At 39.2% G+C, this 72,089-nt stretch overlaps 2 protein-coding genes across 9 annotated transcripts in view; one reads left to right on the forward strand and one right to left on the reverse strand.

Moving 5' to 3' along the window:
* Nucleotides 1-4,200: 4,200 nt before the first annotated feature.
* Nucleotides 4,201-53,451, forward strand: TOPBP1 (DNA topoisomerase II binding protein 1). 4 transcript variants are annotated; one of them, XM_080671972.1, is made up of 29 exons: nt 4,285-4,404; nt 4,989-5,079; nt 7,259-7,393; nt 8,700-8,864; nt 9,644-9,787; nt 11,471-11,652; nt 12,827-13,023; nt 14,363-14,542; nt 15,246-15,415; nt 17,913-18,076; nt 18,226-18,473; nt 25,098-25,441; nt 26,084-26,256; nt 31,351-31,562; nt 33,246-33,532; nt 35,851-36,024; nt 36,111-36,220; nt 38,480-38,603; nt 39,737-39,883; nt 39,998-40,100; nt 41,573-41,765; nt 43,825-44,045; nt 44,787-44,953; nt 45,187-45,295; nt 48,294-48,457; nt 49,122-49,259; nt 50,544-50,636; nt 50,805-50,966; nt 52,745-53,451. In XM_080671972.1, exons 4-29 carry the CDS (start codon nt 8,838-8,840, stop codon nt 52,886-52,888), a joined length of 4,377 nt encoding a protein of 1,458 aa, XP_080528098.1. In that variant the 5' UTR covers nt 4,285-4,404; nt 4,989-5,079; nt 7,259-7,393; nt 8,700-8,837; the 3' UTR covers nt 52,889-53,451. The 4 variants fall into 4 exon arrangements, with proteins under 4 accessions (XP_080528096.1, XP_080528097.1, XP_080528099.1 ...); XM_080671970.1 differs by lacking the exon at nt 8,700-8,864 and having other exon boundaries at nt 4,201-4,404; XM_080671971.1 differs by lacking the exon at nt 8,700-8,864 and having other exon boundaries at nt 4,221-4,404; nt 15,261-15,415.
* Nucleotides 53,452-67,822: 14,371 nt separating this feature from the next.
* Nucleotides 67,823-72,089, reverse strand: part of CDV3 (CDV3 homolog) — a 16,670-nt gene continuing 12,403 nt past the window's right edge. For 2 of the 5 annotated variants that reach the window (XM_080671727.1, XM_080671730.1), the window contains exons 4-5: nt 71,345-71,504; nt 67,823-70,168 (exon numbers count right to left, since the gene is read on the reverse strand). In XM_080671727.1, the coding sequence (XP_080527853.1) occupies nt 70,018-70,168; nt 71,345-71,504 (311 nt within the window). In that variant the 3' untranslated portion in view covers nt 67,823-70,017. Of the gene's footprint in view, nt 70,921-71,344; nt 71,505-72,089 lie in introns of all 5 variants that reach the window. The other 3 variants (XM_080671729.1, XM_080671731.1, XM_080671728.1) reach the window with 2 other exon arrangements.

The following is a 72,089-nucleotide window of genomic DNA, read 5'->3' on the forward strand; positions in this document are numbered from 1 at the left end:
TTCATTTATTCATCCTTTTGAAAGGAAATAGGTGGTTTGAGGGCAGAGACCACATTTTTCTTGTTCAATATGCTAATCCTAGATTGGAAAATAGGGTCTGCTATAATATAGGGCTCCAAACAAAATCGAATAAATGAATAAATACACATAATGATTGTCTCGAAAGTGGGTTGAGCAATCTTCTCTGCAGATCTGCTGATAAAAACCAAATAGGGTTAAGAGGTGAACATGCCCCCTAAGGTTAATCATCTATCTAAAGCTAACACAGCTCAAATCCAAGGTGCCTCTGACGTCAGGATGGAGCAAACTCTGAAAACTTCCTTTGTACAGGGACAAAGTCATGTTGCAAAGGAAGGACATTCAGAGTGCTAAAGCCATCTCTGTTGCTTTGACACAACCTCTCACAGTAGCAGAGCAGAAGGTTAGATGTGCTGTAGTTCTCACCTCTGCCCACATGGATATGTGCAAAGTTGCTAGGAAGCCCTGGAAGAGCTCTTTCCCTGCAACAGTAGCCACTCCACAGTTTTCTCTCGAACTAAGGTTCAAGCCTGGTTGCTGTCCTTGGTCCCATACCTCTCTCTCAATCCATGGTGCTTACCCGGCTTGGGTGCAAGGACCATACTCTTAACTAGATCTTCTCTACATGGATGGGTTGTAATGGCCATTTAAAACCTTTCTCGGGTATATCTCATTTTTAGGGCCTACCGGTAGATGCAGTCAGCTTTCCCAACCTTGCAAAACCTCACATTTGTAGATTGCTAAATTCCCTTTTGTTTTGGCTTGCAAACAAACCAATTCCACCCGGAGCTTGTTGTCTGTTTCTTGTAATACCTAATTATATGCAGCCAGTACCAACATGTGCTGTTAACATTCTATTTTACCCCCTTCCCTTCACCTCGGCAGACTCAGTAGGTCTGTTTTACTTTCACCATTACTGAAGACAACAGTTTAAACTAATGTTTTGCCACAACAAAGACTACTTAAGATTGCTAGTCTCATTCAATTTAAATTATAAACCCTTTACTTATACAAATTCATTCATTTATAGCACTGAAAAGCAAATATAAAACCCTCAAAATATATTTTTAGTTTATTTTTTAATTTTGAGAAATCTTATCTATGTAGCAAAATATAACAAGAAATACTCATACTCCCACCACCTCTATTTTAAAAATACTGTTTTGTCATATTTGTTTCTTGTGTTTTTCCATTCTACAAATAGATAAATATAAAGTCCCCTTTAATCCTACTGCAAGCAGGGTCTGGAGTGTCTCGTTCTAGGTGAAGAAGTGCCAAAGAAATAGGGAGGTGCCCCTGAATGCCAGGGAGGTGAGGGGAAAGTTAATCCCTGAACTCCTTCTTCGGAGAGTTACATGGGGGTGCATCACAGCTATTCCCCATTTTCAGGAAATCTTCATTAACTGCAACTCACATAACCATTTTCACCCTTTCCTAAGGGACTGCTGTTCAAGCAAACTTTAATGTGCATCACAATCACCTGGAGGACTTGTGCAAACACAGAATGCTGGCACCCGCCCTCAGAGTCCCTCACTCTGCAGGCCTGAGGTCAGGCCCAAGAATTTTCATTTCCAATACGTTGCTAGGTGAGGCTGATGCATCTGGTCCAGTACTACACTAGATGGAGAACCACTGCTCTAGCTAATGCCTCTCTGCCTATGTGGAGACACAGATGGGAGAACTTGTCATTTGCAAGGTTGACTCCCCTGCTATTCAAATCCAGCTGGCTAAAAGCTAAGAGTGCTTTCCTTTTCCTCCTCATCTTCATTAGCAGCAAGGCCCCAGCACAGACCTTCATGCAGAGGTGTGCAGGCAGCATGTGACAAGGAGCAGTGTGGTTGGTCAGGAGGGGCCCAGGGTTCCAGTCAGGCCACCTCTTCTCAAGCCCAGGTGCACCCACTTCCTGGCTGTGACACAGTCCCTGAGGTTCACTTTCCCCATCTACATAATATGGGACAATGATGCCCACATACTAGAGGATTGCTGAGGAAAGTAAACAGGAATAGTGAAAGCAGGAGTCCTTTATGGACACTAAAGTACCCTGTGAATAGTCATTATTGTCACAGCTTCCTGACAGATTTGCTCCCTCACAATTAACTGTAGCATCCTTTTTTGTTTTTAAAACTCTAACAACTTTATTTTTAAGGCTTTCCTCGCCCTGTCCCCAACAACAACACCAGGTCTTCACCACTGAGCCCTAATGGTACTGATTCTGACTCACTTGGCTTGGGCATATTCACATACTTAGGCCCAAGCTGCTCATTGCTATCTTTAGTTGCTACAAAGAAAAACAATCAAGGAACATGGTATTAAACTCTCACATTACTCAATCCAAAATCATGAGCTTTTCAATCTCAAGATTAAAATAAAGAAACACTATCTAAGCAGTCTGTCATTCGAACAGACTTGTTCATCAGGAACAAGCCAAGATTTTGCCGTTCCGTTTTACCTCCTGTCCCCCTGATCTTCGCCATTTGAACTTTAGTTTCCGTCCCAGATCTCCCCTAGACTCAGGGGGTTACAGAGAAAGATGATATGCTCACTGAAGGGATAAGGAGTGGGAGAGGGCCATTGACAATCTTGGCAAAGACCTCTTTGCACTTGGTGTGCAATCTAGTCATCCAGACATCTTCCTTCCTTCCAGTCCTCTTGGCTGTGGTAGGCAGTGATTATATTCTTGCTAAATTGTAGGGAAAAGAGCCCTGTCTGTGGCGTCTGTGGATGTAAGAATGTACAAACCTGTGGAGAATTTTTGTAAAAATTTATTGCCAAACAGGATACACTTGGAAGCAAGATTTCAATAGATTGAGATAAATGCTTTGGAGACTAGAGACTAAGAGTTTGCAGTTGCTTTTAGGCATTTGAGATTGGATGTAAGGAAGATTGCCTGAAGGTGGGAGAAGGCAAGGCCCAGGTCAGATTACAGGATAGTTAAGATTCACACTTTATAAGGCGGGGTCTGAAAGGGTGGGCACTATTGGAAGGCGGAGTCTGAAGGGGGCCCTTTCAAAGGTGTGTTAACCTTGTTGCGCAGAAACGATGGACAGGGCTTCCTTAAGGTAAAGATAAGTCTTTTACTCAAGTTCTATGCCGGGGGCTTGACTGCCCATCATACCTGCCCAGTTAGGAATGTATGATTAGATCGCTCTGTGAGGTTACTTTCCATAGAACCCCTATTTTCATCCACAAGTCAAGACTGAAAGACAAGTACCATATGATTTCACTCATATGTGGAATTTAGTGAACAAACTGAACTAACAAGCAAAATAGAGACAGTCATGGATAGCAGGCAGTCAGGTCTAGTGATGGAGTGGTGGAGGGTAGTGGAGGGATTCATCAAAAAATTAAAAGAAATGGACACGGACAACACTGGTGATTGGGGGTGGGGGTGGATGGGAGGTGAAGTATAGTGGGGATAAATGGTGATGGAAAATAAAAGAAATGGAAAAAGACTTGACTTACATCCGAACTCTACCACTTAACTGTGTGACCTTGGACACATCATTTAACTTATCTAAGCCTCAGCTTTTACATCTGTGAAATGAAAATACCACTGTTTGCTTCGTAGAGTTGTTTTGGATGGTAATATGTGGTTTCTCACGCACTGCCTGGCCCAGGCAGGTATAAAATACTTACCGAGCCTGGCTGGTTTGCCTCAGTGAATGGAGCGTAGACCTACGAACTAAAGGGTCCTGGGTTCGATCGGGGTCAAGGGCACATGCCCAGGTTTGGGGTTGGATCTCCAATGGGGGGCGTGCAGGAGGCAGCCAATCAATGATTCTCTCTCATCATTGATGTTTCTCTCTCTCCCTCTCTCTTCCTTTCTGAAATCAATAAAAATATATTTAAAAAAAATATTTACTGAGGAAACGCTCTTCCCCCCTGGCTTTAAGCTTTACATTTCCTTGTTTTAGGACCTCCCCTAAGGTACTTCGGGCCAGCGGCCCCACCCCCTGAGCTGCGGCCCTTCGGCACCTTAATCCCAGCGGCCCCATCCCCTGAGCCGAGGTGTTCGGCCCCCGCCGGTGCCAGGGCCGCCCTCCGAAACCCTAAGCCCCAGGGCACCCGGCCCAAGTCCTTCGCCTGAACCCCAAAGCCGGCGTGTACACGCAGCTTTCCCCGCTGCCTGCCATCTCTTTGGACGACTCCACCCCCCTCCCGCAGCTGCAGGTGATGTCACTTCCGCCGGAAAAGGTGAGCGCGTCCGCGCGGTTGGCGCGAAAGTCAGTTCGGGGCCTCGGCCACTTCCGGGTTCCGCGATTGCCTGGGGTGGGGGCGCCGCGGGGTGCGGCGGGTGTGCGCCGGGCTGGCGCCCGACCCCAGCCGCTCTCCCGCTGGCTGCGCGCGCCCCCACACGCTGTCCCCAAACCCCCGAGCTCCACGGAGGTGAGTGAGGCGCGGAAAGGAGACCCCGCTCCTTCCCCCTCCCCCGCAGGTGGGGCGTTCCCGCCGCCGCCTCTGGCCTTGGAGGCCCCTGTAACCGGCGTGGAGGTGGTGGCTGGGCCGGGAGCCGGGCCTTCCCCGAGGGGCTGGGGAGCTAGAGCGCCCGGCCCTTTGGGAGGCAGCGCCTTGCTGCCTGGCTTGCACGTTGACTTTGAAGCCCTGGTACTGGTGGGTGAACAGACCTCGAGGGCTGTGGGTTACCTGCTGAGACAGATTCATCCTGTGCCCTAAGCTAAATGCAATGGATTGTTCATTGGTTTAGGGGACTTAGAGCCCCAGTAGTGAAGGCCCTTAACGTATTCAACTCCGGAACATTGAGTTCATCCTCTGACTTGCAGGTTATCTTTTTCTTTGACTTTGCCCACGTTCCTGCGTTTCTTACAAACGAAGTGGATGAATTCCCGGGCGAGGCCAAAATGCCTATCCTTAGGCATTCTTGTCTGTGCAGAAAAAAATAGGTTCCTTAAGCAGATAGCGTGATGCATAATGTGTTTTTGTACTTGTTAATGGTTCCCTTATTTTGGCAGTTCAAAAATGTCCAAAAATGACAAAGAACCGTTTTTTGTGAAGTTTTTAAAGTCGCCAGACAATTCCGAATACTTTCTTAAAGCTCTTGAGGTAAGAACAGTTGAAAACATCTTGTTTGATGCTTTATTTTCTTGGTTTTAGAGTTTTTGATTTATTGGATTTTTATATCTCAGTAATAGTTATTTTATTTTCATAAATACATAGTTTTACTGTAGTCTCCATTAACATAGATATCTCATTGCTAGATTTAATTAATGTAAGTATGTCATTATATATGTTGGGGTGGCTTTAAATCTATTATGAGATTTCTGTTAAAAGTGGCAGACCTGCTGTTCTTGGAAATTAAGTTGCTTTCTTTTGTTCTACTAATCAGAATAGACCTTTGTGTGTTGAAAATTTTTGAGTCAGTCCTGTACTGGTTACAGTTCATTATTTGGTTAGTAGGTTGTTAAAAGTGTGCTTCATTATGTACAGTATAATATGGAAGGACCTCGGGGTAGGGTGGAGCGTTGCTGCCCACAGACCCCAGCAGCAGCAGCATAGCTTGAGAGTTTTGTTATAAAAACAACTTGGGCCCCAACTCAGACTTACCAATTAGAATCTACATTTTAACAAGATCCTCAGTGTGATTTCTGTGTACATTAAAGTTTAAGAAGCTCTGTTGTAGCAGGGTTTTCCTTAAAGTTTACTCCTTCAGCAAATAATTATTGTGTGCCTGATATGCACTGCTCTAGCACCTGGGCTATATCTGTGATCAGAGCAGGCAAAGATCCCTACTTCCTTAGAGTTTACATGCTATGCTAGCAGGAGGAAATAGACACTAATCAGACATGATAAATGAGTAAACTATGTAGGATGTTACAGTGTGCTAAGTGTTAGAAGAGAAAAGAGCAAAAACAGGTGAAGGGCTCTGGAAGGTTGTAATTTTAAATAGTGTGTGATTGGGCTATTGTTTATGGAAAAGATGGTATTTGAGTTTGCTTGAAGGAAGTGAGATAGCGGTGTGGCTATCTGGTGAAGAAGGTTTTGGGCAGAGGGAAGACAGACAGGCCCCTGGGAAAGTGTGTGGAGTGTCTCTCCAACATTAGTGTGGCTGTAGTATGATGAGCAAGAGATGGAGGGAAGAATATTAAGGAATGCTTCAGAGAGTAGGTTTAAGAGGACAAGTAGGCCATGGTGAGGACTTGGGCTTTTTCTTTCAGTGAGATGGAAAGACGTTGGAAGGTTTTAATTAGAACAGTGGCATGATCTGACTTACTCATTTTAAAGGATCATTCTAAGTATTTATTTAACATGAGGACTTCAAATTTTGTTCAGAAAATATTTGCATGCTTACCTGGGTGCCAGGATATGGTGGCAAACAAGATCGTGAAACTTTCTTTTAAGGGAGAGAGACAACTGTATATGTCCACATAATATCAGTGTTATGTCTTCATAACATAGACTGGAGGAAAGGGGTATTTTATTTTATTTTTATTTTTATTTTTTTAAATATTTTATTGACTGTTTACAGAGAGGAAGGGAGAGGGATAGAGAGTTAGAAACATCGATGAGAGAGAAACATCGATCAGCTGCCTCCTGCACACCTCTTACTGGGGATGTGCCCGCAACCAAGGTACATGCCCTTGACCGGAATCGAACCTGGGACCTTTCAGTCCGCAGGCCGACGCTCTATCCACTGAGCCAAACCGGTTAGGGCGAAAGGGGTATTTTAGAAATCGTGATTAGGAAGGGCATCTCAGAGAAGGTGACATTTGAAGTAAGGCATCAGGTCTGGTGAAGACCTGAGAGAATAGTATTCCAGGCAGTGGGAGCAAGAGCAAAGCCTCTAAAGGAGGTCATGCTTAGCTTGTTCCAGTGGTAGCAAGAAAGCTGGAGTGGCTAGAGAAAAAGTAAGTCCGCTGAGAGGTAGAAGGTAAGGGCAGGGAGACAGGCAAGGGCCGGACACCATGGTCTTGTAGGCCATCCTAAGAAATGTGGATTTTATTCTGGGTGTGCTTGGAAGACATTGAAGTTTTTGAGCAGAGAGTGACATAATGTGATTTATATTGTTAAAAAGATTCCTTGCTGTTGTATGGAGAAGAGATTTAGGACAAGGGAGGGAGAAGAAAACACTTTAGAGACTTCTGCAGGAGTTTAGGTGAGAGGTGATGGAGGAGTCCAGCAGTGAAAAGGCTGGATTTGAGATGGATTTTGAATATAGAGTTCATAGGACTTGAATAACAAGTGACAATTTCAGGTGCAATCTTATTTCATTTTTTTCTTTCAGTCAATAAAAGAGTTCCAGTCGGAAGAGTATCTTCAGATTATTACAGAAGAAGAGGCATTGAAGATAAAGGAGAATGATAGATCACTTTATATCTGTGACCCTTTTAGTGGTGGTGTCTTTGATCACCTCAAAAAGGTTTGCTAACTTAAATGTGTTCCTTTAGTAGTGTGTTTTTTGGTTTGTTTTTGCTTCAGTGGACAATTTATTTATTGATCATGAATTATGCAAATTATGAATACAAAAAAATTCTTTGGTTTGGGGATACTGGAATATTTTTAAAGGCTAATCTATAACATAAAAGGCTAAGCGACCATCGCATCCGAAACAACCAAACAACTGAATGGATGACCAAACAGGCTGTGTGGGGCGACTAGGCTGGCAGGGGGGTTAGTGAGGGACAACCAAACGACTGAGCAGCAGGCTGCGTGGGGTGACCAGGCCGGCAGGGGGGTTAGTGAAGGGCGACCAAATGACCGAGCAGCAGGCTGGTGGTGGGGGCAGTTGGGGATGACCAGGCCAGCAGGAGAGGCAGTTGGGGGCGACCAAGGCGGCAGGGGGGTCAGTAAGGGGCAACCAGGCCGGTGCCAGGGCGGGGGGGGGGGGCAGTTGGGGGCAACCAGGCCAGCAGGGGGCGGGCAGTTAGGGGCGACCAGGGGGGCATTTGGGGGCAACTAGGCCGGCGGGGGGGGGGTGGGGGGGACAGTTGGGGGTGACCAGGCCAGCAGGGGGAGCAGTTAAAGGCGATCAGGCAGGCAGGCAGGTGAGTAGTTAGGAGCCAGTGGTCCCGGATTGTGAGAGAAATGTCCCGGATTCGAGAGGGTGCAGGTTGGGCTGAGGGGACAACCCCCTCCCCAGCCTTCCCCCCCCCCCCCCCCCCCCGTACATGGATTTCGTGCACCGGGCCTCTAGTTATAATAAGCTTTTGTTAATATGTAATTTTTTATAGTATTTCAGGGGATTTTACTTCACTTAGTATAAGGGAATTCTATAGTAATGAAGCATTTTACTTTTTAAATTAATCCCCCTTTTAAAAAATAGTTTATTGATTTTTAGAGGGAGGGGGAGAGAGAAACATGGATGTGAGAGAGTAACATCGATTGGCTGCCTCCTCCACACCCCCTGCACAGGCATGTGCCCTGTCCAGGAATTGAACCAGCAACCTTCTTTTGCACGCCCAACCAACTGAGCCACACCAGCCAGGGCAATAATGAAGCATTTTAGTGATTGAGTTCTACTGTACTTTAAATTCAGTGTGATTGCAAAATATTTCAGGGAGAAATAGAGTAGGAAAAGACCTCAACATAATGCTGAGGTCTTGCAGGTAGAATTTTAATACCTATACTTTATAAAGACTGAAAAGTTATGTTAAAAGGAAGCATTTTGGTGATGAGTATTGCTAATATACCAGTGAGCCATCTTCATTTCTTTCTGTTGATTCTAGAGTCTACTGACTCATTACTTTTTTGGTGTCTGGACAAGAGAGAAGCATTGAAATAAAAGTAAACGGGCTGTAATTCCATCCAGATTACAAAGAAGTGATTCTTGTTTGAAGGAGAAGAAAACATAGAAGAGTAGGCAGATGCAGTATCTGTACAATTTATGGAAGGTCTGTGCCCACTTTTGCCAGAAGCATTGTTAGTCTTACCCTCCTTTTGGAAATAACACTGCTTGTCAGAATCAGTAGCATCAAAAACTCAATTTTCTTCTGACCAAGAAGATAATCATTTACTCTAGATATTTCAGTCATGTTATGGTGACTTGCACAACTGTAGGCTTTTTAGCCTGGCTTGAATGTGCTAGTGTCAATTATCAATGAAAATGAAAGGTTTTTGTTTTTAGTACCTGCAGTATCTTAAAAGAAGTGTTTGTGGGTTTTCCTTGGGAAGACTGAGTTGCAGACAGAGTATTTAAAACAAATCTAGAAACTGCCCAGAATTATATGATTTTGTGTTGTTGTATTTTGGTGATATAAGAGGTATTTTAGATGAGGGTTATTTAGGCTTAATACTTTTAAACTGCTTCATTGGCTGGATGCTTCATTTAAAAGTATATAAGGATAATTCCTAATTATAGCATAAGACTATTAGTCATACACCCTTTCCGTTAAGATTGAGATTAAAATTTCAGTGGTAATTTTGAGTGAGTGTGGCTCTTGGAACTTATTTCTTTTGATAGCCTCATTGTTTGATTTGCTTTTATGTGTGTGTAGTTAATGAGTTCTGTGTCTGAGAAATTATATAATGGTCTCTGTTTTTCTTAAAACAATTTGGTGAAATTTTTGTGGGGGTCAGCAACTTTTATAAAGTATTGATAAATAATATAAAATGTAATTTTGTAAGACTGAAGTTCTTTCCCTACTTACTAAACTTTTCCTTTTTTTTATAGCTTGGCTGCAGAATTGTTGGTCCTCAAGTAGTCATATTTTGTATGCACCACCAGCGATGTGTCCCAAGAGCTGAGCATCCAGTTTATAATATGGTTATGTGTGATATAACTGTATCTTGTACAAGCCTGGAAAAAGACAAAAGGGTAGGTGTTGGGGAATATGTCTGCATTTTCATACTTAATTTTTCATTGTGTAGAATATACTTGAAAGACTTTACACTTGGTGTTTATATGTTTATATATTTTCATTTTTATTATTATTATTTTGAGAGAGAGAGAGAAACCGATTGAGAGAGAAGTATCAATCGGTTGCCTCCTATATGCACCCTGACTAAGTACCAAACCCAAAACCTGTGCATGTGCCATTACTGGAAATCAAACCTGCAACCCTTCGGTGCACAGGACAATGCTCAACCAACTGAGCAACACTGGCCAGGACTATCTTTTTTATTTTTTATTTTATTTTATTTTTTTTTAATATATTGATTTTTTTACAGAGAGGAAGAGAGGGATAGAGAGTTAGAAACATCGATGAGAGAGAGACATCGATCAGCTGCCTCCTGCACGCCCCCTACTGGGGATGTGCCCGCAACCCAGGTACATGCCCTTGACCGGAATCGAACCTGGGACCCTTCAGTCCACAGGCCAACGCCCTATCCACTGAGCCAAACCAGTTAGGGCATATCTTTTTTATTTTTTTATGAGTTGAATAGAGTGGATCTGTTTTATTTTTAAGAAGATACATTTTAAATCCATATTTATTGATTACAGAGAGGAAGGGAGAGAGAGAGAGAAACATCAATGATGAGAATCATCAATTGGCTACCTCCTGCACACCCTCCACTGGGAATCGAGCCTGAAACCCGGGCATATGCCCTTGACTGGAATCGAACCTGTGACCTTTCAGTCCGTAGTCTGATGCTCTATCCACTGGACCAAACTGTCCAGGGTTAAGCAAAAAAAAATTTTTAAAGTAAAAGGAAACTCACTTTTCCCCCTACATAGTCAATGAGTTTACTTTTGAATCACATTTTTCCACTGTAGATGGAAAATCCTATAAAAAGGGGATGGGGTTCTGAGAGAGGTATGTAATAGATATGTTACGTATGTAATTTACTCATTTTAAAACATGTATGGTAAATTAAAATACATTGTTTGTTATAGAAGCAATATAGTGCCTTCGCCAGTGTGGCTCAGTTGGTTAAGCGTCATCCCATGCACAGAAAGGTAACAGTTGGATTCCCAGTCAGGGCATATGTCCAGTTGTGTGTACGGGAGGCAACTAACCAGTGTTTCTCTCTCACACTGAGGTTTTTCTTTATCCCTCTCCCTTCCTCTCTCTCTCTCTCTCTCAAAATCAATAAAAACATATTTAAAAAACAACAACAACATAGTTTAATAACTTTATAAAGAGATAAACAGGAAAATAATGTATAAAGGTAATTGCTTTAAAAATCTATGCCCTGGCCAGGGAGCTCACTTGGTTAGAGTGTCATTGCAATACACCAAGGTTGTGGGTTCGATATCCAGTCAGGGCATGCACAAGAAGCAACCAATGAACGCATAAATAAGTGGAATGACAATGATGTTTCTTGCTCTCGCTTTCTTTTTTCCCTTCCTCCCTCTCTATCAAAAATCAATAAATATAAATTTAAAAATTTTTATTTATAATTTATATTTACTTTTCAAAAAGTAATTTGGTTAATTATTTAACTTTATGTTGGTGAGAAACACTTGTGCATTCAAGCTAACAAGTTATATATGGGATATTGTATAAAAAAATAGAGGTTTGCTTCAGTATTAATATATTTTCTCTTGGGACTACAGGAAGAAGTTCATAAATATGTACAAATGATGGGTGGACGTGTATACAGAGACCTTAATGTATCAGTAACTCACCTTATTGCCGGAGAAGTTGGTAGCAAAAAATATTTAGTTGCTGCAAATCTAAAGAAACCAATTTTGCTTCCTTCTTGGGTTAACACACTTTGGGAGAAGTCACAAGAGAAGTAAGAAAGACATTTCGATGTATTCTAGATTTGAAAATGATATATTCAGTCATTCTAGCTTATTGTGAGTTTTCATATGGGAGGTTTTATTGTATCTTTGGATTTGTCATTCAGGGACAAAAATTGGGTCATTATTCTCTTCTCCATTGAAAACAACAGAGCAGATTCTAAAAGCTGTTACCCAGTTAGAAGTTGATAGATGAGTGGGCTATGGGTTAGAACTAGCTACAAGGTAGGAAATGCTTTGATAATAAAATTGTTTTGAGCAGTACCTGTAAAATAGTTGGGAAAATCAGTGTGGCAGCTGCAACTTTTCTATTGCTTTCTTCTTCAATACTGTGCCCATATGTTCATATAGAGAGCAAATTGGTCATTTGGGCAATTGTATTTCCTCCCAAAGTGGATATATGTAAGGTTGAAAATAAACATGTAAGTCATTAGCTGGGATGTGATCATTTAATAAATATTAATTGAGCCCATTTTATGTATCTGCCCTGAGCTAGGCTATAGGCATATGTAGTGAGCAAAACAGGATAGCACCTCTGCCTTCGTGGTGCTTAGAGCCTATTTCAAGGGACAGAATTGAGTTTCCTTTAAAATTAGAGTAACAACTCTAAGTCCAGGTTCCACTGTTTGAATTAAATAGGGATTTTTCCAGTCTTTCACACCATCCAGCACATCCTAATCATGTCTCCGCGTTGGCACCCTCATTCCCAGCCTGTTTCATCAGCACATCTGTCTAGCATGGCAACAGAAGGACAACGATATTTTTGTTGATTTCTGCCCCAAATCATTGCTTATTATTTGTATAAGAAAAGGATACAGATTCTGTTTTTCTAGTAGGCAACCAAAGTAGAGATTCAGACTTAAAATTTTGGAAAATAACCACCACTTTAACCAGCACGGACTTAGAGTTAATGAAAAGTTTTCCCTTAAAACAGTTTGGAGAGACTCTGTCTGAAACATTACTTTTTATTAGAGATATGGTGCCGAGCTTAGATTAGCAATTAGTGTAATTCTGAGTGTCTGTGAGTTCCTCTTTCCTTAAGGTTTAATAAAAATCTTTAAAAATGAGGAAAGCATTAGTGATATTCTTATTTTTCTGGTGAAATTTAAACTATCTGGTATATTTAATACATTCATTTTTCTCCTTTTTATAATTTGTTTTCCCCAGTACAATAACTAGATATACTGATATAAACATGGAAGACTTCAAGTGTCCTGTTTTTCTTGGTTGCATAATCTGTGTGACTGGCTTGTGTGGCTTAGAAAGGAAGTCAGTTCAACAACTTACAGTGAAGCATGGAGGCCAATACATGGGACAACTGAAAATGAATGAATGTACACACCTCATTGTGCAAGAACCAAAAGGTAAAACTGTTTCTTTGGATAAATGCAAGATTTTCTCTGCTTTTTAACAATTTAAGATTTTCTTTACAGAATAGCTTTTGCTTCTGACATATCATAAATGTAGTATGGTATTTTTTTCCCTAAAAATCTTACAAAAATAGTTTGAGTCACAATTTGTAGAAAAATTACATGACTGTCCTAGTGTTTATCCAGGTCATTCAATAAATACAAAATAAAAATTTTCAGTGGTGCTTTATCTAAATTTATTATCCAATCTTTTGATTTTTTTTTAAATCTCCTACACAATTACCAAATACTTAGAAAAGAGATAAGAAATTTGTGTGGATAATAAGAGAGCTAATAGATGTAGTTAAATTGCATATCTTTCTAATCTCTTATTATATCTAACAATGTCTTACTCAGACCTAGATAGGAAATAAAATTAGAAAAATATTGTTAAAATTGGTAATTGTAATTAAGTCAGAATTTTGTGTATGCCCAATTATATTATGATTATAAGTAAAGTTGATAACTGATATTGCTGTTTTCTGATTCTGAGATAGTTCATTTCCTGGCTCTCAAGAATGTAAAAACTAAAACGGCTTTCATGTTATTTTTTATTACATGTTGACCTCAATTTCTCTATGATACTGTTTCAAAATGCATTGTGTTAAAATATTTTGAAGGCAGTAAAAGGTTTTATGGATATATATATATATATTTGTTTGTTTGTTTTATAAGATTTTTTTTTACTTTTTTACAGAGAGAGGAAGGGAGAGGGAGAGAGAAACATCAATGTGAGAGCAAAACACCAAACGGTTACCTCCTGCATACACTTTGACTGGGAATTGAATCAGCAACCTTTCAGTGCATGGGACAAGGCCCAACAAACTGAACCTCACTGGCCAGGGCTATATGATGTTCTTAATGTAATTTATTTATCTGCATATCTGTCCTGGACTTCAAGTAGAATCTGATGACATCAGAGTAGTCTACTCAGAGCCGATATTTGGCAATTTTCAGTTTTTTTATGTACTCTTATTAAAATGGTGTAATTCTGCAAGTTTTTCCTCTGTTATAGATAAAGAAACTGGTTTAAAGAAATTAAGTGATGGAAGGTATTCTCAAACCAAGTCTAATATTATTTCAGTTACCCCACTGTTGCTTCTGTCTCTATATAAGTTTGTAAGAGATATAACTCCTCACATAGCATCTGTATTTATTTAAAAGTAAGAGTAATTACTAGTGACTTTAACTTTGTGTCAGGTGGATTTTTTAATAACCTATCATAAATTTGAATATTTCTGCCAAGACAGAGTTTAATGATTTGCATTGCTCTCTTTCTTAATGAACATGATAGGTCAAAAATATGAATGTGCCAAGCGATGGAATGTACACTGTGTGACCACACAGTGGTTTTTTGATAGTGTTGAGAAAGGTTTTTGTCAGGATGAATCCATGTACAAGACAGAGCCTAGACCAGAAACAAACACTATGCCTGATACTTCAACTCCTGCTGGCCAGATCAACACAATTAATAGTAAGTGTCATTGGGACTAAACTATCAGTTTTCTGGGTAAGAATTGATAATAGGATCAGTGAGATATAGTAGGGAATTCCATCTTTCCGTGCTCTTCCTCTAGGCATAATTGTATTAGAACCAAATCGAATGAAAAATTAGTTGAACTTCTGATATTTCTTTTTATAATGAATGCATACTTTCATACCCTGATGTAATGAAGAAGATGCTTAAAGAAATTAAGACTACTAACAGATAGACTTAAAATAAAACTTTAATTTTAAAAAACTTGACTGATGTGCAGATATTATTAGTACATTTCCTTTTTTTATTTGCTGCAGTTGTTATAGATCATCTACATTCGTATAAAATTTAAAACCATTTCTAGTTTGTAGGTTACATGTTGAGCAATTGAGCAAATGTATATAAACTATTTTTTTAATATTAGCTTCCTGTACCTTAAAGCCAGCAACTTTAGATTTTTATTAAAAGCTAGTCACTGTTACGTAAACATATTAAATATATTTTCATTTCAATAAAATATGAGCCTTAGTTTTATTTTTCCTTTTCATATTTTGCCACCACGGTTTCAGTAAAAACACTTGAATCTTAACTTTGGAAGTTGTTCATAGCCCTGTGTGTATCAGAAAACTTAATCTATGGGAAAACATGTATTCACGGTTATTTTATCTTCATAAATATTACATCTTTGTTTAATATGTAGGTCGTACTCTTTCAGATGTCAGCAATATTTCCAACATCAATGCAAGTTGCATAAATGAATCGATATGTAATTCCATTCTTAATAGCAAAGTGGAGCCTGTACTTGAAAATCTAGAAAATCTGGATGTCAGTGCATTTCAAGCACCTGAAGATTTATTAGATGGTTGTCGGGTATGTCTTTATTATGTAATAATTGCAGTAAGTGACAGTGTACATCAGTACTTCGTAGTCTGACTTTGAAGACCCTTCAGAGTTGGGCTTGCTCCTTTTCTGCATAAACCCTCTACACTAGCTAAGCAGATGGACTTATTAGGCCATTGTCCATCCTTTGTCTGCCTGGGATGTACCTTCATCTGTCATCCTTCAAAGTCCATGGCAGTTTTCAGCTCTTCTCTGAACCCTCCTAACTACATTAGACTTTTCTATCTACTGTGTTTTGAGATCTCTTAGCCTTTGAACCACTTAACAGATTTTTAAGTGTTTATAAAATGCTAGACACTATGCTAATCATTTCATACATATTATTACTGTGTTGTGTATAATCTCATTTAATTCCCACAAATAACTCTAAAATGGATATTATCCTGAGGCTGAGACTTAGAGGATTAAAATTCTTGTTTGGAGTCACAGACCTTAAGTAACCAGCCATCTATCCTAAGGCCTGTATTTCATTACACCCACTGCTTTAATATCTCTGGGCTGTTTAGTATTCTTAGTGTATGAATAACTATCTTATAAGTGCCTTGATGGAAACATTATATGCTATTGATCTCCTAGCACTGAATACTTAATATATTCCTACTTGTAGAATGAATACACTATGCATTTATTCTCAAAAAGTAGCAAAGATTTAACCGTGTTTTATTGTTAAGAAAGGAAATTGGGCAAATTACCTTCTTTTAAAACTTTTCAATTTAGCACAGAAAGTGTCTTGTATAATCTTTTATCCTAGAGTCTACTAATTCTGGATATGACTAAAGTATTCTTTATTTATAGAAGTGTATATTTCTAATTTTTGTTAAAATATATTGTAGTAAAGGAGGTTATTTAGATTGGGATATAAATGCAGTTAGGAATAAATTTGTTCTTAAGGAATTTTTATGGCGCTGGAGCGAGGGGCCCATATCCTGCCGTCGCTGGCGGTCTGTCGCAGACGGGGAAGGGAGCACGGGCGCGCGAGGGCGACCCCGCACCTGCGCACGCTATGCACAACGGGTAGGAGGGCCGCTGCGGTGAACCTTGAAGCCTAGGGCGCAGGCCCAGGTGGAGCCGCCGCAGGTGCAGATCTTGGTGGTGGTAGCTAAAAGAAAAAAAAAGGAAAGAAATTTTTAAGACACGTAAAATAGACGTGAAAAAAAATTTTTTTAAATATGTTTTTATTGATTTCAGAGATGAGGGGAGAGGGAGATAGAAACATCAATGATGAGAGAGGATTATTGATTGGCTGCCTCCTACAAGCCCCCTACTGGGAATCAAGCCCACAACCCAGGCATGCTGACAGGAATCGAACCTGGGTCCCTTCAGTTTGCTCTGTCCACTGAGTGCAACTGGCTAGGGCAACATGAAAAAAATAAGTTTTTGTATAAGTTTTATCCACAAAGCAGTGCCGATCTCTTTTTTAATTTTTTTATTTTTAAATCTTTATTGTTCAAGGTATTGCATATGTCCCCCTCCCCCCCCACATTGGCCCCTTCTAGGCCATCCCCACCCCTCACCCCAGGCCTTCACCACCCTATTAGCAGTGCTCATCTCTTAACTTAAATTTTATTGTTTAACTAGAGGCCCGATGCACAAAATTTGTGCATGGGGGTGTGTGTCCCTCAGCCCAGCCTGCACTCTCTCCAATCTGGGACCCCTCAAGGGATGTCCCTCTCATAATCCAGGACTGCTGGCTCCCAATTGCTCGCCTGCCTGCCAGCCTGATCACCGCCTAACCACTCCCCTGCCAGCCTGATTGATGCCTAACTGTTCCCCTGCCAGCCTGATCACCCCTAACTGCCCTCCCCTGCAGGCCTGGTCCCCCCAACTGCTTTCCCCTGCAGGCCTGGGTCCCTCCCAACTGCCCTCCCCTGCTGGCCATCTTGTGGCGGCCATCTTTGATCACATGGGGGCAGCCATCTTGTGTGTTGGAGTGATGGTCAATTTGCATATTACTCTTATATAGGATTAACTGTGAAAAAAAAATCCCTCAATTTATAGGTAAGGAAATTGGTTTAAAGAGCCTAAGTAACTTGCCATGGTCATGTGTGTAATCATTGGCAGCTGAACCAAAATTTAAACCTAGGTTTTCTCAATTCAGACATTTAACTCGTTTGTTTCTATAATTATTTTAAAATTTACAAGTAGTAAGATTTTTAAGTAGCTGTGTTTTAGAAATTTCTATGCAGTAATATTCAGAAGATAATTTCATTCTGGGTTTTATTTAAAGCACCAAAATAATTATCAAGTATCTACTGTGAAGGATAATAATGCTACAGGATGATGAAGAAGTGATAAAAATCAAGTTTCAGAATACACTCTTCATTATATCTTCTCTCGTTTTTTCTATCAATAGATTTTAAAACATACACGAGTTTTCTTATTTGATATATATTTGTAATGTGTTACTTGTGAGAAATAAAACATCTTACGTGCATTAATCTAAAGTAAATATTTTCTTTCTTTGCAGATATATCTTTGTGGTTTTAGTGGCAGAAAACTAGATAAACTGAGAAGGCTTATTAACAGTGGAGGTGGAGTTCGTTTTAACCAGCTCAATGAAGATGTAACTCATGTTATTGTGGGAGATTATGATGATGAATTGAAGCAGTTTTGGGATAAATCAGCCCACAGGTTTTGCCAGTTTTTAGTTCACAGCAATTTCTATTCTGTAATAATGCTTTTTAAAATTGCATGTTCATGTAATTTTGGAAATTGCATTGGGAAATGGGATTATGGTCTTTATAGTTTAACCTAACATATAACTCTGCATTATTTTTTAGGCCTCATGTAGTGGGAGCAAAATGGTTGCTACAGTGTTTTAGTAAAGGTTATATGCTTCCTGAAGAGCCGTATATCCATGCTAATTACAAACCAGTGGAAATTCCAGTTTCAGATGAACCTGAAAGTAAAACGGCCCTTTTACAAAAGAACAACAGCTTCTCCAAGAAAGACTTTGCTTCTGCTGAAAAGCATGAGCAAGCTGATGAAGATCTGCTCTCTCAATATGTAAATAATAACGCAACAGTAGGTAAGAAATAGTTGATTAGTGTTTATAGTCATTAGGAACTATTTTAGCAGTAGCGTTAAAAATATTTTTATTTTGCCCTAACTGGTTTGGCTCAGTGGATAGAGCATTGGCTTGCGAACTGAAGGGTCCCAGGTTCAATTCCGGTCAAGGGCATGTACCTTGGTTGCGGGCACATCCCCAGTAGGGGGTGTGCAAGAGGCAGCTGATCAGTGATTCTCTCTCATTGATGTTTCTAACTCTCTATCCCTCTCCCTTCCTCTCTATAAAAAAATCAATAAAATATATATATTTAAAAATATATATATTCTTATTTTGAGAGTACATTTTATTAAAGCTGGGGACAGTGAAATAAGGAAGGGCTTAGAATAGAAGCAGCAGCCTGGCCAGTGTGGCTCAGTTGGTTGAGTATTGACCCACGAACCAGGAGGTCATGGTTAGATTCCCGATCAGGGCACATGCCCAGGTTGTGGGCTTGATCCCCAGTAGGGAGCATGCAGAAGGCAGCTGATCAATGATTTTTCTCTCATCATTAATGTTTCTATCTCTTTCCCTCTTCTCTTCCTCACTGAAATCAATAAAAATATATTTAAGAAATAATAAAATGAATACACTTTAAAAGAAAAAAGGGAAGAAGAAACTCCAAATAGATCAGAAATTCTAAATGTGGACCAAAAAAGAAAAAATAGAAGCAGCAGCAAGAGAGAGTCTAGGCAGGGCTGTTTTGGCTCACTGGAAAGTCAGAGAAAGGGGACCTTGGAGATGAGTTCAGGGGTTAGCCTGGGACAAGCTGCTGCTGCCCATTGCTTCCCTGGTTGCAAACCTCCTGGGGACCTTAGAGTTTAGGAGATGTATGCCTGAGAGGGAGAGAGCCTGTTATTTACTTTTTCTAAGCAGGCAAAGCTAAGATCCCTCAGACCCCCTTTCTCTCTTCAACTCAAGGGCTCCGCTTTGATCTGTTTTGTATTCAGCATCACTTGGTTTGTGTGTTTATAACAACATGAAGTTTTTTAATTATAGTTTACATTCAATATTTTGTATTAGTTTCAGGTGTACAGCATAGTGTTTAGACAGTCATACTTTACATAATGATACCCCCAATCTTTTTTTTTTAATTGATTTCAGAGAGGAAGGGAGAGGAAGAGAGAGAAACATCAATGATGAGAGAGAATCAGTGATCGGCTGCCTCCTTCATGCCCCACACTAGGGATTGAGCCAGCAACCCGGGCATGTGCCCTGACCGGGAATTGAACCGTGACCTCCAGATTCATAGGTTGATGCTCAACCACTGTGCCACGCCAGCCGGTCACCCCCAATCTTTCAAGTACCCACCTGCACCATACTACATCGCTATTTTGATATCAGTGTCTATATTCCCTATGTTGTACTTTACATCCCTGTGACTATTTTATAACATTTTAACCTTGTAACAAATATCTCTTACTGGGTTATTGTGGTTTTTAGTGCATACAGTGCTAGACTGTGGACTACTGCCACCTCAGTAGGTATTCTTCTCAGTGTGGTAGGGAAATTGCCACTGAAGAGTGGTAAGCATCATATCTCCTTTAAAAAAAAATGAAAGATTTAATACATCCAAAAAGACATAAAGAATAAAATGATTAGTAACTGTATACTGCTATCTAGCTTTAAAAAAGAAAATATTCGCCCTAACTGGTTTGGCTCAGTGGATAGAGCGTCGGCCTGCGGACTCAAGGGTCCCAGGTTCCATTCTGGTCAAGGGCATGTACCTTGGTTGCAGGCACATCCCCAGTAGGGGGTGTGCAGGAGGCAGCTGATCAGTGTTTCTCTCTCATCGATGTTTCTCTCTATCCCTCTCCCTTCCTCTCTGTAAAAGATCAATAAAATATATTTAAAAATAAATAAATAAAATAATAATAAAAAAGAAAATACTCTATGCCTGTGAATTCCTCCCCATCTTTTTATAGTTTACAACCTGTGTAAACAACATATACACTGCTCATTTTGTATATATTTTAGCTTAAATGATAGATGGTATGTACTCTCTTTCTACCTTCCTTCTCTAAATGTGAGAGATATTCATCTGATCCAAGTAACTAATTAAGAAAATACCACACTGCTATATGAGCATACTATAATGTATCCATTTTCCCACTTATGGACATTTTTATTATCTTTTCTTTGCCAATACAAACAATACTACTGAGATAGTTCTTATGCATGTTTCTGCACATGAACAAGAATTTTTCTAGGATAGGCGTGGTTGATTCATGGGATACGTATTTATATAATGCAAATTGCTTTGTCTTTGTTTTCTACTTTACACTAGAATGATAGTAAGGGTTCCTGTTGAACATACTTTCAACATTTAGTATTTCTTTTTAATTTTTTTTAATATATTTTATTGATTTTTTTACAGAGAGGAAGGGAGAGGGATAGAGAGTTAGAAACATCGATGAGAGAGAAACATCGATCAGCCGCCTCCTGCACGTCCCCTACTGGGGACGTGCCCGCAACCAAGATACATGCCCTTGACCGGAATCAAACCTGGGACCCTTCAGTCCACAGGCTGACGCTCTATCCACTGAGCCAAACCGGTTTCGGCTAGTATTTCTTGTAAGCTTGACATTTCTGCCAGTTTGATGGATGTAAAGTAAGATCTCATTGTCATTTTGAGTGCTATTTGGCCATAATATCTTTATTTTTTTGGCCATAATATTTTAAGGTAGTTGAATTTTTCAATATTTTTTTGTGGTTGTGCTTTTCTATTTTATATAAGTTTTCCTACCCTGAGTCATAAAGTCACTCCTTTTTTACATTGCTTTTATTTCTATTGTCATTTAATCACATTACAGTTTTCTTAAACAGAACACTAGGCTTTTTTAAAAATATTTTTATTGATTTCAGAAAGGCAGGAGAGAGAGAGATAAAAACATCAATGATGAGAGAGAATCATTGATTGGCTGTCTCCTGTAGGCCCCCTACTGGGGATAGAGCCTGCAGCCCAACCATGTGCCCTTTACTGGAATCGAACCCAGGACCCTCCTCCAGTCCTCAGGCCGACGCCCTATCCACTGATCCAAGCCAGCTAGGGCAGAACACTAGGCATTTTAATTGAGGGACTTATGAGGAGTTGCCATGTTACTCGGTCAAGGGGCGACTTACAGGTGGTCTGTGTTAGTAGTGCCCCTGCTGTTGTGTGGCACACATCCTGGCCCTAGAAAGTTCAGGTACTTTTGTATTTCAGACCTCTCCCCACCACTTGGTGTTTGGTTCATTCCGCCTCTGGAGATCCTGAGCTGCTTTGAGGCAGAACAGCCTTAGAGTACCACTGTTAAGTTATTCCTTATATATATCTTAGAAGTCTTAAGCTTTTGCTTTTTCACATGTCTTCATTCCATGTGGAGTTGATTTTTGTATTTGATGTGAACTTTTCAAATTGTATTTTATCCATGTGGATGTTTTTAATACTTTTTATTGAATAGTCCATTGTTTCTCCACCAGTTAGCACTACTGCCTCTGTCATTTTAAGGTTCTGTTAAGTGGGGATCTGTTTAGGCTTTCCATTCTATTCCATTGAGATACCACACTGCTATATGAGCACACTGATAAACTGTCTTATTATAATAGTCTTGTAATATGTTTGGCTATCTGAGATTAAAAGACTCCAATTTTCTTTACAAAAGTGTAAAAGTCTTCTTGTACCTTTGCTTCCATGCCAATTTTTAAAATTAGTTTGTCAAAAAGAAAAGATTCATTTATGTTTTAGCATGTGTCAGAATTTCAAAAACTTAAAGTCAGTTTTGTCTGCTATTAATCCCTGCCTCATGTGGATCAGCATTTAGTATAACTGACTTTTCTTTTAACTGTAAATTTGGTTGATTTACCTTTATTGTTATTTGTGATACAGTTTTATTATTTTCTACCATCTTATTTTTTATTTTGTCCCATTTTTCTATGCTTCCCACTCTAAACTTTTTTTCTTTCTTTCTACTGATTTGGAAGTTAAATACTTTTATTTTTTTTTTTTAAATATATTTTATTGATTTTTTACAGAGAGGAAGGAAGAGGGATAGAGAGTTAGAAACATCGATGAGAGAGAAACATCGATCAGCTGCCTCCTGCACACCTCCCACTGGGGATGTGCCCACAACCAAGTTACGTGCCCTTGACCGGAATCGAACCCGGGACCCCTCGGTCCACAGGCTGACGCTCTATCCACTGAGCCAAACCGGTTTTGGCAGGAAGTTAAATACTTTTATTGATTTTTTTTTTAAGCGATATGAATGGCCTTTATTGGTTGCAATGGGAAGTGGAAAAGGCAAGGGTATGACAGCTCTGGCTCCTGAGGCAGCTTCATAGTCTCTGTACCCACCTTGGAAAAGCTTTTTTAGAGAGAGAAGGAAGGGAGAGGCAGAGAGATAAACATTGATATGAGAGCTGGTCCTGGAAGATAGGAGCATGGTTGTTTGTTAACTGGTTAAGAATGGTTTCTGGCCCTGGCCGGTTTGGCCCAGTGGATAGAGCGTCGGCCTGGGCCTGAAGGGTCCCGGGTTCCAATTCCAGTCAAGGGCATGTACCTTGGTTGCGGGCACATCCCCAGTGGGAGGTGTGCAGGAGGCAGCTGATCGATGTTTCTCTCGCATCGATGTTTCCATCTCTCTATCCCTCTCCCTTCCTCTCTGTAAAAAATCAATAAAATATATTTTAAAAAAAATAAAAAAATAAAATAAAAACCTACTTTGCAGTATGTTTTATATTATCATGTCACCTTTATTTTCAGCTAAGGTTACTCATCCTCATATATCTCCATAAATTATAAACATATACTATTATCCTTTTTATCATTATAGTATGTAACTGAGGATCAAAGAGTCTCCTGACCTGGTCAGTAAATGCTCTAGACAAAACTATACTTCTTCAGAGTGCCAATAAGAGCAATTTAGCTGCTTTCATTATGTAGGAATAAGCTATATATATTTATATATAACATATTTACTAGTATATATATATGGCAATGACTAGTTTAAAAGTGAAAATTTTAATGTCTATTTGAGATGAGAATAGAAATAAGATGTCATTATAATAATGTTATGGACTCTGGAGCCACACAGATTGGTTCATATCATTTTTGCCACTTAATAACTGACTTCAGGCAAGTTACATAACCTCTTTAAGCCTGAGATTTCACTTGGAGAAAGGGTATAGATACACTAATAGTGTCAACCCCATAGTATCATGAGCATTAATTACATGCATGTAAAACACTTGGGCACAATGCCTGTAAAAATGAATAAATGAAGAATTCTTGAATAGCTTCCAGTCTTGCTTGAATCCCATATAGCAGGGGTTGGCAAATCGTTTTTGTAAAAGGTCAAATGGTAAATATTTTAGGCTTTGCCAGCCATATTCTCTCTTATCACGTATTCTGTTTTTACAATCATTTTTTAAAAATATGCCAAAACCAGTTTGGCTCAGTGGATAGAGCGTCAGCCTGCGGACTGAAAGGTCCCAGGTTCGATTCCGGTCAAGGGCATGTAACTTGGTTGCGGGCACATCACCAGTAGGAGGTGTGCAAGAGGCAACTGATCGATGTTTCTCTCTCATCGATGTTTCTGACTATCTATCCCTCTTCCTTCCTCTCTGTAAAAAATCAATAAAATATATTTAAAAAATATATATAAAAACCATTTTTAACCCACAGACTGTCAGAGGCCCATTTTGGCCCCTAGGCTGTAGTTTGCTAATTCCTACTGTAAAATATTAACCTTCCAACATGGCACCACTAGAGTTTTCAAAAACGCACTAAGTTTTTACCTCTTAAACTTTTAGCCTTGATCTGACAATGTTTATTGCATACTAGGGCCTGCGTATTTTAGTTACTGACATTTGTATTTTTATATAGCTATATCTTTTTTCTTTTACTATCCATCTGTCAGGCAACTTGATCTTAAAAAGAAGTTAAGATCATTTGCTTGGGTCCTTGATCAGTTCTCTTAAGAAATAGAAGCTAAGTAGCTCCAATCTTCTATAATAATAAAAGCGCAACATGCTAATTAGACCGGACGAAGCCACGGTGGCAGGGGCCGAGGCAGAGGCGGCCACGGCAGCGGCAGAGGCTGAACCCCTTGCACGAATTTCATGCATTGGGCCTCTAGTTTCAATATTAAAACATTTTAGGAATTTGTAAAAGAGAAGTAACTGTAGTTCTCTTATTATTACGTTTACATAATTATTTCTATGTAAATGGCTTGACTATTTTAGGCCTGTTACTTCTGTTTTTTCTTTAATGATATACTCTGTAATGTGAATTACATAAACCAGTTTTGGAACTAAGACACACTTTGGGGTGATTAGAGTGTAATAATTTTCAACTAATTAGAGTTTTAGTATGCTAGGAGTACTTAGAATGGTAACATGATTGCTGATATCCGTCCTAATGAAACATGGTAATACTAATAACACTCTTGATAACCCAGAAGGTGGGGTGGTATCGTATCCTTTATGCATTTGTGTACTTATTAAAGCCTTGTTTTTAAGTGTAGTCACAATTCTCAGTCTCTATGTTACCTTAATATCCTTGCTAGAAAGTAAATTTTAACTATAAGATAAACTGTCCGTTAGAAAACATTCCTTTTTCTCTTTCAGTTGAAGCTGCAAAGTCTGAAGTTGGGGCCTTGAATGACACTACTCATGTTGAGCCCTTTAATGATTCTACTCATATTTCTCTGCAAGAAGAAAACCAATCTTCTGTCAGTCATGGCCCCCCTGATTACTCTACAATTACTGAAGAAGGTTTATTTAGCCAAAAGAGTTTCCTTGTTTTGGGTTTTAATAATGAAAATGAGTCTAACATTGCAACTGCCATAAGAGAAAATGCTGGAACAACTGTATCCCTTCAGAGCAGAATTGTTGCCGATTATGCTGTGGTTCCTCTGCTGGGGTCTGAAATAGAAGCAACTGTGGGAGAAGTTGTTACAAATACGTGGCTGGTAAGAAAATACATATGAATGCCAAGGGTGTTAATGTTTATTTCTTAGCAGTTCAATTTAGGTAAATTGGTGTTTGGGTATGGGCAGTGAGTGACGGGGTCTTCTTTTAGCAAAGGAAGTGCTAAAATATGAAAATACTCAAGTTTCTGGGTCCTAATCCTGGTAGCGATTACTGTTACCCAGGGGCCAAAGCAGCAACATTTCTTGTTAGGGAGTTACTCCAGGTCATCTCATACAATTTGTTTTCCCCGTTTTCTCACAACCAAAGCATGACATGCACTTTGGTATTCCATCTTGTTGGCTTATCACTGGTAATTTCAGCATTGATTTTTTTTTTTTAACTTTTCAAGAATTTAGAGGGGAAAAATTATAAGCTAATACATTGAAAGAAATTAAATTTGAAACAATACTTAATAACTTCAATAAGCCTGACTGAATTTAATATTCTTAATATTTTAGAATGTAACATATAATGAATTGACATTTCTTTACATACTATTTAAAATGTAATGAGAATGAGCATACACAAATTTATATTAAAGTTGCTTTTCATCTTAACCAAAATTATTGCTACTATAACTGAACCAGTGTTAGCCACTGGTGGCTCATTTCAGGTTGATGTTGTTTCTCTTGTTTTTAAAGGTAACTTGTATAGAGTATCAGACTTTAATTGATCCCAAGTCAAGTCCTCTTTTCAAGCCAATCCCAGTAATGGCAGGAATGACTCCTTTAGAAGATTGTGTTATTTCCTTCAGCCAGTGTGTGGGAGCAGAAAAAGATTCATTGACATTCTTAGCAAAGTTCCTTGGAGCAAGGTATGTATTATTTTTAGTGGACCCTGCTGTCTTGATGTACTTTTGTTTGTTTTGACTTATTGGAAAGCATTCAAATTAGAATTTGGCTGTGTGTCTTTATAATATTTACCCTAGTATGGGTGTTGTGTAGTGTATCTATGTGATGGCTCAAAGGGAGAAGGGAGAGTGTACCAGGTGTATGCCTGGCAGATATTAAGACTATAGACATTAATGCTTATCTGCCAGGAAAGGGAGTATTTGAAGCTGATATGTGTGCCTTTACTGAATATTGCTTATCTAAGCATTATTTCAGCCAGAAATGCAAATCTTAAGTGGGCATAATGAATATTTTGGGAGAAAGGAAATGAATTTAAAAGTTCCTTCCAAAATCCAAATTAACCTTAAGTGAACATTAGATGGTGGTTGTTTTAAAAGAAATAGAAAACTGTTACATTAGTAATTATAAATAAACTAAACTTTTACATTAAAAGAATAGTTATTTAGCCCGTCTGGTGTGGGTCAGTGGTTGAGCACCGACCTATGAACCAGGAGGTCACAGTTTGATTCCTGGTCAGGGCATATGCCCAGGTTGTGGGCTTGATCCCCAGTGGGGGTGTGCAGAAGGCAGCCAATCAATGATTCTGTCATTATTGATGTTTCTGTCTCTCCCCTCCCTTCTTCTCTGAAATCAATAGAAACATACTTTTTAAAAAGAGCTAATTTGGCTGCTCAAAATAAATAAATGAAGTTATTTTAGATTATGAAGCAAACTTAAAAAATTTTTAAGCAAGAAGTGCACCTAAAACAAAGGGATTAAGAACAAAAAAAAAGATTGTCAAAGATATATCAATTAAATGCAAACAGAAAGGAGGGCCCTGGCCCTGTGGCTCAGTTGGTTGGAACATCATCCTGTACACCAAATGGTTGCGGGTTCCATTCCAGATAAAGACACATATGTAGTTTGCATGTTCAGTCTCTAGTCAGGGCATGAACAGGAGGCAACCTATCAATGTTTGTTTCTCACATTGATGTTTCTGTCCCTTTCCATCACTCCCTCTCTTCCCACCTCCCTCTTTCTCTTCCTCTCCCTCTCTTCTTCTTCTCTTCTTCTCCCTCTCTTCCTCTCCCTCTCTTCTTCTCCCTTCCTCTCTCTAAGATCAATAAAAACATCCTTGAGTGAGGATTAAAGAAAAAAAAAAAGAGGGGTTACAATTTTAATGCCAGACAACTTTGGATTCAAATTAAAAGTCATTAAACAAGAGAAAGAGGATTTATAAATCAAGAGTACTATTCACGCCCTAGCCGGTTTGGCTCGCTGGATAGAGCATCGGCCTGGGGACTGAAGGGTTCCAGGTTCAATTCTGGTCAAGGGCCTGTGCCTTGGTTGCAGGCACATCCCCAGTGGGGGGTGTGCAGGAGGCAGCTGATCAATGTTTCTCTCATCCACGTTTCTGGCTCTCTATCCCTCCCCCTTCCTCTCTGTAAAAAATCACTAAAAAAAAAAAAAACATATATATATATATATATAAATACATATATATATATATATATATATATATATATAAAGAGTACTATATAATATATATATATATATATATATATATATATATATATATATATAGAGAGAGAGAGAGAGAGAGAGAGAGAGAGAGAGAGAACTATTCACACTGAAGGATATATGTAACATAGACCATGACTGTCATTCATAAAACAAAAACAGGAGATTTAAGGAGGAATCAACAGAAATACATTCCTTGTAGGAGACTTTAATTCCCATCTTTTTACTTCATGACAGGTCAAACAGAAAACAAGGAAGGATAGATTTAAATAACATAGTTATACATGTACCCTGAAACAGTGAGCATACCTGTTCAAGTGCCTATGGAACATGCATAAATGTTGCCTAAAGAAATTTGCCACAGAGAAAACTCTTTCTAAAGTAGAAAGAGTGCAAACCCTATTCCAAAAATTGGAAATGAATAGTAGAAATAGAAAGTGAAAAGACGTTGTCAGCTGGACATTCTTTAACTGTTTTTAACAACTCGTGGTTCAAAGAGGAATTTGAAACCATTTATAGAAAATAAGTTATTAACTCAGTAGTGACAAGGAACTCTAATGCCCAGATTGTGATCTTAAAAATGTTTTTGATTTTTTTTTAGAGAGAATAGAAGTGGAGGGGGAAAGAGGCAGACAGACAGACATTGACTTTTTATGCATTTCTTGGTTGATTCTTATATGTGCCCTCATGGGGCATCGAACCTTGGTGTTATCAGGACGATGTTCTAACCAACTGAGCTACTCCTCCAGGGCCTGGATTGTGATCTTAAAATACCATTTCCCACTAAAGCTTAAAGAAGCCAATAATTCCAGATTTGGGGCAGCAAAGGTACCAGTGAGTCTGCAACACTTTGTGAGACCAGATAGCAAATACTAGGGAAGGTTGTGTCAAAAGGAACTGCACTGGCCAAACACAGGAAAATTTAAGTATTACCAGAGATGATAATGGTAGTGGATCCAAACACATCCAAGTAAGCTAATTGGCCATGTTTGAAAGATGCTAGGGAACCAACCCTTTATTTTGAGAGCTGGTAAATAAAAGGAAAGAATCAAGTATACATATATTTTTGTCAATCTTCACCTGAGGAAATTTTTCCCATTGCTTTTCAGAGAGAGTAGAAAGAAAGGAGGGGAGGGGGAGTGAGAGAGAGAAACATCGATGTGAGAGAAACACATCAATTGGTGGCCTCCTGCACATGCCCCAACCCGGGGCAGGGGCAGGAAGTGAACCCGCAACCCAGGTACATGCCCTTGACCGGGGATCAGACCTGAAACCCTTGGATACTTGAGCTGACACAGTAACCACTGAGCCACACCAACCAGGCTGGATCAAGTATTTGTCCTGCCTTTCCTACATCTGTATTGGAGTACCATAATAATGGAAAAGACCAAGTTTCTCTTTATACAGCTATTCCAACAAATAAACGAGGAAGGAATAATTGGGTTGTAACTTCTTATGAATAAAATAATCTAGGCATTGAAAATCAACACTAAATCATATAATACAATAGAGAGAAAATCAGACATTCTGTTTCTCCGGATAACGAGCACAACACCGCTTTGAAGTAGTCTTACAAAACGATGAAACTTCAATCTGATGAAGCCTCTGACTTCAGCTACTGATTTATAGCAAACACAGGGTAACGTGTAACAATAATGCAATCAGCAACATCCAGACTCGGGGATAACTCTACATTATAAATGATCCAGTATCTTCAACAAATATTATCTTAAGGGGAAGGGGGAAGAAGAAGGAACGTAAAAGCTAAAAGACACAAAACTGAACTAAATGTAGTGTTTGAGGATGCATTATGTGGTAAGAATAAAGAAAGGTAAGGAAATGATTACCATAAATATTCCAATAGTAGCCACTATGGAGAAGAGACGAAGGGAGGTTGTAACTGAAACAGCACCTTGGAAAGGTTCTTATAAGTGGCCGGCAAGATTTTTCTTCCTACATTGGTGGTGGCCATAAGGGATTTCACCTTTGTAATGTATTAAATTGTCTGTTTCCTTTTCTGCTGTATTCTGTATTTGAATTACATTAAACAGCACAGTGCTCCTTGAAAAAATGAAATTGTGGAAAATAACGTGACAATAGATTTCATGGATCAGTGGGTTGGATGTGAAAAATGAAAATACTAGGGAAAATTGTAGAATGTTAAATTTTAAAAGTGGGGAAGTTGAACATAAAACCCAGAAGTCATAAAAGAAATGACTGAATTCCGTTTATACCTCAAGTGGTAGACTTCTGTTTCTGCCCCCACATTCTCTGGGTTTACTAGTCTGTGATTTTAAGCAAGTCACTCAATTTCTCTGTATCTTTTCTCAGGCTGTATCTTTACAACATTTTGTACAATAATTGGTATTTCACAAGTATTGAGAGGATCAAGTGAGATTATATGTGAAAATGCTTTGAGCAGTTGTAATTGGCTAAAATATATAATGTGTTGCTCATACACTTTTCTTTGCTCCCCTAGTTGTTCATGCCCCTTTTTTGGGGGAAAGGACAAGGTGGGTGGGTGGGTAGGTGATGACTAATTAAGGAGGCAATTTTTTTGGTTATTTCTTGAAAGTCTAGTTTAGCGAGTAGCATGACCCTAGAGCAGTGGTCGGCAAACCGCTGCTTGCGAGCCACATGCGGCTCTTTGGCCCCTTGAGTGTGGCTCTTCCACAAAATACCACGGCCTGGGCGAGTCTATTTTGAAGAAGTGGCGTTAGAAGAAGTTTAAGTTTAAAAAATTTGGCTCTCAAAAGAAATTTCAACCGTTGTACTGTTGATATTTGGCCCTGTTGACTAGTGAGTTTGCCGACCACTGCCCTAGAGGAGCTGCTGGCCCCGGGCAGCGGGGCAGCGGGGCAGCGGCCTCTCCGGAGAGCCAGGCTCTGCATCTCCCTTCCCCTGCTCTCACCCTAAACCAAACGGGTGGGGCGTGGTCTTGATGGACAAAAGCTAAATTGGTGGAGAAAGCTCCAGGCTGAGACGCTGAGCACCTACAGTCGTGTCTAAGCTTAGCTGGGTCCTTTCCAGTTTGTTTTACAGCTTCCTAGGTTAAGTAGTTTGCACTATTTTTGCAATAAATTCATGGAAACCCTAACAGTTATTTGTTTTGTTTCTTACTGTGTGTATATAAACTAATACTAAAAATTTGACATAGTGTTTTTTCACCTCCTTACATAACCCTTAACATGCACAGAATGCTGTAAATCCGATAAAATATATGAATGATATCTTATAAAGTTATTTTGTATGGTGTCAATTTTGTTTTGCCTCATAGTATGTCAGCAAAAAATAAAATAAAATCCTTTGTATTTAAAAAAAGAAAGTCTAGTTTAATTAATTTGCTTACGTTTTTATAAAAAAGTTTAATTGTAGGAATACATTTTTATTCTAGAGTAGTAAGGGTATTAGCTTATTTTAAGATATAGAACTGACTTTTAATCAGTGAGTATTTATACATAAAACTCTGACAACACTGTTGTGTTAGAAACTTCATTCTTAGTTTGCTGGCTAATCGTGTATATGACCATTTGCTTTTCTTTAAATACAACTTCTAGCGTTCAAGAATTCTTTGTTCGCAAATCCAATGCAAAGAAAGGCATGTTTGCTAGTACACATCTTGTGTTAAAAGAACCAAGTGGTTCTAAATATGAAGCTTCCAAGAAGTGGAATTTACCGGCGGTTACTATAGCTTGGCTGTTGGAGACTGCTAGATTGGGAAGGAGAGCAACTGAAAACCATTTTCTGATTGAAAATTCAACTAAAGAAGGTTAATGCTTTTATTTTGTTCTTTTATATATACATGATTTTACAATTTGATGGTTTCTGGGATATCAGTGTGTCAAAGCTTATTTTTAGGTAAGGTCATTGATTTCTACTTTTCACAATGGGTACAGCGAGCCACTCTTGGGCATTCATTATTGGGTAGGAAAATAAATGTGTGTTTATAGCACAAATGTTTAATTTGTAATTGTACTAGCAAGTGTAGGCACTATCTGAAAGTAGAGGGTGCAAAACAATATAGGAGTGCTCTAGGGGCTCAGTGTTTGAAGTCTAAAGATGTGCGCCTTGATCCCTTTTCCATGTTCCTTCCGTGGCTCATACCGACACACTGTAATTAGTGTTCTCTCTTCACGTCTTTGGACTTTGTGTGTTTTCCCCAGCCCACCTCATGCCTGTTCCTCTTTATCTTTCAGTTCTCAGCTTGGATGTCACTTTCTCTGGGAAGCCTTCCTTGACTCACCTAGTCTGGCCTTTGTCTTGCCATCACACCCTGTATTACCCCTTTTATAGCTCTAGTTTACTCAACTGTAAGCTCTGAAAAGCAGGGAATATGCATGTCTTGGGCATTGTGTTTCCATCGGCTAGCATTGAGCCTGGCATGGAGTAGCCATCTAATGTGTTTGTTAAATGTTGGAAAACAGGAGGAGGCGGGTGGAAGGACACAGTAGCCAACCTCTTATAAGATGGTAGGATCCCTGGACAAACTTCACAGACAATTCAGCAGCTTGGGAACAGCTCTCAGAGCCATTACTTACTAGACAGTCTAGAAATTTTACATTGGAGGCAAAGTGATGTTTTGGTCATATTAAAATTTCATTATGGACTTTTCCAGAAACTTGACTAGTTGCCAACTCTGAGTACATGTAATTAGAATTTTCTTTACTCTGCCATTGATTATGATGACATTTAATATTTTGGCAAATTGTGAGGTTTATTGAGAATATTTCAAGTTACAGCAGGCTGAAATGGGAAATCTGATTTCATTATTTAATGTGCTTGTCTAACTCAACCTTTTTTTTTTTTTTTTAAGAGGATCACTTTTTATTTTATTTCAGAGAGGAAGGGAGAGGGAAAGATAGAAACATCAGTGATAAGAGAGAATCATTGATTGGCTGCCTCCCACACACCCCCTCCTGGGGACCAAGCCCACAACCCGGGCATGTGCCCTTGACCAGAATTGAACCCCAGGACCCTTCTGTCCGCAGGCCCATGCTCCATCCACTGAGCCAAACCAGCTGGGCTTTTTCTTTTTTAATATATTTTTATTGGTTTCAGAGAGGAAGGGAGAGGGAGAGAGAGAGAGAGATAGATATAGAAACATCAATGATGAGAGAGAATCAGTGATCGGCTGCCTCATGCGTGCCCCTTACTGGGGATCAAGCCTGTAACCTGGGCAAGTGCCCTTGACTGGAATCAAACCCGGGACCCTTCAGTCATATGCTGACGCTCTATCCACTGAGCCAGACCAGCTAGGGTTAACTCAACATATTTTAATACATCATCTGGTCTGTTTCTTTAAAAAGTAGGTATATAACTTTGTGATTTAAAGTGTACTTGAGAATTCGAATGAAAATTAACAGTAAGATAAAGATCTCACATGTGCCTCTTTAGAGAAAAAAAAGTTGACATTAGTGGCTCACATTTGCTTCTTTTATTTTTAAATCTCCAGAGCAAAGCTTAGAAACTGAAATAACAAATGGGGTGAATCTAAATTCAGATGCTCTGGAGCATCCTGCCACGAGCCTGGAAACTCACAGAAAAGCAGCTGTTACTCCATTAGATATGAACCGCTTTCAGAGTAAAGCTTTCCGTGCTGTGATCTCACAGCATACCGGGCAGGCTCCGCAGCCCGCTCCCGCAGCACAGCCGCTGCTGAAGGAGCCCTCGTTAGACCTGGATACGCCATCAAAATTTCTGTCCAAGGACAAACTCTTCAAGCCTTCCTTTGATGTGAAGGTAAGGTTTATAGAAAATGGTCCTGGAATTGACAGTTTTATAGTTTAAGCACCATATTCTGCATCACCTCTAATGTTTATAGTAGTAAATTTTCCAGAGATGTTGGCAAGTAGATTTATATTATTGAGTAGAGTCCCAGTTTGTACCTGTGGTTGGTAACAGCTAGAGAAAGAGACAGTATGAAATCAGGACCTCCTTGGGGCTTCATTATTTCCACTTGTAAAATAATGGAATATATGTAGATGATCTCTAAGGTCTCATAGTTCACAGAATCTGAGTAGTAAATGAAGTAATATTAGTAGGCAGGAAAATAGTTGCAATATTTCAGTCATTTAGACCTTTTTTTAGATACCTTGCAGAGGAAAGCTGGTGGTTCTGAAAAAGTTTCTGTAAAGTTACAAAACACTTTTAAAGCTTTCATTGTTTAGAGCAGTGATTTTTTAACTGGTGTGCCACAGCCACAGAATTTTTAAAGCATGCAGTACTGGGCTATTTAGTCAGCGGCACTGACCTCTTTTCCCTTAGATTGTCAGTTCTTTAACATACACATTCGGAAAACCTATTTTGTTATATAACGGACTTTGGGCTTTAATGGACACGCCTTTGAAGTTTTACTGTAGTATTAAAAATCTGAAAAGAATAATTGAGGGTAGGAACTAGTTCTAGTTATTAAAACAAAGTCGCGGTAATTGAAGCAGTTATTGTCACATGAATTATCAAATTAATGCACAAGATTACACCCCATAGATAGAATTTATTATGTAATAAATGATGTATTTCAATCAGACAACTGAGAAAACAGTAGAGATGAGACTTCATAACCTCACATCAAATAAATACTAGAGGATCAGATACTTAAACACGAGATATGAAGGCATAAAAACTCTAGTACAGACCATGAGAGAGTTTATTTTTAAATAATTCAATGTGAGGAAAACCTTTCTAACTATAACATACCCCAAATGAAAATAAAAGTTCATATGAATTTGACAGTAATAAAAAGTTAACTCCATTTATTTATTCTTCCTCAGAGAGGAAGAAGGAGAGAAGGTGAGAGAAAGAAACATAATGTGAGGGAATCATTGATCAGCTGCCTCTTGCACATCCCACACTGAGGATGGAGTCAGCAACCCAGGCATGTTCCCTGACCGGGAATCGAACCGTGACCTCCTGGTTCATAGGTAGACGTTAAACCACTGAGCCAGTTATCTGCATTTAAATATGAAAATTTTATAAATGTGCAGTAATTGTTTAAAAAACAATTCTTCATGGCAAAAATTTGACAAAGTACAAATTGGGAACAAGTATATATATGTGTGTGTGTGTGTATATACATATATGTGTAAATTCATACAAATATCTTCATGTAAGTGAATATAAAAAGGACTAATAACCCAATGGAAAAATGGGCAAAGGATAGGAAGGGATAGCTATAAAAATTTTTTAAATAGAAATATTCCACATGCATAAAGATGTTTAATTTCATTTAGTATAAGAGGGTAGATATTGAAACATACAAATATATTTAACCCACCCACTGTGCTGTCAAGCATATTGGAAAATATACACTCAAATGCTTTGTTCAGGAGAATGTCAGCGTTGGTACATATATTTTATTTAAATGCTTCTTTTTACTCTTGCATGTGCAAAATGGTGTGTGTACAAGGTTAGTCGTTGTGTCATACTGGCAAAAGATTGCTAATCTAAATATTAATCAGTTGAGCATTGTTAAGTACATTCTGTGTGCACATGGGATACTGTGCTTTAACATGGGAAAGAGAATGAGCAAGCCTCCGGACAGCAGTGACCTCCTCTCGTGAGGGAACTGTGGATGGCTAGGCATAGGAGCATACTTTGTACCTTTGAAGATTCTTAAGTCTCAGCTCAGTCTGACTTCTTAACCTTCCTTGTAGTTTGTCTTGCTTATATCTATCCTTGCTCACTTATTTCCATCTATGTTTTTTGTCTGCTTGTTTGTTTTGGTTTTGATTGTCCTTTATTTAAACTATAATTTAAACGTAAGAATTGGATAAATGTGGCATACACTGCTGAAAATGTAAGCTTCTTGGTTTTTTTAAACCAATTTGCTGGACAGTGTGAAAATTTTTTTCTTTGTATAGATACATATAATATTTCATTTTATTGTTTGAAGGAAAACCAGATGAGGTTACAGCTGTAATCCAATTAATTTTGAGGATTATCCCCCTTCTAACTCTCCTTTTTCTCTTCCTTTCCCCTCTTCTTCCTTGGGCTCTTGTTTCCTCCTCTTCCTCTCCACCTCTCTCTCCTGCTTTCACTCTCCCCCTCCGTACATATAGGACGCACTGGCAGCCTTAGAAACTCCAGGAGGGCCTAGCAAAAGGAAGAGGAAACTGAGTACACCACTCTCTGAAGTCATTGGCAGGAACTTGAAGCTTGCTTTGGCAAATAGCTCACGAGATGCTGTGGCTCTTTCTGCCAGCCCTCCACTGAAGGACGCTCAATCAGAGAAGGTAGAGTTAGATCTCTTACTAAAAAGATGTTCTAGATCAAACATTTCAAATAGTAATGGTCAATGCGTTTTATTTTCCATGGACAGGAAGAAGCTCCAAAGCCACTTCACAAGATAGTGGTATGTGTTAGTAGGAAACTCAGTAAGAAGCAGAGTGAACTAAACGAGATTGCGGCTTCTCTAGGAGCAGATTACAGGTATTGCACATCTTTCTGGTTGGTGGTGATATGGCCTAAGTTTATAGGGAAACTTCAGCTCTGCGACCGCCTACAAAGAAACATTTCTTTTGCCTTTTAGTGTGTCATTTTATGTGCAAAATCTCTCCAAATGATTTTTAAGTCACCACATCCTTTTAAAATGTTCTCTGCCATATCGGTTTACTCTTATGTGTGTGCCTTTTAGGGTGCATTCAACAAATTTTTGAAAGCCTATTTTGTGCCATTCACTGTTGTAGGTATGAGATTAAGCGTATTTTTACCTACTGATTTTCAGATTAGAGCCCTCTCTTAGTAGTACTAAGTATTCTAGCAGTACTCCTGAATTAAAAAGGTCTTTTTGTGGATGTTTTAATTTCTGATTTTTACTACTTTGGAGACATAGATTAGCACATATGCTCTCACCCCGAGAGCCAAGCTAAAGGCATGTCTCCAGCACGAATGGCGTTAGTGTGAGAGAATTGAGAGGCCTGGCCTGTTCTGGCCAATCTGAGTTGACTGATTCCTCCACTGAGTGCTAGCTTTCTTGATCACTTGTATTCAGCCATTCATAGATAGCATGAGTGGTTTTACAAGTAGCAAACAGTTTGAGGATTACGATTAGCTTCATCTTTCCCTTTAGCAGTCCTATTATTTCAGTTAGCTTTCTATTTGATAAAAGAAATTAGATCAGGAGAATATTAAAATAAAATGTCACAGTTAAAAGCATTTATTGTAGGATAGTGAAGTATTATATAATACTACCTATTATATAATAGATTATTATCTATTGTTATGTTATTTAGTCACTTGTTATATTTATATTACCTCTTACTGGTTGCTGAGCACTTAGTATGAGCATTACCTCATTTCATTTTCATAACAGTCTATATTTATTTGTCCAAAATTGAATGCTTCCTTGGATATTGTTTGGATGTGGGTTTGATGTAAGACATAAAAGGAACATACATGACTTGTGTTTTTATGAGACTTAAAATGCCAATCCTCTCAGTATGAAAAATAGAATATATTGCTGAAACTCCTAAATAGGATTTAACTGGCCAATTGCATTAATTAAAGTTTATATTAAATCTATGCCTGAAATGGATTTCTCAGACTTAGTGATAGTTGAGAGGGAAGAACCCTCGACTATGCAGATGTTACAGTAGTTATGTGTTCGTAGGATAATCACTTCTCAAGTGCAGATATCCCAGATGTCCCCTTCAATAAGCTAGGACCAGAACTTCCTGAAGAGATCACTGATCCTGTCTCCCGCTTCCAGCAGTTAAACATCTAGACCAGCACATCAGATGCAGATATTTATTACACATGTTGAATAAACATTCACTGTATAAAACGACTTCAGAAATATGTAAGTGCCTGTGCCTGCTGACACTAGAAGAAAATGGAGTACTCATTTGCATGCATGCATATATAAAGTTCACCTCAAATGCTGCAGCCACAGCTGAAACAGCACGAGCAGCATTTATTTTGGTTATGTGACTTATCAAGAATTAAGCAAAGTACAGTCATCAATCACTCAATAGTTGTATGTCTGATATACTAGTGTATATTAAAACTGCAAAAAAAACACCCAAACAAACCTTGGGTTTATATGTGTAAAACAGGTTTTCTAAGGAAAATATTATGTGAGAAGAATCAGGAGATCAAAGCATAATAAAATAGTTAAGTGTGAATTTTAAAGTCAAACTTGGTTCTATCACTTACTGAATATCCTTGAACGTGTTACTTAACCATATCCTTCAGTTCTATTATCTGTAAAATCGATATAAGACCAGTGTTTCTGGATTGTTGTGAGGACTGTATGGAGATAGATGTGTAAACTACATGGTGTTTTATGGGGTGTAGAGCAAGTGGATAATGAATAGTGACTGCCAACAACTGGAGACAGATTGAATGCTTGGATTTGAAAATACCTTTATTATTACTATAAAGCTATATCCATTATAAGGAAGTTGAAACAATTCAGAAAAGTATAAAGAAAAAAGTGATATTCTAAAGTACATCCTTCCAAATACCTCTCTGTATCTATATATACCTAGAAATATATGTATAAAATTTGACCAAAAAAGTGGAGCCTATCATTTAATATTAATATTCTTGCTTGTGCTAGTTCTTGCTTATGCTAGTTCTTGAAATTTTGCAAAGGTCAAAATATTCTATTCATAGAGAATGATGATCATCTTAAACTAATGTAGATATTTCTCTTAGTTATTTGGTTTTTGTACTTGGTTTTTTCAGGTGGAATTTTGATGAAACAGTGACTCATTTCATCTATCAAGGGCGACAGAATGATGCTAATCGAGAATATAAATCCGCAAAAGAACGAGGAATACACATTGTTTCAGAGCACTGGCTTTTAGAAGTAAGCAATACTTTTTATCCCTCCCGTGTCTGTTAAATGAAAATGTATATAAACACTATTTCGAGGCATAAACCAATTTCCGTGTACATAAAGAAGTTTGATTACCTTATTTAACAGTGCACATCTCATTTCTTTGGCATCAAAAACTAAAGATCTTTATTCCCTAAATACTTAAGTATTTAATAGGTGTTATTTCTGAGTCTCTGATTCTGTTTTACTAAAGAGAAATGATATAAAAAAAAAAGTTATAGCCGAAACCGGTTTGGCTCAGTGGATAGTGTCGGCCTGCGGACTGAAGGGTCCCGGGTTCGATTCCAGTCAAGGGCATGTACCTTGGTTGCAGGCACATCCCCAGTGGGAGGTGTGCAGGAGGCAGCTGATCGATGTTTCTCTCTCATCGATGTTTCTAGCTCTCTATCCCTCTCCCTTCCTCTCTGTGAAATATCAATAAAATATATTTTTTAAAAAAAGTTATAATAATTTAAGGGTAATTAATTAATGTATGTATTTACCAATACAACTGTCTTTTCTTTCTGGGTATTTCCTTGGAATGTGGTTGATACCTTGGCAAAAGCATAGAAATAGCATTAGATTTTATACATTAGCAAACATGACATTAAAAAGTGAGGACAATATTGAATATAAACTGTAATTTAAAAACTAAAAAAATTTAAGTGAGGAGAGTTTAATTGTCCTTTGTATAATGGGTTTTTTAGTGTCAACTAGCTTTCAAAACTTTAATTTAGCAAGCCCTGGCTGCTGTGCTCTGTGGTTAGAGCATTGGCCTGCACACCAAAGGATCATCGGTTGGATTCCTAGTCAAGTGTATGTACCTAGGTTGCAAGTTCCATCCCCGGCCAAGGTCGGGGCACATGCAGGAGGCGACCAATCAATGTGTCTCTCTCAAATTGATGTTCCTATCTCCTGCTCCCTCCCTCCCTTCCACACTAAAAAACTCAATAGAAAAAAATATCAGGTGAGGATTAACAAAAAACTAACCAAATAAACCTTGATTTTTTTGAATTTTTATCCTGTTATTATTACCTAATGTATTGATTATCCTTATCCAACTTAACATCACTTATTCTCTAAGATTTTTTCAGTCCTGCTTAAAAAACACCATTCTATTGCAGTGTGCCCAGGAGCATAAGCACCTTCCCGAATCTCTGTATCCACACACGTATAATCCCAAAATGAGCTTGGATATCAGCGCAGTGCAAGGTGACAGACTCTGTAATAGTCAACTGCTCTCAGCTGATGGGACAACAAAGAATGATGAGGTAATATGGACAGTACGTTTTCCCCCTCCTTGAGCAGAGCGTATAATCATATATGGCTGTGAAACCACCTACAATGGCTTGGTTTGAACAACTGTTTTTTTTCTCCTTCAACAGCCAGATCATTTGCCTGTAGAAGAAAATGATATAGATAATATGACCACTAGTAACAAAGAAGTAGCAATATCAAATGGAAATGGAAGGAATGACTCTAAAGGAGGTAAAATATTTTAAATTATAAAAAAAAAATTTATAATTTCTTTGCATCAAATGGAAAAATTACGTTCTGTGGTGCTAAACAGAAATAAAACATATATTTGAGTATTAATTGAAGTCCCATGCCAGTCATTAAGTAATAATATTCAAAACTTTAAGTGGTTTAAGTGAAATAGCCCTATTTTCTTAAAGGTAGGTGAAGTTGGTGATTAAAATTTTTTTCCTTTGGTTCAGTTCTTTTCAGTGATATTCAGAAAGTTATATGTATAATATATATGTTTTTTAACATATATTACTTTAGACCCTTTGGTCTGCGGGCCAAGGCTCACATGGTTTTAAAGGTACAGAAGGCGGTATGAAGAGCTTCTACCTTCCAATGTTACAGTTTTTTTGTGTATCCTTCAAGGGCTGTTTTATGCATACATGATCATAAATATGTATATTCTCTCCTGACCTGCTTTTTTAAAAAAAAAAAAAACATAAATTTTTGCTCAGTGGTTAGAGTGTCTGCCTGCGGACTGAAGAGTCTCGGGTTTGATTCTGGTCCAGGGCACGTACCTCAGTTGCAGGCTTGATCCCTGGCCCCAGTTGGGGTGCACACAGGAGGCAACTAGTCAATGTGTCTCCCTCTCTGAAAAAATCAATGGAAAAAAACATAAATGGTGGACTATTCTATATGTTGTTTTGTACTTTGATGCCGATCTTTTTAACAGTTCAGCTTGTGGAGTATTTCATATCGGTACATAAGGAGCTCCTTCAGTCTTTTTTTTTGGCGGGGGGGGGGGGGGCAGCAGTATATAGTATTTATTCCATGAATGTCCCACTTTATTTAGCCAGTCCCTTGTTGATGGGCATCTAGGATATTTTTAATTTCTTGCTATTACAAAGTGTGCTGCAATGAATAGTCATATATGTATAAGTGTCCCCTTTTTAATGGATTAATATTTTCTATTTCCATACTCATTCTACCCTACCCAAGCTTTCCCTATGGCTTAATCTATTTACTCTCACTCTGTTCATTCCGAAAATATTTATTTAGTACCTATTTCAGTGGTTAGTCTATTATATATATATATATATATGTATACATATATATGTATGTATATTATAGTGTGGTGTATTTTCAAGGACCATTGGGGAAAATCACATACATAAATGACTGTTGTGCACCTCAGACTATAGTACCTAAATGAGAGTGTGTAAGAAGCAGGCAGGGCGCTCTACAGGAGAGATAATCACTGCAAGTCTTAGCAGTGTCTTCGAAGGGCTTCCTGATTCTTTGATGCACAGGCCTTGTGTTAAGGGCTGCCTTAATGTTCTGCAGTATTCATAGTCTTAGTACTTTCCTATAGCCTGTAATATTCAGTAAATGTCAAGTCATTCAACCAAATCTATCAAAATAGTTAATATGAATAAGATGTGATTTTTAAAAAAAGAGAAACTTACCTTGATAGGTATATTTGTGTATGTTTCAAGCACTGACACAGACCTTGGAGATGAGAGAGAATTTCCAAAAGCAGCTTCAGGAGATAATGTCTGCAACATCAATAGTGAAACCCCAAGGGCAAAGGACCTCCATTTCAAGAAGTGGTTGTAACAGTGCTTCTTCAACCCCTGACAGCGCTCGCTCCAACCGCAGTGGACGAAGTAGGGTCCTGGAGGCCCTGAGGTAGGTACCTGTCACTCATCCTGGTGGCAGCACGAGATGACTACATGACTTGAGAGAAAGGTAGCTGCTTACGCAGGAACCTACTGACTCGGTTCCATGAGTTAAGCCTAATTTTGCTGTTTTGTTTTTATTTTGTAATATTGTTGGGGGTTTTTGTAATTTTGTTTATTTTACTTAGTCTAAGCTTCTACTTTACTATCAAGACCACTAAAAGGGCTATACCACTAGGACTTATTTAGCCCAAACTACCTACGAGGTTCACAAAAGAAGGTTTACAGTTGTGAGTACGTGAAACACAGAATTTTGGTGTCTTTTTTTTAATTTAGAGGAAGGGAGAGAAAGAGAGAGAAACATCAGTAAGAGAGAACCATTGATAGCTGCTTCCCACATGCCCTCTACTGGGGATTGAGTCCACAACCCAGGCATGTGCCCTGACTGGGAATCGAACTGGAGACCTCTTTGGTGCATGGGACGATGCTCAACCACTGTGCCACACTTGCCAGGGCCAGAGTTTATTCCTGTATTGTTAATTATTGAATTATTTTCCATACAACTATAAACCTACTTTTGCCCTCCCCTGTATATTCAGACACCACCTCCTCGCTTTTCTGACTTCCCTCCCTTGTTCCAAGCAGTCTGGAATTCTGGATTGGGGGTAGGAAACAGACACACAGGTTTGGTTTCTTACCAAGCAGTGCTTCACAGTGAAGCGTGATTTAAACAGTTGTTTCTGATTGAAACTACATGTATTTTGTATTCTCCACAAATCTGTCTTCTAGGAAAGGTGATTACAGATCTTGGTGTGATGTGTTGAGGAGCATTACATCTTCCTTTTCCTGATAGAAAATTCTCTAATTATATGATAAGCATTATGGGACTTACATCTTGAATTAATTAAATTATGCATTCATCTTATAAATGTATATTTCATGAGGCTAGTTCTCTGAGTAACAGTGGCTTTTTGTTAATATACTTCAGGTTATGTTTTATTATTATAGAGAGCCTAAATCTTGTGCCAAGTTAGAGTAAATACCCGGAGAATAAAAGGCTATGCTCCTCGTTTTTGAGACAAGTGAACTCTTAGTGGTATCATCAGTTTTGGTAAAATCTTTCTATTAAGATGTTATATATATAATTGGGTTGTATATAATATAATTGGGTTATATATAGCATGCATGTGTACTAGTGTATGTGTATATACGTTGAAAGATTTGGTATGTATCTTGGAAGAAAAGAGTTGGAATTCTATTTACTCTCCAGTGGAATTGTTACAGTTGCACCATAAAGTTCAGCATAAGACTGGTCTGCCTGTGACTCTGGGAGGTTTGGTTACAAGAGCTAAAAGGTCCTTCTAAGGCAGCATTTACAATACACTTCCCATGTAATTACAGTTGTTAGTTCAAGTGATAAAAATGGAAAATACAACTACCGGTACGCAAAATAACCAGTTTTCTAAACATTACCAAGTTTCCCTAAGCCTATATAAGAAACCTGCCATTTTTTTCTTATTTAAGTTCTTTATTGTTGAAAGTATTACATATGTCTCCTTTTTCCCCCATTGACCTCTCCCCACCTGCTCCCGCCCCCCAGCACAGGCCCTCGCCGCTGTCTGTCCATTGGCTGTGCTTATATGCATGCATGCAAGTCCTTTGGTTGATCTCTTATCCCTCCCTCTGCCTTTTCTCTGAGGTTTAACCGTCTGTTCAATGCTTCTGTGTATCTGGAGAAACTGCCATTTTTAAATGCAGCATTCATTTTGGAATTAAAGTTGTTTTTGACAGTGAACTTTTTCCCCCCTCTTTGAAGTTTCAAATATATGGGCATTCAGTCAAAATATGTGTTTCATTTTCTCACTGAAACAGATTAAGTTTCTGGGAGAAACATTTTAAAAAGAAAATCTTTCCCAAAGTTTATTTATTCAATAAATAGTGTCAAGTGCTTACTGTGTGCTAGATGGGCATTATAAAGGTGACCCACAAATGTACCATCTAACTAAAGGAATTCATGAATGTGGATTTTGTTAGGGCTGTCTATTAAAATTGTCACTTTTATTCCTTAGGCAGTCTCGTCAGACAGTGTCTGATACCAACACAGAGCCCTCCCAGAATGAACAGATCATTTGGGATGACCCGACAGCCAGAGAGGAGAGGGCCAGGCTTGCCAGCAATTTGCAGTGGCCCATTTGCCCCACACAGTACTCTGAACCTCAGGTTGATATTAAAAATTTGGAGGATTCTCCTTTCCAGGAGCCTTTCCATGATTTGAAAACTGCTGAACAGGGTAATGAGAACGAGATCTATTTACTTCTTTGTATTAAGTACATGTTGGCCTCTTGAAAATTAACAGATAAGCACATTGTGATTCTCTGAATTGTCCATGCAAATGAAAAACTTACTAGGTATTTCTAATTTAGTTTAAAAGAATCAAAAATAATTGTGAAGTAATTAATTTATCAGTAAATTGAAAAATACATTTTTACTTTTAAATTTAGGATTAGGCATTATTTTTACTGTTATTGTTTCTTTTATTCTAGTCTTTTTTGCATTTGTTTTTTCTCCTGATCATCTTATTTCCATTTAAGTCTTCTCCTGACTTCTCAGCACATACTGCACTTGTTCTTTGGATTTGTCTGAGTTTCTTTCTGAATTCCCCTATTGTTTTCTTCCTTGGGCTTTATCTTAAACCGAATGTTAGATATTTCTCTGTACTAGATATATAGATTTATCTCTGCTTCTGATTTTCTCCAAGTGAAACCTTGCTTTTATTTTACAAATTTGGGTTACTTTTTATTGGTGAGAGCTTGGCAGAAGTCCACAGATGACACCACCATTTGCCCCTTTAATGCTAAGTAATTTCATTGATTTATAAGCTCTAGAAATGGGCCACTTCTTTTGCATGTATTTTTTACAATCCAGAATTTGTGTTTAATTTCATCTTGGCTAAGACAGATGAGACTATTTCCCAGAATTGTTCTTAGTCATGTTTGGGTAATATCACACTGCAACGTTTTATTGCCCTCAGCTGTCTGTGATCCTGGAACCGTGTGTGTGACCGAAGCTCCAAAACACCCCACCTCTGAAGAACTGGAAACCCCAACAAAAGACAGCCACCTGATCCCGACGCCTCAAGCCCCCAGCATTGCGTTCCCCCTGGCCAACCCTCCAGTGGCTCCACACCCTAGAGAAAAGGTTTGTTGCCCTTAGTCTGGTGGTGATGGCTGTTGGATAGTGATGGTATGTGGCATTCAGATTTTATTGGTATCCATATCAGCGGTTCATCAAATGTTGAAAACTGCATTTCTTTGCATTGTTTTATTTTTTATATTTGATAACCCAGAAGACTAAATGTTACTGTGAAATAACTATATACCTAATAACTTTTTAAATGTTACTTTGTCTAAAATAAAACTCTTCCATTTCAGATAACAATAAAGGAGACTCATGAAGACTTAAAAAAACAGTACACATTTCAGTTGTCATCTCTGAATCCTCAAGAACGTATTGATTATTGTCATCTGATTGAGAAACTAGGTACGAGTATTTTACTTAAGTCAAAACATCCCACCCAATAACCGTTATTTAGAAGGCAAATGTGGATGATATTATTATCACTTGTATAGAAATTGAGACCAAAAAGATGGCTAATTTGCCCAAGATTATACATTGAGTCAGCATTAGAGCTTTTAAAGGCACTGGGTCATAGGATTTAAAGATTGAAGTTGAAACCAACCTTTTAAGGTTTAAGAATCTTTTTGTGATGCTTGGAGCATTTATTTGTTCATTGATGAAAGCCTGGACCAAATCAATGAAATCATAGACTGACTTCACTGAAATGTGGTTTTACTTATATAGTATTTGTATTCCACTAGTTGTCAGGCTCTCGATCTGACATCATTCTGCAGGCAGCGCTGAGCGTACCAGACAGATAACCTGGTGCTCTGGCCACATCCTTAGTGCTGTCTGTCCTTTTAAGGATGTGGAGAACCATGGTATGTTTATTTAAAGATTTCTGTCGTGTGTATAATAGTCAAGTGTACAATAGTACACTTGAGAAGCCTCTTCTTGGGAACTTTATTCAGGTGGAACATGTTGTGCCCCAGTCGCCTAATAAGTCAGAATTGATGAGCGTTCCAGTTTGGTGAGCTCTGGGCAAAGCACAAGTGTCTGTCTCCTGTAGATGGTTCATCTGTGCCAGCTCTGGGCAAGAGTAGCAGCAGTTAGCAGAAAATTGTCTGGAAGAGGACAGAGCACAGGGGCACCTGGGTATAGATTGTGCTGAAATTGGGAGTGTGTGGCTACAGGGTTTCTGGTAGAGAATGCAGAGGCCTTTCACTTCATGAACGAACACTGGTGAACGGATAGACACCAATCAGTCTATTATATTGTCTGGTTAGATAACGATATTATATTAATATGGAATTTCTACCTTATTGGCACCTCTGATCCTGGGTGAGTTACTCTACCTGTGTCCCCATATGTAAACGGCAGATAATAATAGTAACTGCATAAACTTGTGAGGACTAAATGAGCTAACAATCTTGACTACTTTCAACAGTCCCTGGCATATAGTAAGTCCTCAAAAGGTATTGCTGCTGCTGTTAACATTCGAACTCATGCGTTAGAGATGACTAAGTCTTAGAAAGTCCTGGCTGCATCTTCACCTAGCCATTTAGTCAAGCTACTAGGTGTACCAGTTAATGCGGATTTTTTTCAATAGATGGAGTTACACACATGTTGATATATATATGCAATTTGATATGTATGCTATTTTGTTATATTGACAGCAAGCTTCAAAACATGTCAAATTTGCTGGTGTTAACATATTTTTACGCTTAAAAATGTCAAATTTTGTGCAAAAAAAAAAAAAGCTTTAGCGGGAAGTTTTAATTCATTATTTTGAAGAAAAAGTTACCGTATACTTCAGGAAGCTTATGGTGAACATGCTCCATCTCAAGATACTTGTGAACACGGGGTTAAACGCTTTAAAAGTGATGATTTCGATGTGAAAGACAAAGAATGTCCAGGTCAACCAAAAAAGTTTTTGAAGACGAACAATTACAAGCATTATTGGATGAAGATGCGTGTCAAACTCAAAAACAGCTTGCAGAAAGATTAAACGTTGCTCAGCAAACAATTTCTGATCGTTTACAAGCAATGGGAAAGATTTTAAAGGAAGGAAAATGGGTGCCACATCAACTGAACGAAAGACAAATAGAAAACCAAAAAGTCATCAGTAAAATGTTGCTTCAGTGGCACTAAAGAAAGTCTTTTTTGCATCGAATTGTGACTGGCGATAAAAGGGATTTATTTTAAGAATCCCAAATGCACAAAATCATGGGTTGATCCAGGTCAACCATCAGCATCGACTGCAAGGCCAAATCGCTTCAGAAAGAAGATAATGCTCTGTGTTTGGTGGGATCAGGAAGGTGTGGTGTATTATGAGCTTCTAAAACCAGGTGAAACCGTTAATACTGATCGCTACCAACAACAAATAATCAATTTGAACCACGATTTTGGACAACAAAGGGGCTAGGAATCCTCTGGGGTCTCTTTTATAAGAGCACTAAGCACTTTCCAAAGGCCCCAAAATGAACAGATTTTGATCATAAAACAACCAGAATATGCCAGAAGACACGGCAAAGTAATTTTGCTTCTTGATGACGCACCGTCACACACTTTAAAACCAGTTAAAGACACGTTAAAAGATCTTGCCTGGGAAGTATTAACCCACCAGCCATATTCACCAGACCTTGCTCCTTCAGATTACCACTGTTCTGATAGATGACAAACGCACTTTCTGAGCAGCACTTCAAAACATACGAAGAAGTGGAAAATTGGGTCTCTGAATGATTTGCCTCAAAACAAGGGAAGTTCTATTGGGACGGTATCCACAAATACCTGAAAGATGGGGGAAATGTGTAGCTAGCGATGGACATTACTTTGAAAAAGCACTTTTGATGTTTCTCTTGAAATAGTCGTGTTTTCTTTGATGACAAAATCCGAATTATTAACCGGTACACCTGGTAAGCTCTAAAGTCTGAGTCAGCACCCTGCTTCGCATGAGCTTATATTTACTTAGGTCGCCTTTTGTTCCTCAGAGTCAGGCTTCACCCATTAGTACCTGAGAAGAGGTTTCAACCCTGCCTGCTGCTTTGTCTCTTTACTGGGCCTGTGTGTTTCCTCCCAAGCTTCTGTGTGTCAGCTGACCTTATTTCCACTCACGGAAAGTGTTTTTCTGCTTTTAGTCCGTAGGTTCCCCTTTCTGACTTCTGTCTCTTTGGTTATCTATATTCAGTGCTTAAAATTGCTAAGGTAGTTGAAACCTAAGAAATTTAGCAATTGACTGCAGTATATGGCCCTTGTTTTGTATTTTGTTTTTCTTTTTAAATATCTTAATTGTACTAAACAAGTACCGATCTAAAATTTGAACAAGGATTTCATATGGAAATAGCAAAGAATTTAATTATTTTAGATCTGATAATGGCATTGTGGCTAAATAAGAAAATCTCCCAATGTTTCTCTCCTTCAGGTGGGTTGGTAATAGAGAAGCAGTCCTTCGATCCCAGCTGCACCCATATTATTGTGGGGCATCCACTTCGAAATGAGAAGTATTTAGCCTCAGTGGCGGCTGGGAAGTGGGTTCTTCATCGCTCCTACCTTGAAGCATGCAGGACTGCTGGGCGTTTTGTGGCGGTGTGTATTCAAATTAACGTAAAGGGTCATTGTTCCTTTACAGAGAATATCTTAATTTGGTCTTTAAAAGTGAATATCTTAATAATTGATTGCAACACATACACAGACCACTTGTGTAATTGAAATAACCAAATATGACCAGTAAGGTCCACATTAACAATTAAAGCCCCCAAAATTTAGAGATTATAGATTCCTAGCTATGTCAATTTGATTTACTTCAATTTGTTTAACTGAAATAACATTCGAAAATATTAAGATGATCTCACTGTAAGCTTTACTGCTAGCCAGTTAAATATTAAACTATTTGAAATATTTTGGTTCCTAACTGACCATCACAATTGTAGCTGTCATATACTAGTTTTGAAGTTTTCAATCAAGATCTCTTAGGAATCACTTCTATAGACAGGTAATGAAGCTGTTAGTGCCTGCCTCCTCTGAGACTGTGTCCTTCTGTGAAGTTCATCTTACAGTGGGTGAAACCCAGGAATCTAAATATTACCAATTGCTATGGTTATCTGTGTTTCTGAGAAATGTATGCAATATTTTATTTCTAGTTCATATTCTCTATAACAATTGAATGTATAGTTCTTAACTCTTGCTAGACTGAACTCCTTGAGGACATAATTGTGGGAACTCAAAAAAGTTTGCTGGACTAATTCTCTAGGAAGAAGACTATGAGTGGGGAAGTAGTTCCATACTTGATGTTTTGACTGGAATCAGTGCACAGCAACGAAGACTAGCACTTGCAGCAATGAGATGGAGGAAAAAAATCCAGCAGAGTCAAGAATCGGGCATTGTTGAGGTATTACATACTCAGATATGTAGGTAGTATAAATGGTATTCAATGTCATGACTGTTCCAGATTAAGTTTTTTTAAGAGAATGTGCTTGATAAGTTTTTTTAAGAGAATGTGCTTGATAAAATAATAATTCTATTTATCTTTTATCATTTGATATAGTTTGGGCATTCTAGATTTTATATATATATAATATGTTGATAGCACTTTTAAAAAAAGTTTACATGTAAAATGTGACCCATACGTATTCCAAAGAATCCTTTCAGCAACTAGCTTCAGGGATTCTTAACTTGGGGTCCACAGACTTTCTCAAAGAAGTTTGTAGATTAAATTCAGGAAGGCTATCCACTCTAGATGGGGGAAAAATACATCCTTGTTTTTACTAACCTCTAATTAAAAGCCTTTCCTTTAGTTATAAGTCTGGGCAACAAATCACAACATTAGTAACAGTACCTGTGAGTCTGCCCTAAGAGAAGTCAGATCTCTTTGCTTTGCATTATAATGTAAGTATCCTGAAGTGTTTATGTTCACTACTTTAAAATTACAGTAGTTATTCAACTCGCCACTACTTTCAATGTAATACATTAGTATAGAAGAACACATCTATTATGTCACAATTTTTAAAATTTAATAATTAGGTAATTTTCAATAAAATTATTTCCTATGTAATCCTCTATACTTTAGATATTTAAAAACATGCATATGTTATGGAAATGACAAACAAAGCTATTATTTTAAAAAAAAAAACAAAAAAAAACAAGTTACTTAGAGACTAAGTCTATAGGTTTTCCCAGACTGTAAAAGAGGTCCGTGGCTCACAAAAAGGTTAAGAAACCCTGAGTAATTTTCTGTTCTGAGTTCTCTGCTTCTCCACATCCTTGTTAGCTTTGGTTCCCTTTCTTTTGGAGTAATTCCACTGTATGTACCCAATTTGTAAATATTTTCAAGAGGAATACAATGGAGGCTTCATCTAATCTAAGAAGCTGTGCTTTAGGCTTTACGCTTGATTAATTATAAGAAAAAAATACTAGAAAAGATTAAAAAAAAACTCAAGTTGCTTTGTTTTAATGTTACCTATTAAAATATTTTCCTTCATTCAAGTATTTATTGGTGGTTTTACTGTATGCCAGACATGGCTGTGTTTCAAAGGATTCTGACCAGAGACAGTTACTACTGTGGCAGAATAAAGGTTATAAGGTTATTCGTTGACATAAAACTAAATAAAATATTACCTGCATTTATCTGTCATTTATTTTCCAAATAATTTCACACAATGTTTTGTGTTTGTAGGGGGCATTTAGCGGGTGGAAGGTTATTTTACATGTTGCCGATCAGAACCGAGAAGCCGGATTCAGACGGCTGCTTCAGTCTGGAGGAGCAAAGGTTTGTATTGAACCAGTTCACTGGGTTTTTTACATGCATTACTTTCTAAGCAAGGTCGCTATGATCGGTTCCTAATTTCCTTGCTTTGTGAGATGGTAATCCCTAAGTACAGACATACAGTTGAATTATTTTGGGACACTCATAGCTGTGGTGTTGCTTTTTCTTTAGGTACTACCTGGTCATTCTGTGCCTTTATTTAAAGAAGCCACACATCTCTTTTCTGACTTTAATAAACTGAAACCAGATGACTCAGGACTTAATATAGCAGAAGCTGCTGCCCAGTACGTGTACTGCTTGAAAACAGAATACATTGCTGATTATCTCATGCAGGTTTGTAAGCTTTGGTCCTTGACTTCATTACCAGCCATCTGCTTGTATGCATAGAGAAGTTTGCACATCACCACCCTCAGCTCCTTGTTAATACATGTCAGACTACTGTTATTTTCTATTTAACCCCTTTCAATTTCATTTTTTTTATAATCATGAAAACATGTAAACATTTAGCTTGGAATTTAAATATGAGCTAGGTACAAAAGTGCTCTTCTAGATGTTGGAATGTAAAGAAAGCGGAAATTGATTTCAAGAGTCCAAGGAGAAACATTTACCCAAGGGTCCTCCTTTAGTTTTCTTGACCTTTTGCATTGATACATAGTAAACACCTGTGTTAGATGCTAAGGTAAGTCAAGCATTTGCTTATATGTAGGACTCACTACACTTGTGTAGTGAGTGGCCCATGTTTGTATGAACGGACAAAAGAAAAATCTTCCTGGCATCAGAGTGCCTAAAATGCCATCAGCAAAGTGTGACACGGTCACAAATGTCTTTACTATAAAAGATTTCCAACAGAATGGCATAGGAAAAGGGGGAAGCCATGACGCAGCCTGCCATGTGACTTTTGTTGCTTGTGCTTGCTCTGGGTTTAAACAAAATGCCTAAAACATAAACATGAAGCCTTTTTCATAAAGCACTGGGGTGTACTGAATCTCATCCCTGGTCATTCTAGGAATACAGCTGCCACCTAAGACAAGAACCAATAATTATTAATTTTTTAATCCTCACCCGAGGATATTTTTTCTATCTGTCTTTAGAGAAGAGGAGGGAGAGAGATGCATTGACGGCTTGCCTCTCACGCACCCCAACCGGGAATTGAACCTGAGACCCAACACTCTAACCACTGAGAAAAACTGGCCAGGGCAAGAACTGATCATTATTAATTGCCTTTGTGCTGGGCACAGTACTTGTGTATGCATTCTCACATATAAAACATGTACTGGTTAAAGAATAGCAAAATGTCATCTAGGTTCTTGGTAAAGAAATAGAAAGTTGCTACTCCCGTAGGCATTTCCTGTTGCACCTCCCTCCTTACCCCAGAGGTGATCACTATCTGACTTTTGCTTGTGTCCCTGCCTCTCACGGTTGTAAAGTGTGCCAGGCACTAGATTTCTGTAGGAATATGTTGTGCTAGTATGACAGTCTGTGTTATACATAGGGTGTCCCCCAAAAATGTATACACACTAAATAATTTTTTATTCTAATGGGTTAAATCTGAAAAGAAAGAAACATCAATTGATCTATCAGCTGCTAAGTGTATATACTTTTTTTGGGACACTGTATGAATTTTGGCTTTGCAAGCTGGGTAATTATGTAATATTGACTGTGTTATTAACCTTTTTATTTTATCTGTAAAATGTGGAACAAAAAATACCTCTCACGTATTTATTGTAAAGATCAAGTAAAAATTCAGTAAAAAGATTTTCAAAAATTACACTAAGCATACTGTCTCACACTTGATAACTATTAACTGTATTTTTTCAAATTTTCCCTGTTCTTGTATTTAATCCATTATTTAGGTCTGAGCTAGCCCCACTCTGAGCTATTAGCTTGTTTTTCTGATAAACGATGACTGACTGTTCACTAAATGTGACGCGTGATAAATAGCAAACCTTGAAAAACAAATGTTTTCTTTGCAAGAATTTAGGAATGAATATATGAATAAAAGGGAATGTATAGTTTCTGTAGTCAAAAAGCAGAGTAAAGAAACCTATTACCTGATCATTTTAACAGTTTGAAATTTGAAAAAAGTGAATAATGTATTTTCCCCCTTTCAGGAAACCCCTCCTCCAGTAGAAAATTACTGCCTACCGGAAGCTGTTTCCTTTCTTCAGAATTTTAAGGAACTGGGGTCTGGATTATCACAAAAGAGAAAAGCTCCTCCAGAGAAAAATAACACCAAACGGCCTCGAGTGAACTGATCGCATCTGCTCTTCAGTTACCAAACCGCAACGTGTTTGAATTCAGAGCCTGAATGTTACTGTGATTTGTGAAGAACTCCACTCGGTGGAAGGATGACCCTGCTTGAAATAGATTTTTAACACTTGAAATTTCAATCAGTGAAATATTAACTGTTCCTGAATAGAGAGTTCCCTGAGATAACAAAACACAACCCCTCAGCTAGCTTGTTATTAAAACACGTTGAAGTGTGCAAGGGGCTTTTTATGTATTTTCTTGTAAATATCTGAGGCTGTAGCTTAGTGGGAGTTTTATTAGCAAGGTGATGAATTTTGCTTTAATTCATAACAAGGAAGTTTATTGGGATTTATTCATGTTTTCCTGATTTTTAAATTCTCACCATTTTACCTCTTTTTAACAGGAGCCTGAGCACAAGGTTTAATGAGGAACTGAGGCATTAAACTTAAAATGTGTGTGTATATATGTATATGTATGTTTGTACAAATCTCCATGATGTTTGCTAAGTTTGGATGCCAAACTTAGAAAATAAAGACAATAAAGAATAAAAGTCATACGTTTTTTAAAAGTATTTTGGCATTCATTCTCTTGAAGCAATAAGATTTGTAAAACTGCTTAAGAAGTTAATTGCTAGGCATATATCTGATGCTATTTACAGTATTGTTCTATTGGGTTAAAAAAAAACTTAGAACCACGAAATTGTATTAGCCTTTATTACCAAATACTGCATGCATTACCACTGTCTTCCAAATATAAAGCTGCCTCATTTTGTTTAAGGAACAAACCAGAATCAGGAGCATAGTGTTTATGTAACTGTTAATTGCTTTCTTTGAAAGGCAGACGGTGAGGGTCTCAGCTCTTAACCGAGACCAATGATTTTAATTTCAAATATAACAATCTAAGGGGAAAGAGGTTAAGTATTGCGCGTTTTAAAAATTCTTGTGCACTGGTTGAAAATTGCTGACCTAGACACAAAAGAACTGGAGTTTTTATCAGATTTTTCTCTAAATGGAATAGGGGTTTTCCTGCCCTTCAAAGCACTTAGCTTAGAGCTAATTCACAGCTTAGGACAATACAAATTCCTACACAACCAAATAGGTTAGGTATAGGCTGTGGTGTAAACGTACTCCTGCTCCTGCCACCAACAAAAACCTTGTGGCCTGGTTTCATCAGAGCCATTAGTTCGCTGGGTGATTCCCAGGCAGTTTGCAGTACACTTCCCTGAATTTCACCAATTAAAAATTCTTTAAGTAGTTGTTGATGAACACTGTTGATAAAATTACCTAATATTTTCTTCTCTGCTAAAATTAACTATTTTTCCAGTTTGTCTTAAACGCACAGTTTACAGTTTTAAGGCTCTAGAGCTCAGCTTCTCCCGACTCCAGAATCTGTCCACACCCTGTGAAAACCATTTCCACTCTGCCCTGATGCCAGCAAGGTCTGCCTACGTGCAAATCATTCCAAACAGGTAGTTCTCTCATTTAAAAGGGAAGAAAAAAACCCACTTCCCTTGATTATCCTAATTCCTAGTTTCCCCTCAGAATTACTACCGTATTTTAATCTGCGATACTCAAATTAGCAACTTATATTCCTACATGAATTTTCTTGTGCATTAATCTAATCTCACCAACATTCATTAATTCAACAAAGATGATTCCTTAGCCTATAAGGTAGTGCCTGGGGTTCAGGAGCAAACCACCCAGACCGCATGCTCTCTCAGCGCTGAAGGGGTGAGGCCCTCAGTCTGGACACGCAGTACTCAATTATACTCAGATTTAGTATTTATAGTGATAAGGTCTGAACTGCCCCCCACCCCCCCACCCCATTCATAGCCATGTCCTAACCCCCAGTGTGGCAGTATGAGGATACTGAACCTTTAAAGAAGTCATTCAGGTTAAATGAGGTCCTATGGGTGGGGCTCATTCAGAAGGACTGGTGGCCTTAGGAGAGAGTAGGAGGGCATGTGCACGGAGGAAAGAGGAGAGTCCATGTGAGGTCACAGAAGGCACTGTCTGCAAGTCAGGAAGATGACTCGCTGGAAAGCACCCCAGCCAGTGTCCTGAGCTGAAGATGTCTAGCCTCCAGAATGGTGCGAAATTCCTATTGTTTGAGCCACCCGGTTGCGGTTGCGGCAGCCCGAGCAGGCTAATACAATACTGTGGTGCCAAGATCTTAACCTGGGGCCGTAATGCCTGGGGCTGGACACAGGCACAACTTTGTGTATGTGCATTTTTAGGAGAGAGTTCAGTTTTAGAATTCGGTCTGAGACCTCCATGTAGTACAGCCTTCACCCAGAGGTGCTTTAACACATACTGCTTTACATCAGGGTTTGGCAAACTTTCTGGAGACGTCCCAATAGTAAGCATTTTAAGCTTTGTGGGCCAGGACTTTATGGCATTTTTCCTTCAACCCTTTAAAAATGTAAAAGCCATTCTCAGCTGGAGGCCATAAAAAATAGGCAGTGGTCTGGGTCTTTATCCAAAGACACCCAAAACACTAAATCAAAAAGACATGCATCCATTGTTCATTTTAGCATTATTTACAATAGCCAAGATATGGAAGCAACCTAAGTGTCCATCAGTATATGAGTGGATAAAGAAGTTGTGAAAATACACAATGGAATAGGACTCAGCCATAAAAAAAAAAAAAAAAAAAAACTTGCCATCTGCAACAACATAGAGATGGACCCAGAGGGTATTGTGCTGAGTGAAATAAGTCAGAGGAAGACAAATGCCATGATTTCACTTCTATGTGGTGTGTAAGAAGTAAACGAAGCAGAACAGAAACAAACTCATAGACTCAGAGATCATTTTGATGGTTGCCACATGGGAGGGAGTTGGAGGGATGGGTGAAAAGGTGAAGGGATTAAGAAATACAAAACTGCCGAAACCGGTTTGGCTCAGTGGAGCCTGTGGACTGAAGGGTCCCAGGTTCGATTCCTGTCAAGGGCATGTACCTTGGTTGCGGGCACATCCCCAGTAGGGGCTGTGCAAGAGGCAGCTGATCGATGTTTCTCTCTCATCGATGTTTCTAACTCTATCCCTCTCCCTTCCTCTCTGTAAAAAATCAATAAAATATATATAAAAAATATTAATGGAGTTATAAACTGAAAATTCCTCAAGATATGTAATTTGGGGGGGTCTGAATGTATAATATTGTGAAAAGTGAAAAGAAGAGCAAATTAAATGAATAAGAAAATAAATTTATTAAAAAAAAAATACAAAACCAATAGTCACAGAATGGTCATGAGGATGTAAAGTACAGTCTAGGGCAGTGGTCAGCAAACTCATTAGTCAACAGAGCCAAATATCAACAGTACAACGATTGAAATTTCTTTTGAGAGCCAAATTTTTTAAACTTAAACTTCTTCTAACGCCACTTCTTCAAAATAGAGTCGCCCAGGCCATGGTATTTTGTGGAAGAGCCACACTCAAGGGGCCAAAGAGCCGCATGTGGCTCACGAGCCGCAGTTTGCCGACCATGGGCCTAGGGGACTATAGTCAGTGTAATAACTATGTATGATGTCAGATGGGTTCTAGATTTATCTGGGTGATCACTTAGTTATTTAATGTCTTAAAAAATATCTACTCACTGGGTTGTACACTGAAACTAATATAACAGTGTGTACCAAGTGTAATTGAAAACAAAAAAAATTTAAAAATGTTTTAAATGCAGGAAGGGTGGGATAGCTCAGTGCAGACTCAGCTGTCCCTTCAGCTCCTGGCAGGAGGCCGGCCTGCCCTCTGCACCTACCTCCCGGCTCAGACCTGTTCTGTGGTGGGCGGGAGGTGCTGCTGCAGCCCGAGGAAACTATCAGTGTGAAAATTAGTTGGGGGCGGGGTTGATGTGGCTGTAAAAGGTACCGGAGGGACTCTTATGATGGAACTGTTGGTATCTCACTTTTTAAATATAAATGTGAAGGTCTAATTAGCTTTATTAAACGATTTGTGAAATGGGCAGTATATCATCTAGGGAGCAGAGAGATACTCCTGCACTGTTTGTGTCTTATCCTTGTGGATGTTAGTCTCCCGGCTGTGGTGTGCTATGTATTTTTATAAGATGTTAGAGTTGGAGAAATGGGTAAAAGGTGCACAGGATCACTATATTTCCAAAACTGTATGCTAATCTACAATTATCTCAATAAATTTAACTTTTAAAATATATTTTTATTGATTTCATAGAGGAAGGGAGAGGGAGAGAGAAGTAGAAATTCACTGAGTGGCCAGATTATTATGATCTCTGAAAGCATAATAATCTGGCCACTCAGTGTGTGTGTGTGTGTGTGTGTGTGTGTGTGTGTGTGTGTGTGTGTGTGTGTGTGTGTGTGTGTGTGTGTGTGTGTGTGTGTGTGTGTGTGTGTGTGTGTGTGTGTGTGTGTGTGTGTGTGTGTGTGTGTGTGTGTGTGTGTGTGTGTGTGTGTATTAGAAGCCCGGTGCATGAATTTGTGCATGGGTGGGGTCCAGCCAGCCTGGCCAGAGGGAGGGGACATGGGCGGTTGGCCGGCCTGCCTGCAGGTCGAACTTCTGGTTGAGGGGACAATTTGCACATTAGCCTTTTATTATATAGGATATACACTGAGTGGCCAGATTATTGTGTGTTCAGAGATCATAATAATCTGGCCACTCAGTGTATATCAATAATGAAAGAGCAGCAGCATTGATCGGCTGCCTCCTGCACGCCCCCTATGCGGGATCAAGCCCACAACCCGGGCATGTGTCCTGACCTGGAATCGAACTGTGAACTCCTGGTTCATCAGTTGATGCTCAACCACTGAGCCACACTGGCTGGGCAAATTTAATTTTTTTTAAAGTTCTGACATGCTAATTGGAAACTCAAATATATATATGTATGCATACATGTGTGCATGCAGTGGGCGGTGGTGTGTGGATCCCTGCCCTGCAGCCCTAAAGACACTTTAATCTGCATCTGTCAACAAGCCAGTTGCACAGTTCTTGGTTTTCCTTCCCCCCTGAGTAGTAATTGGCCCTTTGGCAGAGCCATCTGATGCTTGTTTAGCATGTGGGAAACTGCAATTAGAGTTATCAAGTGTTTTAAATTCGTGAGGTATCTATGGAAAGAAAAGCCATGGTATTAGTTTAGGCCAGTGGTCGGCAAACTGCAGCTCACGAGCCACATGCGGCTCTTTGGCCCCTTGAGTGTGGCTCTTCCACAAAATACCACAGCCTGGGCGAGTCTATTTTGAAGAAGTGGCGTTAGAAGAAGTTTAAAAAATTAGGCTCTCAAAAGAAATTTCAATCGTTGTACTGTTGATATTTGGCTCTGTTGACTAATGAGTTTGCCAACCACTGGTTTAGGCTCTTTACGCCATAAAAGAACGTTAAATTTTTTTAAGTAATGGGAACTGATAAATGAAAGGAGAGAATCAAGCAACTGTCTTATCAGTATAACTGCAATTCAGGATAACCTGTCAGTTGAGGAAAAACTCTTCTTCATAGAGTAATTCCAGGTACTAAGTACAGGAGAAATGATAGAAGCAAGCCATTTTACAACTCCTAATAAAATCATAGATCTACGCAAATGGGGAACTTTATAATGATGGATCAAGGTAATAACACCTAAATTCACTCATCACTCAAGACAGCCAGACATGCCTCCTGATGTGATACAATAAGGAACAGAGAGCATCTATTACTCCGTTAATTAAACGTGAATTTGATTACGCCTCCGGATCTTACTACCTGCAGTCAATCAAAATCGAGTCAGGAGTGTTCCAGCTCAAGATGACAATGTTATAGGATCCTGATTTCAAGTCCTCCCACAGACACAACCTACGGTTACATACAAAACAATTTCCTCGGAAAGAAACCCAAAACTAGCTGAGCAACTCCCACAATTTGGGCAAATGAGGAAAAACCCCACATCAAGATGGGTAGAAGAGGCTGAAATGCAATTTTGCCATAAACCCCACCCCTGGTGCAATGACCCACAGTAGGAGGGAACTCACAACCCTGAACTTCTCCCTGAGAGAAGGGCCCCCAAAACATCTAGCTTTGAAAGCCAATGGGGCTCGCACTAGGCCATAGCGATCTGAGAAACATCAAAATAAAAACTTTGAAACAAGTGGAAACGGAAATACAATAAACCAACACCTGTGGGATACAGCAAAAGCAGCTATAAAAAGGAAGTTCAAGGCAATAAAAGCCTACATGAAAAAACAAGGAAGGTCCTCAAAAAACAACCTAACTTTACAGCTCAGGGAACTAGAAAAAGAACTAAGCCCAAAGTTAGTTGAGGAAAGGAAATAGCAAAGATCAGAGCAGAATTAAATGAAATAGGAGCTAAAAACATAATACAGCCCTAGTTGGTTTGGGTCAGGGGATAGAGCGTCGGCCTGTGGACTGAAGGGTCCCAGGTTCGATTCCAGTCAAGGGCACATGCCAGGTTGTGGGCTCAGTCCCCAGTAGGGGTGTGTGCAGGAGGCAGCCAATCAATGATTCTCTCCCATCATTGATGTTTCTATCTCTCTCTTCCTCTCTAAAATCAATAAAAATATTTTAAAAAATAATACAAAAGATGAATAAAATTAAGAGCTGGTTTTTGAAAAGATAAACTCTCCAAGAAAAAAAGAGCGGATGCAAATAACATCAGAAATGAATGAAGACATGTCACAATTGATACCACAGAAATATGAAGGATCATAAGGGATTATGAACAATCATATGCCAGCAAATTGGACAACCTAGAAGAAATGAATCAATCCGAGAAACATACAACCTACTAAAACTGAATCATAAAAAAATAAAAAATCTAGTCCTGGATGTTGTTGCTCAGTGGTTAGAGCATCGGCCCGCCCACCAAAGGGTCATGGGTTTGATTTTCATTCAAAGGCGTGTGCAGGTTTGATCCCCGGCCTGCCAGGGTGCATGTAGGAGGCAACTAACCAATGTGTGTCTCTCACCAGTGGTTCTCTGCCTCTCTCTCTCCCCCTTCCTGCTCCCTTCCTTCTTACCTCCCTACGACTCTTTCTAAAATCAATGGAAAAATATTCTCGGGTGAGGATTAACAACAACAACAAAGAAATAAAAAATCTAAATAGACCAACTGCTAGTAGGGAGCTTAAATCAGTAATCAAAAACCTCCCAACAACTCTAGCCAGTTTGGCTCAGTGGATAGAGCGTCGTCGGCCTGCAGACTGAAGGGTCCCCAGTTGGATGCCAGTCAAGGGCACATGGCTGGGTTGTGGGTTCGATCCACGGTTGGGGGTGTGCAGGAGGCAGCCTATCAAGGATTCTTTCTCATCATTGATGTTTTTATCTCTCTCTCCCTCTCCCTCCATGAAATCAATAAAAATATACTTAAAACAAAACAAAAAACCTTCCAACAAATAAAAGTCCAAGACCCGATAGCTTCACTAGTGAATTCTACCAAACATTTAAAGAATTAATACCAATCCTTCTCAAACTCTTCAAAAAATAGAAGAGAACGCATCCAACTCATTTTATGAAGCCAGCATTACCTGATAGCAAAACTGGACAAGGACACCACAAGAAAATTGCAGGCCAATATTTCTGGTGAACACAGATGCAAAAATCTTCAACCACAAAATATCAGCTGGATTCACTAATACATTAAAAGACTCACATGGCCCGCCTGGTGCGGCTCAGCTGGTTGTGTGTCATCCCATGTTACCAGGAAGTCACTGGTTTGATTCCTGGTCAGGGCACATGCTCGGGTTGTGCGCTCTATCCCTAGTAGAGGGCGTACAGGAGGCAACCTATCAATGTTTCTCTCTCTCTCTGTCCCTTCCTCTTTCTGAAATCAACGAAAACATTTTTTTAAAAGGATCATACACCATGATCAAGTGGGATTTATTCCAGGGATGCAAAGATGGTACAACATCTTAGAAATCAATGTGACATACCACATTAATAAATGAAGGATAAAAGTCATATGATCATCTCAATAGTTGCAGAAAAAGCATTTGACAAAACTCAACATTATGATAAAAACTCTCAACAATGTGGGTTCAGAGGGAATGTACCTTACCACAATAAAGGCCATCCATATATGATAAATGCACAGCTAACATCATACACAGTGATGAAAAAGCTGAAAGCTTTTCCTCTAAGATCAGGAACAAAATAAAGATGTTACTCTCACCACTTTTATTCAACATAGTATTGGAAGTTCTAGCCAGAGCAAGTAGGCAAGGAACAAAAAAGCATCCAAATCAGAAAAGAAGTAAAACTCACTATTTGCAGATGACATGATATTATATATAGAAAACCTAAAACATCAAAAAGCTGTCAGAACTAATAAACAAATTCAGTGAAATTATAGGTTACAAAATCAATATGCAAAAATTAACTGCATTTCATGAATAAATAATGAATTATAAGGGAAATTAGGAAAAGAACCCCATTTACAGTTGCATCAAAAAGAATAAAGTACCTAAAATAAATTCTACACTAAAAACTATTAAGGCATTAATGCAAGAAATTGAAGAGGATACAATGAAATGGAAAGATATTCATTGCTCATGGATTGGAGAATTTTCTTAAAATGTCCATACTACCCAAGGCAATCTACAGATACAATGCAATCCCTATCAAAATTCCAATGGCATTTTTCACAAAAATAGTACAAACAATTTTAAAATGTGTATGGAATCAGAAAAGACCCTGAATACCTAAATAATCCTGAGGGAAAAAAAACCCCTCCAAATAAAGCCAGATGCATAAGACACCCTGATTTCAAACTCTATTACAAAGCTGTAGTAATCAAAACAGTATGGTACTGGCATAAAACAAACAGATTAATGGAACAGAATAGAGAGCCCAGAAATAAACCCACATATAGGTGGTCAATTAATTGATGACAAAGAAGCCAAGAATAAACATTGGGGAAAGAACAGTCTCTTCAATAAATTGTGTTGGGAAAAATGGTCAGTCACATGCAAAAGAATGAAACTGAGCCATTATCTTACATCATACACAAAACCCAACTCAAAATAGATTAAAGACTTAAATGCAAGGCCTAACCCCCTAAAACTCTTAGAAGAAAACACAGTGGGTAATCTCCTTCACATCAGTCTTGACAATTACGTTTTGGATTTAACACCAAAAGCAAAGGTAACTAAAGCAACACGAGTGAGACTACATCAAACTAAAATCTTCTGCGCAGCAAAGGAAACTATCAACAAAATGAAAAGCAACCTACCAAATGGAAGAAGATATCTACAAATCATTTATCTAATAAGGGGTTAACTTCCAAAATATATAGGGTGAGGCAAAGGTATGGAAAATAACACAATAATGAATAAATAATAACACAAAATTAAACCCTGTTTTGGGTACTCACAATTGTAAACCTACTTTTGCCCCACCCTGTATAAACAACTCATACAATCAATAGCGAGATAACAATCTTATTAAAAAATGGGCAGAGGATCTGCATAAACATTTTTCCAAAGAAGACATACACAGAATTAAAGGAAATGGGGGGAGGGGGGAGAATGGAAAAAAAAGACATACAGATGGTCAAGTACATGAAAAGGTATCAACATCACTAGTCATCAGGGAAATGCAAATCAAAACCCAATGAGGTATCCCCTCACATCTCTTAGAATGGCTATTATTAAAAAAAAGACAATAAATAACAAATGTTGGTGAGAATGTTGAGAAAAGGGAACCCTTGTGCACTGTTGGTGGAAATATAAATTGGTGCAGCCACTATGGAAAAGAGTGTGGAGGTTCCTCAAAAAATTAAAAATGGAACTACCATATGATCCAGAAATTTTACTTCTGGGTATTTGTCCAAAAGAAACAAAAATACTAACTTTAATAGATATCTGCACCCCATGTTCATTGCAGCATTATTTGCAACATCAATACATGAAAACAACCGGAGTTTCCATTGATGAATGAATAAAGAAAATAGGATTGATAGGCATAGACAGATACACACACACACACACACACAGGAATATTATTCTGCCAAGAAAAGGAGGAAATCTTGCTATTTGTGACAACATGGATGGACCTTGAGGGCATTATTCTAAGTGAAACCGTTCAGACAGAAATCGACAAATACTGTATAATCTCAGTAATATGTGGAAGTAAACAAAGGAAGAAGCCCAAACTCAAGGATACAGAGAACAGTTTGGTGGTTGCGAGAGGCAGAGGGTGGTGGGGGTGGGTGAAATGGGTGGAAGTGGTCAAAACTTTTCAAACTTCCCCCTATAAAATAAGTCCTGGGATGTACTGTACAGCATGGTGACTATAGTTAATACTGTTTGTATATCTGGAAGTTACCAAGAGGTTAGATCTTACACGTTCTCATCACAAAGAACGAAACTGTATACGGTGGCGGATTGATTTCTTTCTCCACATCTGCTATGGAAGCTCTAGCTTCTCAGCTTCATCACCCGCTGGCCACCACGGAGTCCAAGTTCCAGTCAAATCCAAGCAAGGAAGCTCTGAGAGCCTTAAGAGCTAATCCTTTAAATCCAGGATCGCTAGTAAGTGCACCCGTGGTCAGTGAATTCAGTGCCATCTTGTTATATTCTGTTCTGGCCCTAACAGCCTTCAAACACACGCCCACACATTCCCCAGATTCCTGCCGGCGCTCGCTCGCTGGGAGTGGCTGACATTTTTTCCTGGGCTGTCACTCGGAGTTCCTGAGAATGAGCATCTCTCTGCAAGGCAATGTGCCTCCAGTTAGCTAGCCTCCTCAGCTGACACAGGAGGGCAAATATATGCCTGGGCCCGGGAGGCTCAGAGGAACTTCCGACTTGAAGACTCAGTTTCGTCAGAGTCCAACCAGATGCCGCCCTTCCAAGTTCCCGGGCCCACCCTTCCCTACCGATATCTTAGATCTCACATGAGAAATGTAAGGTTGTGAATTCAACTGATGTCATCCTGCAACCGCATCCTTCAGTGGTGTGTGGTTTTCAGCAGCCTCTGCCCCCTGGCCACCTGAAGCGGTGCTGTCAGAGCTGCCAGGAGGCTCCTGTGACCTGGGCCGAGAGTGTCAGCACCCGAGTTTGTCATTTCTCTGGGCAAGCACCCCAGCGCTGGTGGAACCAGCCCCATGCTAGTCCTCGCGAACATCATTCCTGCCGCACAAGTCACGTGAAACCCAGGTCCCAGGCCCGAGGCATTTGCTGCAGGAGACCCTGCATCGCGAGCAGAGGTGGCTGCTGAGTGGTAATGCCACCATGTCATCATCATTCCATTTCTCACTAGCAAGGAGCTCAAAGGCACCACCAAACCAACCCCCCAGGTCCAACCTTGGAGGGTTTGTCTCCCGAGACCATTCCTGGTACCATTTCATCAGCCAGCATTCAGTCAAGAAACCAATTAAACCAGTAATTTAAACAGAAAAAAAATTAGTAATTTAAACAATGATTAGTAAGAAAGCGGTTAACTACTAAGCAGGGTGAGCGAGTACACGAAAGGAAGAGCAGCAGCAACCACAGGAAGCAGCGGTCCAGCACCTAGAAACGGAAGAGCCTCTCGGCGGAGGCCCCAGCCCGTGAGGGGAGAGCACGGCTGGCTACCCCGCCTGCCCTGGCAGAGAAACTCGCTGGAGGGTATGGGCTGCAGTACCTGGAGGGCGTGAGCCACAGTCCAACCATGAAGGCTGCCGAGGTGCCATCTCAGGCCCCTCGGTCCACGTGCTCGCTTGCCCAGAGAACCGCAAGGCCTTGCAAGTCTCTTGCCGATTCTACGGTGTTCCCCTAGCGCCCTCTATTGGCAAAGGGGAGACGTACACAGGGCCCGGAGCTGCTTAATCATCCCACCCAGGGCCGCTTGGGAAACTAAAATCAGTTCATAACCGGCACACTATTCATTTGCAGGAAATGTAGGAAAGCATCCTGCTAAATTCAGAATTATGTTGAAAACACACACACACACACACACACACACACACACACACTCTCTCTCTCTCTCTCTCTCTCTCTCTCTCTCTCTCTCTCTCTCTTCTCTCTCTGTAAAGCACCATGAGAAATGAGAGAAATGTTAACACCAAGAGGACATTCGATATTAAGGAAATGTTCGCTTGATAATGGTATTATAGTTGAGTGCCCCTAGCTAGGTGAAATGTTTATGGATGCAGGAAGTCTGGGATTCGCTTCTAAATAACCCGGGGAACAGGTGTTTACCGGTAAAACATGGGCAGCCACAAACAGATAATTGTTCAAGCTGGGTTTGGGTTCTGTACTAATGTATTTGAAATTTTCAACCTAAGACATCCACAAAAATCCCTCCCCAGCCACTAAAATAAGACAGTACCACTCACCTCAACATCAGGAGCTCTCCTGGCGGGGCTTGAGAGGGAGATGGAAAGCCGGCCTCGGACGGAATACGCCAAAGGGCACCTTTCCAGTCGGATTCTGAGAGCGTGTTTCCTACACCCTTTCTCTCGCCTTAAATCTAGCGAGACCAGGAGCAAAGCCTCCTGGTTAAGCACGTGCTGGAGTCAAAACACCTGGGGTGCGGGCGGGGAGGGAAGCCTGGCTCCTTTGTTAGCAGCGTGGTCATTCAGGCAAACTACTCAGCCACTCAGGACCTGGTTTCCACCTTTAAGGGATTACATGAGTAACATCTGTTACCTGTTTAGGGGAGTGCCCGGCCCATGGTTAAATACTGATTTTTTAAAATTTCAACAAATTCTATTTAACACTCTTGACAGAATGGAGCTAAGGTCTTAAAAAGAAGGGAGAAAAGGTCAGGGAAGAACAAAGGAATATAGTGGAAGCTTGCAGCCTGCTTTCACCCCCATCACCAGGGTGGCACTGAGGTTGGGAGTTCCCGACTTCCAAGTTTTATTCCGTCTTTAATTAAAGGCATAAATTTGAACTGTAAAATCAGAGAAACCCGGGAAGAAAATCACAACAGTCCCAGCAAGTTAAAGCCAAAGACAAGCCCCCAAGGATTCCTCTGCATGCCCATTAGAAAGGATGCTTCGGTACAACCCACACGACCCTTAACAGGGAGCAGCTGATGAGTGAACCAGGCTGAGCGTGCAGGCGGCGCCGGCTCTGAGATCCAGTTCCCAAGGTGAGCAGTTGCTGAGCTCATCTCTGGAAAGTTAATTATGGTTCATTCCCACAGTCACCAGGGAGAACTACAGCATTCTAAAGAAACCCTTAACACCCAGAGGTGGTAACTGGGCAATATAAAGGGCAAATTAAGAGTAGCCAGGGGTAGTGTAAGGCAATTTACATTTACAGTGAGTTCTGGAATGGTCAGACTCAATGTCAAGACACAAGTCAAACAGAATAAAATTATTGTATAGAGAAGGGAAAAAACAGAAGTAGCTACGGGAATTATATTGATGGTGAGGTAGTTGTCTAAGAAATGACAGAGGAAATATTAAAAATGGTCCTTACACTAACAATATTGAACTATAAAAAAAATGTGTACATAAAAATCACAGTAACTTCAGTATTTCAGCTTATAGGTTTTCACCCCCATTTCGGTATTCCTTTCCCTCCATGTTCAAGCATGCGTTTAGAAATATGACCATCCTTTCTGTGCTAAGAATACAATTGAAAGGATTTCCTACATACTGGCACTAGCCCCGTGACTGTTATAACTCCTTACTAGATCACTTGTCATAACCCAGTGGTTCCCAAACTTTCCTGGGAATTAACTAGGGAATTAAAAAAAAAAAAATCCTTGTGTTCAGGTCACATTCCATATTAATGAAATCAGAATGTCTAGGGATGGGAGTCAGGTCTCAGTATTTTTTTTAAATCTTAATTTGTTGTTCCACATATTTGCATGTGCCATGACCAGGGATCAAATCTGCAACCTGGGCGTATTGGGACAACACTCTAACCAACTGAGCTACTTGGCTAGGGAGGCCTCAGTAATTTTTTAAAAACCTCCAGATTATTCCAAAATAGCTATGTGAAAACCAGGGAAGTAACCGGTTGAATTGCCCCACCTCTCATGAAGAAAATTGCTCATACAGGATAAAAATTGTAGCTAGTCTTTTAAAGGGATGGCATACCATCTAAACTCTGGATTTAAAAAGGAAGCACAGTCTCTGTCCTGGGATAATGGTGAGTTTCCATACACTAACATTCGAAACAATAGTTTATGGTTTTTGTAAATCTTGACTCCCTATACAACAATTTAAAAATCAAAGTTTTCCGGTGTGGTGGGGGAGACTAAAATCATCCAGGGTTAAGTGATGACAGAAAATTACTGCCAGATACTTTGCCAGAACAAGGTGAGAAAAGGTCAAATACACTGGTTTAAAATAGGATACTTCAGAGCTGGGGTCAAACTGCTCAGGTCTAAAGAAAAACAATGTGGGGGGGGGGGGCGGGCAATGGTAAGATATGTACACATATAATACCTTAATAAAAAAAAAAAGAAAATATTCTACACTTACAAAAAAAAAAAAAAGAAAAACAATGTCTTTCATAAGACCATGTTTCTGACAATATCACTGCAAATTTAGAACATCACACTAAATATTTGTTGACTTTGCTACTATTTTTAGCAAGAAAGTGACTGCCTCCTACATAGTTAACCCAACTCCATTACCAAAAACGACTGGAAATATATTTTCTCTAGGTTATAAATTTAGAGACTACAATTTAGACTAAATCCTGAAATTTAAAACGGCTACTCATTGACAAATTCATAAGCTTCTCAAAGGACAAGGTCTCAGAATGTTAGTCTACATAGTCAAGGTCGCAGATCCCCTTGCCAGGGTTTGAGATAACACAATTTAATACAGTAATGAAGACATATGTTTCAATGCTTTCTCTCTGGAAAGAATGTTCACCACAGCTTGACAGCACTTTCATTCCAGGTCTCTCTTTTTAACATTTTTCAAACATAGTTCGCTCCTGAGAGGACAACATTACCATCCTCCTACAGCAGAGGCATGCCATTCATTCACCATTTTCAAAGACAGACAATAGGTCATGGGTTAAGAATAAAAACGATCGGACTCCAAAATCCAGTCACTTTTTATTGACTTTGTTAATGTTACAAGAGTTCTTGCACTGCCAAACCATGCCTGAGAATTCAAAGAAAGAAATGGTACAATGGACATCCTCTCCACCCATCATACAGCATATTAAAACTTGATTCATGTGCATTTTGACAATTTCACAATCTTTTAAAAAGTTGTAACAAGAGTTGGTTTTTAATCTCCTGTAGGTCTTCAATTTTCTAGTACAGTAAGCCATTAAATAAGTTCCACATACCCATCTCAGTTCATTCCTCAGTAATATAACCCTCAACAAAATTCTGCTGGAAAAAAATGCATACTTTTCAGGGAAAATATGTGGCTCAAGGTCCAAGAGATTTGTTAAGATTTTTGGTTCCCAAATGAAGTCTTCAGTTTAACCAAGAATCCCTTATTTCTCGCTTAATCATCCAACCTCTCCTTGGTTTGCTCAGCAACTCGCCCAAACACATCTGAAGGCAGGCATCCCAGCCCACCACCTCAGAGAACACCGACATTATTGCCCAGGAATGGTTGGCAGTCCTGTCAGGAGATGTGGAACCCCCCAGGAGTCCAATTCCTGTGTTGACACTTTTATCAAGACTAAACTCCCACAGAAATATGCTCCCGTATCAGGATAGTTTTACTCACCCGCTTGCTTCACTCTTGCCAGTAGCAAGTCTGCAATTCCCCCCATTTGGCAAAGGGATTTATTACAGAGAAACCAGACTCTGCATCAAGTGGTCGCACACCACTTTGACATATTTCTATTGAACCAAAGATACAAAACTAGGAAATTATCAAACTATCTCATTAGATGGAAAGAAACTTTTCAGTAAACCTGGCTATCTTCCTGAAGTCCCTTTTCAGGACTAAAAATGACTGAATAGTTTAGGCTGTAATTATTAAAACAGAAGTGCTACATCGCCTGTGGTTTGCCCCTGATTTTAAATGAACAGCATAAGACACACCAGAGGGTTGATAACAGAGCTAACCCGGGACAATCTACAGAATGTCCAGTAACTTAAAACTTTGGGCACAAATATATCTGAAATTGTCAAAGACTATGCAAGATCCATGAAACCTAAGTGGGTTTTAGGCTGAGGTTCTGCTCATGTTGCTTTGAATTTATAAGAATGGGTCAGTGGATCCCCTTGGCCTGAGCAGAAACCATCCTCTTTCCACTGCAGTTAACTTTACAATTAGACCTGATTCAAGGAGGCTTTAGCAGCACCTGAAGTAGAGCCCCCTGCACCCACTGCCCTTTCTGTCAAAGGCTTTTGGTTCCCCTCTAGGGATTGGCAATTTCACAATTCTAATGCATATTTCAGGTCACTTACTTAACCAAGCAATATGCTCTGTCAAAGAACTTCTTCCAAATCAAAGCAAAAAAGGCCTTAATGTGGAACATAGAGAAAGCACTACCCCAATGAAAAATTACTAAAAGAAACAAGATTATTCCCTCCCAGGCCCCCTCCCCACTTGGTGGACCCAAGTTTCGTTGAATTTGTGGTTACCTCAGAATACAACTCAAAGTTTAAAATGAGAAATCCCAGCCCTACACAGAGCATCTGAACACATCTGTTCTTTTGAGAGCGGCACATTCCAGAGGTCTAACAGCCACAGCCCACTACAGAGCGCATTCCCGGAGGGTGGGGCACAGGACAGGTTAGTTAAGGTCACTTAAATCTTCATCTTTTACAGCAGATCAGAACCCAGACGCTGACTCTCTGCAGGATTTCTGATAGGAATCCAGTAGAGCTGGTTGTAAGTTCCATATCGCCACTTAAGAGCTGTAACGTTCTAATCCAGAAGTTGTGATCCACATGAGTGCAGCAAATCTGAGGTAGTCAACCTTACAAAGGCTCAGAATCTGAACATAAAAAGATTTTGAAATGACCACTGGCTGCCGTTTTTTGTGGGTTTGTGTTGGTATTTTTGTATTTGCGGAGTAATTATTATGAGAGAACACTGCTGAATCTAGTTCACACATTTGTAACAATGAAAATCCTCCTAAATTCAATATACACAGAGCAGTTGTGACACTTGAAACTTCCATAGTGCGATAGGGCCGGTCACTTATATCGAGGGGTCTGCATCGGTTGCTGTCGGTCCAGCAGAGATCAGATGACGAATGGCTGTTCATGGTGGTTAGCGGTGGTCTAGTTACCTTGGAAGGGGTAGCAAAGACCATTCCTTAATTGTACTGTGTGTGGCTGTTTGTTTGATTTTCAAGCACAGTGTACTGGTTGTCTAGCTGAAGTTTAAGGGCCTGGTTTTTTGAAACCTCATCCCTACCTCTAGTTTTGTGTCTTACTACTTCAAAGCTCTTCTCCATTTCTTTATCCCTAAGGGAAAATAAACGTAATCAGTAAATATTTCTTGAGGTTTTTAAAAAAATATTCTTCCTTGAGTTAAAAAAAAAAAAAAAGCCACCCCTTAGAGGAATCTTGAGGGACAGGAGAGGAAAATGAGTCTATAAAATCCTTATCAAACTATTTTTAAGGCTTCAATTGAACAGAAAACATAAAATACTGCAACTGAAGCTCCATGGCCCCATTTCCTGTGGTAGCAAATCTACTGTAGTGTTCAGTACTGTTAACTGCAAATCTATTTTGGGACCAACTTGAAGACAACTGGAAAGTTAAAAAGCTCTGTGATAACATGGTGATTCCTTCTGAGACTCACTTTTACTGTTATAGCAAATAATAAGCAATACATCTCTCTTTCCTTATGCATAAGTAAGAGTACCAATTTTCTCACTCAGTCAGGTTCTCATTATTCAATGACTCCTCCTCACTTCTACTTCATGGGAGTGGATCAGATAAGGACGAGTGTGCCGAATCACTGCCCCTCATTTTGTAGGACAGCGCAGAGGAGCAAGTCCAAGTGGAGGTTTAAACTCAAGCCAGCTGTGGTCTCAGAGGCAAAACGGCTGGGATTTACTTTAAATGTCACCCCCCCCTCCCAAAACAATTATATCCAGCTGATATCATTTCTTCCCATTTTATTTAATTTTTAAAACTCATGGCCCTAAAACAGATGTGGATGTGCCATATGTGGTCATTTAACTCCAGGTAGCATTCATTTTAAGTACCTGCTGAAATAAGATTTTAATATTAGATTTATAAATTCCAATGTCTTCCATCTACTCACATTTACTGGGAATGTAACAAAACAGTCCTCTTTCATGTCCAGTTTGCACATTATAAGGGACATAAACCAGCAATAATGTACTTGTAAAGAATCCTAATTTGTGAAAATGACATGGCAGCTTAGTCTTGGCTACAGAACATAAACCAGGGGTAAGAGAAACTTCTGCAGACAAAGTTTGTCTTTGGTGCTCCTTCCCATCTCCCCCTCCAGGGCACATGAGTCCCACTCAATTCTCAGCTGCCTGTCTGATGCAGCTTAGAATTTACCCGTTAAGAGCACCCCTTCCTCGTGGGTTTTTATATCTACTACACTCATCCCACTCCACACCAAGGGAAGGGTCCCAAAAACACAATGTGGGAATTACTTACTTTCGGCTTTCTACATGCTTGGCAGTGGACTGCAGGGATGGGAACTGTGTATCACTGTATATTTCTGGTGGTCCTTGTGGTGTTTTCCTTGTTGTGGTTAACCTGGCTCCAGGAGGCCTATACACACCGCTAGTCATTGCCGGTTCTGGGGTTTCTGTAACTAACATTTCATAACAGTTTAGAGAAAACAGTCAGAAGCTTGGCATTTTAATAAACTAGTCCTGTAAAGGAGAACTTTAGTTTCTCCTCTGATTAGAGGGGACGCCATGGGAGGTTTACAAACAGCCTAGGACAGTGGTCGGCAAACTGCGGCTCGCGAGCTACATGCGGCTCTTTGGCCCCTTGAGTGTGGCTCTTCCACAAAATACCACGGCCTGGGCGAGTCTATTTTGAAGTGGCATTAGAAGAAGTTTAAAAAATTTGGCTCTCAAAAGAAATTTCAATCGTTGTACTGTTGACTAATGAGTTTGCTGACCACTGGCCTAGGACATGCTCTGCCATATCTGAAAAGATCACTCTTGCTGCTGTCAGACCAGATAAGAAACTATCTCAGTAATTCATATAACAAAATGACAGTTCAAAGCCAGGGAGTAGCCGTGGAACTAGTCATATAAAGAGTGAAATTATTTTGAAAGTAAGCCCAAAAGAATTTATGGACACATTAGATTTAGGTTTGGAGCAGGAGAAAGGCTTTGTCAAAGGTGACTGCAGCCCTGGCTGGTTTGGTTTAGTGGCTACGGCCTGT

Source organism: Plecotus auritus (genome assembly GCF_963455305.1).
Source record: "Plecotus auritus genome assembly, chromosome: 6".
In the NCBI taxonomy this organism is placed as follows: Eukaryota; Metazoa; Chordata; class Mammalia; order Chiroptera; family Vespertilionidae; genus Plecotus; species Plecotus auritus.

What these genes read in the sequence shown, in the direction of transcription:
- TOPBP1 (XM_080671970.1), top strand. Translation starts at nt 4,996, where the DNA reads ATGTCCAAAAATGACAAAGAACCGTTTTTTGTGAAGTTTTTAAAGTCG. An exon ending in TGGGATAAATCAGCCCACAG is followed by an intron (nt 18,077 to 18,225) that starts GTTTTGCCAGTT and finishes ATTATTTTTTAG; the next exon opens with GCCTCATGTAGTGGGAGCAA. An exon ending in GCAAAGTTCCTTGGAGCAAG is followed by an intron (nt 26,257 to 31,350) that starts GTATGTATTATT and finishes TACAACTTCTAG; the next exon opens with CGTTCAAGAATTCTTTGTTC.